At 48.3% G+C, this 70,788-nt stretch overlaps 3 protein-coding genes across 3 annotated transcripts in view; 1 reads left to right on the top strand and 2 right to left on the bottom strand.

Moving 5' to 3' along the window:
• The window catches only part of DOCK6 (dedicator of cytokinesis 6), a 130,996-nt gene extending 124,000 nt beyond the window's left edge, over positions 1 to 6,996 (bottom strand). Inside the window, 3 exon segments of the mRNA XM_048487532.1 lie at positions 5,496 to 5,500; positions 6,580 to 6,584; positions 6,970 to 6,996. Of these exon segments, the coding sequence (XP_048343489.1) occupies positions 5,496 to 5,500; positions 6,580 to 6,584; positions 6,970 to 6,973 (14 nt within the window). The 5' untranslated portion in view covers positions 6,974 to 6,996.
• TSPAN16 (tetraspanin 16) overlaps positions 1 to 29,724 on the top strand; it is a 32,172-nt gene extending 2,448 nt beyond the window's left edge. The window contains exons 2-8 of the mRNA XM_048487580.1: positions 8,239 to 8,305; positions 11,003 to 11,209; positions 15,141 to 15,215; positions 17,306 to 17,413; positions 22,402 to 22,536; positions 26,559 to 26,642; positions 29,469 to 29,724. Of these exons, the coding sequence (XP_048343537.1) occupies positions 8,249 to 8,305; positions 11,003 to 11,209; positions 15,141 to 15,215; positions 17,306 to 17,413; positions 22,402 to 22,536; positions 26,559 to 26,642; positions 29,469 to 29,525 (723 nt within the window). The 5' untranslated portion in view covers positions 8,239 to 8,248 and the 3' untranslated portion in view covers positions 29,526 to 29,724. The remainder of the gene's footprint in view (positions 1 to 8,238; positions 8,306 to 11,002; positions 11,210 to 15,140; positions 15,216 to 17,305; positions 17,414 to 22,401; positions 22,537 to 26,558; positions 26,643 to 29,468) is intronic.
• A 2,400-nt stretch (positions 29,725 to 32,124) lies between these two features.
• Positions 32,125 to 68,113, bottom strand: RAB3D (RAB3D, member RAS oncogene family). The gene is made up of 5 exons (XM_048487579.1): positions 67,797 to 68,113; positions 48,604 to 48,831; positions 39,179 to 39,297; positions 32,836 to 32,960; positions 32,125 to 32,728 (listed from the first exon to the last, which is right to left on the bottom strand). The coding sequence occupies exons 2-5, from the start codon at positions 48,829 to 48,831 to the stop codon at positions 32,538 to 32,540; spliced, it is 663 nt and encodes a 220-aa protein (XP_048343536.1). The 5' UTR covers positions 67,797 to 68,113; the 3' UTR covers positions 32,125 to 32,537.
• Between the last annotated feature and the right edge of the window lie 2,675 nt (positions 68,114 to 70,788).

Here is a 70,788-nt window from a genome sequence, read left to right as displayed (position 1 = left end):
ATGGGGAAAGGGAGCAAAAGGAAGAAGAGGTTCCCCACTCTCCTCTAAGTGAAAGTCCTTCAAATGCTTAAAGAGAGCCATCAGTCTCCTCTACGTCAGATGGCACATTCCCAAGTCCCTCAACCTTTCCTTGTAGGGTTTGGCCTCCTGGACCCTCATCATCCTCATTGCTCTCCTCTGCCCCTGCTCCATTTTGTCCACATCCTTTTTGAAGTGAGGTCTCCAGAACTGCATGCAGTACTCCAAGTGAGGCCTGACCGATGCACTGCACAGCGCAACTATGACATCTTGCGATTCGGATGTTATGCCTTGGTTGATACACTCCAAGACTGCATTCGCCTTGTTTGTTGCTGCATCACACTTGGCTGTTCACATTTAACTTACTGTCCACCTGTACTTGCTCACGCACATTGCTACTGTATCCCTCAGTGATGCCTTTGTTCTCAAGATCACACACTCTTTCTGTGGTTGCTCCATGCTGGTGGAAGAGCCTCCCAGAATGGGGCAGCTGGAATAAAAAAACATATTAGTTTTTAAGGCACTGGAACAAACAAATCTCAGTCCCCCTGTGGACTTCATTGCCTTACAAACACAGAAAGCTATTTTGGAAATATACAAATTGGGTCCTGGATTTAGTGCTCAGCCTGAGTGGGGCATCAACACTGCCATGTCATGGAAATTTCAAAAGCCACTCCCACAGTGCGGTGGTACCCTTTTGCTTCCTTCCCCAAGTAAAGAATGTGTGTGTGAGAGAAAGAGTTCAGATTTATACCCCACTGTTCTCTCCGGTGAGGAGACTCAAGGTGGCTTACAAGCTCCTCTCCCTTCCTCTCCCCACAACAGACACCTTGTGTGGCAGGTGGGGCTGAGAGAGTTCTGAGGGAACTGTCACTAGCCCAAGGTCACCCAGCAGGAATGGAGGAGTGCAGAAACACATCTGGTTGACCAGATAAGCCTCTTCCGCGCAGGTGGAGGAGTGGGGAATCAACCCAGGTTGCTCTTAACCACTTAACCACTACACCACTCTGGCTCTCTGAGGCATGTGCAATGTGCTTCCATACCAGCTGTTCACACCATGTAGTCTCCAAATGGCACATGTGTGTTGAGATGTGTGTCCCTCAGCTCAGTGCAATCGGCATTGAATTGCCCTAGCAGTGTTGGAGGGTTTGTTGGCTCCATGACATTAGTGGGGTGTATAAACTCCAACAAGAGGGAAAGGTATTGTCGAAGGCTTTCACGGCCGGAATCACTGGGGTGTTGTGTGGTTTCCGGGCTGTATGGCCGTGTTCTAGCAGCATTCTCTCCTGACGTTTCGCCTGCATCTGTGGCTGGCATCTTCAGAGGATCTGATGGTTATAGATACGGTGAGCCTGTGGTGCAGGGGTCTTCAAACTATGGCCCTCCAGATGTTCATAGACTACAATTCCCATGAGCCCTACCACTTGGCCATGCTGGCAGGGGCTGATGGGAATTGTAGTCCATGAACATCTGGAGGGCCATAGTTTGAAGACCCCTGCTGTGGAGTTTTGAAAGTCCTTTTGGCTGCAAGAAATGATGGGATAGTACCTGTGTCTCTGCAGTGTAGAAGAAAGGTTAGAGAACACAGTAGGTGTGCTTTCCTGAGCCGCAGTTTTTCCAATTTCCGTGTGTCTTGGAACAATTTCTCCCCGTAGAGATGTTCAATGTATTGTTGAAGGCTTTCACGGCCGGAATCACCGGGGTGCTCAGATCCTCTGAAGATGCCAGCCACAGATGCAGGCGAAACGTCAGGAGAGAATGCTGCTAGAACACGGCCATACAGCCCGGAAACCACACAAGAGGGAAAGGATTTCTCTCACGTTGGGGGAGTGGATGCTTCATGGAAGTTGCTCAGTAGCAGGGCCAGAAATCAGGGCTGAAGTCCAGAAAATCTCACGGGAAAGAGAGAGGCCACGGATTCTTTACAAGGGGAATTCTACCTGCCTCCCTGCATTCTGTTCTCAGCAGCAGCATTCCAGTTCCCCCCCCCACACACACACACACACACACACCCATATACAGCATTCCTTGCTCTTTGTGGTGACGATGCCGGCAATTCCCCATCCCCTGCTGGACAATAACATGGCAAGGAAACTCACAACATCCGGAGGGGTGGGGGTGGGGTGGCGGTTTTCAGTCTCCCATGACCTTGCTTTGCTCCGAAAGATCCTATCAGCTGCACAGAACTTTTTTTAAAGAGTTTCAAAATTTGTCCTGCTTCAAGCTTCTTGCCATGCGATTGGCTCCTGCAGGGGCCCAAAGGGAGTATCACGTTTACCAGAAACCAAAGACCGGCAATTTGGAGAAAGGAACAGCTGCCTGAGTGCAGCTAAGCACTCAGGAAAACAAGGGCCGCAGGTGGCCGACAGGAGGGGGCTGCTGGCGTCGGAGGTTAAGAGCTCGTGTATCTAATCTGGAGGAACCGGGTTTGATTCCCAGCTTCCACCTGAGCTGTGGAGGCTTATCTGGGGAATTCAGATTAGCCTGTGCACTCCCACACACGCCAGCTGGGTGAGCTTGGGCTAGTCACAGCTTCTCGGAGCTCTCTCGGCCCCACCCACCTCACAGGGTGTTTGTTGTGAGGGGGGAAGGGCAAGGAGATTGTAAGCCCCTTTGAGTCTCCTTACAGGAGAGAAAGGGGGGATATAAATCCAAACTCCTCCTCCTCCTCCTCCTCCTCCTCCTCCTCCTCCTCCTCCTCCTCCTCTTCTTCTTCTTCTTCTTCTTCTTCTTCTTCTTCTTCTTCTTCAAGGGGCCCAGTGGAGCCCGGGTGTGGCTGTTGTCGGCTGCCGTCCTGCTGAACCGCCCCCCGCCCTGCACTGGCTGAGCGATTCAGCCTGACGCTGCAGACCAATGCTGGTCTCCCACCCAGGTTCCGGAGGCAGATCTCAGGCTGGTCAGCCTCAGCCTGAGTGGCCGCACAAGGGAAATACCTGTCTGAATCTGCTGCTATCCTCTGGCCACTTCAGGTTCTCGCTGCAAGCCCTCATTGGCCTCAGGGAACTGCGAGTGGCATGCTTTAGCTTTGGTTTGGCTGCATCTGGCCCTGTCTGAGCCATGTGTTGGCATGATCCTATAACCCAGTTATGACAACTGAGGCTGAGATTAAGCTTGGGAGAGCCACTCTTATCTCACCTCGGTCTTGGGTTCTTTTCCCTCCTAATGACTCCAGCCCAGCTGATTGTTCAAGGATTTATTGTAAAAGTTCAAAACAAAGAAATAAAACATAAATGCAGTAAGAGATTGCTCAACTGGTTACATTCCTTTTGGTTCTTTGTCCCCATTCCGGGAACCCATGGCCCAGAGGTGCTTCTCTGACCACGTCTCAAGATGGAATTCAAAAACCTTTGTTTTCCCCTTCTCAGGAAAACTCTGTTCAGGCCACGAGGTAACTTAGGCCTTTGAAGTTTCATCCTAGCACCTCTGCATAGTTTCCTGTCCTCCCTCCCGGAGATCAAAAGGCAAAGATGCTTTTCACAGTCATATGTGACTTCCCTTTACTGTAGTGATAGCATCTTCCATGACACCAGTGATGGCGAACCTATGGCACGCGTGCCAGAGGTGGCACTCAGAGCCCTCTCTGTGGGCACGCACACACAGAGTTCATCGTGGGGGGGCAGAAAATCGCCCCCCCCCCCATATCTAGGCTTGTCTGGGCTGCTGGGCACGACATGCGCACACCACGGTGAGCAGGGAGGACTCGACTGGCGGGCCTGGTGCCTGTGCTCCGGGTGGCTGCTGCCCGAGGTGGGGGCAGAGGCAGAGGAGGAGGAGATGCTAGAGAGGTGCAGAGCGGAGCCAACCTTTTTTTCCTAAACTAAAATCTCAGTATTCAGGTTAAATTGCTGTATTGGCACTTTGCAATAAATACGTGGGTTTTGTTACCACAGAAGCGGGGTACAGACCCAGAGGCTAATAAGCTAGACTGACCACAGAATAAAATTAAAGAAATAATTTTATTCAACCCAACGAGGGCTCTGCTAGCATCAGGAGAATCACACCCAACTGGCCAAAATCAAGGGGTTATATAGGATAAAAGCAGGGTACATCAAAAGAGAAATAGTTGACACATTGGGAAAGAGTTACAACATAATTAAAACAATCAATCAGTCAGGAGATGTTCTTAATGTTCCCAAAACATCCAGATATATAGATACATTGTTGAATGACGTACTATAATTCACACATACTGACGCCCTGTTTTCATTGTCTTATCAAGTATGTGCCTTTATTGCCCCGCTTGTTTAAACAAAGAAACTAACTGCTGACAATTTCTCTGGTTTGTACCAGAATGGTTCAGACTTATGGTGCCAGGGAGGGAACTTCTCAAGACAGAAAAGAAACACTTTTCTTTATCATGGGGATGCCTACATTCCTGTAGGTGTGATTTAGGACAAAGGGGTCTTTGCTACAACTATGAATTCCATTAGGCCAGAGTCTGGAAGGGCCATGTGCAAAAGCCTACGTGGCCTCACGCTTTGCAGCTTATGGAGGCTGATTTCAGAGACTTTTTTATACTTTAATAAAGTAATTTTTCTTTCCTGTGCTCACAGTTTTGGGTTGCAGTTTGGGCATTCGGTCTCGAAAAGGTTCGGTCTCAAAAAGGTTCGCTATCACTGCTATAACCCCTAAAATACTGACAAGAAAAAGGAGACTGGCATGGACCAGCACATGTTTTCTGGACCAACTGTGAGAGTGCACAGTGGGAATGACAGTGCTGAAGCTCGACATATAATTTTGCTGCTTGCTGTTGATCGGCCGTCTCTTGCCCCGTTCCTTCTATGTGCCAAGTTCCAATTTAATCATGATTACCTTAACAAATGAGACAAAGGGAGAAAAATAACAACTTTGAATTGATAGCATTATAAAAGAGAACTACATATTCAGAAGTACAAAATGCCTCTACAACCACTATAGGGCAGAATGGGGCACACTGGCTACTTTGCCCAGCATTTAAACGTTTACAGAAACTCTGCAAAACGGATGACCACTAAAAGCATGGCTATCACTCCAGTAATAAACAGAAAGGCATGGCCAGGGAGCGGAATACATTTTGGGCAGGAATGGAAAGAACCGGGTCAGCCAAAACCCCACAATTACTTGCCAAAACAAGAGGAAGCGTTACAATAATTGTATTGTGTTATTTACTCATATACTAGTCAGCAATCAATGAACAGAAATTCATATCAAATACACAAGAAATGTTTCTAACACACAGTCCATTTCTACTCATTCATAGTCCACTGAGAAAATGAGTCAAAGCGCGATGAGACCATAGTCCACTCACTGCGTTACCAAAGTAAGTAAAAGCTGGATAAAACCAGCTGAGCAGATTGAAGATGCGGAGCAGCGAAGATGGTCTTCTAATGAATGAGGACTGTGTGTTAGAAACATTTCTTGTGTATTTGATATGAATTTCTGTTCATTGATTGCTGACTAGTATATGAGTAATTAACACAATACAATTATTGTAACACTTCCTCTTGTTTTGGCAAGTAATTGTGGGATTTTGGCTGACCCGGTTCTTTCCATTCCTAGTTTCATTCTTGCCGTTGCTTTTTCTTTTACATTTTGGGCAGGCCAAAGACCTGTAAGAATCTTTCTAAGGGTCAAGTGCAGTGGTGGGATTCAGCCGGTTCGCACCACTTCGGCAGAACCGGTTGTTAAAATGGTGCTTGTAAACAACCAGTTGTTAAATTATTTGACTCCTACCACCGGAACCAGTTGTTAAATTATCTGAATCCCACCACTGGTCAAGTGGCAGAGCCACCTGAGATCGAAAGAGTTCACATGAATCCACCCTTACCAGACCACTTAAAAGATATTGCTTTAAAACACCATTTTTATGATCCTCATAAAACTCTGTCATTATAAATCTATTAGTCTTTCATGCACATTGAGATTTTTTTCCCTTTGTCTTTCATTGCTCTGGTTGCAGATGAAAACACAACTCCCCCCCACTCCAAGATCTTCTGAAGTGTCTATCTCAGTGATGGCGAACCTTTTCAAGACTGAGTGCCCAAATTGCAACCCAAAACCCACTTATTTATCGCAAAGTGCCAACATGGCAATTTAACCTGAATACTGAGGTTTTAGTTTAGAAAAAATGGTTGGCTCCGAGGCGTGCGTTACTCGGGAGTAAGCTTGGTGGTAGTCGGTGGCTTTGCTTTGAAGCAACTGTGCAACTCTTCCAACAGGTGAATCATGACCCTAGGAGGGTTTACTCAGGAGCAAGCCCCATTGCCAGAAACCAAGCTTACTCCCAGATCATGCTTTAGTTCTTCGCATGAAAATCAGCGGGATTTAACAGCGCTTAACAGGGTTACCTACACTGCTTCCCCAAAACTAGGTCTTAGGTTTAATGCTAACAATCGAGCCCAGCGGCCCAGGCCAGCCTAGATGTGGGGGGGGGGGCACTCTGTTTGTGTGTGCCCACAGAGAGGACTCTGAGTGCCACCTCTGGCACCCATGCCATAGGTTCGCCACCACTGGTCTATCTGCTCCTCTGCATAATGTTTTGTTGCTAATTGAAAAGGAATATTCACCTGGCATAGAAGGAACCTGTACTCAGCCCTGGTTCTCTTGGACAGCACCGTGCCTTTGAGCCCCTGAGCCCCTTGAGAGGGGGGCCAGCAGCAGTCCAAAGGTTTGACTCATCCCCTAGAAGGGAGTTGTCTGGCTTCTCAGTGCCTCTCTGTGAAGTCGGTACGGTGACGCAATGAAGAGATGAGACGCAGTGATATCATCCGGTGGAGAGAAGCCAGCGACGGGCTAGCGCGATCCGTGGATCTGGCTCATCTGCCGTACTGTGGTCCCTGGCACCTTTTATTAGGGTTTGGGGAAGGCGGGAGAGCGGGAGAAAGTTGCGCAATTCATGGCCTGCAGGGGCAGTGTACGTGCAGGAAGAAACGTCTCCGTCTGGGTCAATTCCACATCTGGGGGTCTTGTGACCCATGACTCAGGCATCTGGTGATCTGTGAGTCAGGGGGATCTCGTGATGTCCGTATGTGGGAGCCCAGGAGGGCACAGATGGCGCAGGCATTCCTGTGCACTTTCTGAGGCTCTACTGGGTCCGCTGACGCACCCCTACATCTCTGTCTATGGCCCCTTCCGTACATGCAGAATAATACACTTTCAATCCAGTTTCACAATTGTTTGCAAGTGGATTTTGCTTTTCCGCACAGTAAAATGCACCTGCAAAGTGCACTGAAAGTGGATTGAAAGTGCATTGTTTCTGCATGTGCGGACGGGTCCTACATTTGACAACAGAAGGTTGTCAAATGTGGGAAAGAAGCCAAGGCACGCTGGGCAAAAGAGGGTTTCTCACCCCACATTTTCAGTAGCATGACTGGAGGGTAAAAGAGAAGGCAGGTTGACTGGGGTGGGCGTGGGGGGGGAGATTGTATGAGTGAGAGTAGAGCTGACCCTTCCATCCCCACACCTGTGGAAAGAGCTGCTGGCCAGGAACTAGAATCATAGTATCATAGAGTTGGAAGAGACCCCAAGGGCCATCTAGTCCAACCCCCTACCATGCAGGAACACACAATCAAAGCACTCCCAACATATGTTCATCCAGTCTGTCTTTAAAAACCTGCAAAGAAGGAGACTCCACCACTCTCCGAGGTAGTGAATTCCACTGTTGAACAGCGCTGACCGTCAGGAAGTTCTCTCTACTGTTTGGGTGGAATATCTTCTCCTGCACCTTGAATCAGGGGCATACAGACCAAGGAAAATATGTGGGGGCAAATGTCCCCGGGCAACGCCTGTTTAGTCACGTGGAGGGGGGGATTGCCCCCATACCCCTCCTCCTTCCCCCTGGATCCCACATTGCTGGTGCTTTCCAGGGAAGGAAGGGCCCACCCCTCTGCGGATAGTGCACTGGGCCGGCCACCCCAAGGACACCGCTGTGCCAACCCCACCATTGCCATGTACACATGCCTTCTGGGTGGTGGCCCCTTGGGGCAGCAGAGCAAGTCAGGAAGGTGGGTCCCACAGGTTCCTGGCCTTTGCCGGAGTCCCGCCCCTCTCCTCATCTCAGGGGCTGCCCAGGGAGGAGGGCAGAAAACTCCATTCTTGCCCCCGACTCCATTTTCTGTTGATATGTCACTGCTTTGAATTCATTACTCCATGTCCTAGAGACAGCAGGGCAGCCCAATCATGGCCTTGGAGTCTCTTTACCTGAGGCTAAGAATGTGGTTTACTGCTTCTTCCCCACTGCAGACACAGCAAGATGACCTGCTTCTCCTGCCTGAAGACGGTGATGTTTGTGTTCAACGGGGTGATATTCGTGAGTATAACAATGGGGTGAGAGCAGGGAGGGGGGAAGGGTGCATGTTCCAAAATCCCTGCATAGGACAATGAGATGCAGCAGTGGCGTAGGAGGTTAAGAGCTCGTGTATCTAATCTGGAGGAACCGGGTTTGGTTCCCAGCTCTGCCGCCTGAGCTGTGGAGGCTTATCTGGGGAATTCAGATTAGTCTGTGCACTCCCACACACGCCATCTGGGGGACCTTGGGTTAGCCACAGCTTCTCGGAGCTCTCTCAGCCCCACCTACCTCACAGGGTGTTTGTTGTGAGGGGGGAAGGGCAAGGAGATTGTAAGCCCCTTTGAGTCTCCTGCAGGAGAGAAAGGGGGGATATAAATCCAAACTCCTCCTCCTCCTCCCTATTCTTATTCTTATTCTTATTCTTATTCTTATTATTAGCTGGGAGAATCCAGCTCCTCCAGGCTAAAGAAACTGACTACCCCTGGCTTCTGCATGATTGCCCGCCAAATCATAAAATCACAACACTAACTAACTGTCTAAAGTCTAGAGCAACAAAGATTGATACCATAATATCTTCCAGAGTAAAGTATATCATAACAAAAATGGCTCATCATATTAAAGCTGTTCATCAGTAGCACCTGCATCGAGAAAACTTTCCCTCAGTCTTAACAACCACGGCAATAAACTTTGCCCTCTGCAATGTTATCCATTTATTTCTATCCACAAGTAGCATTACAAGTTTATTCAAATCTGATCTTACTGACAATAGTAATAAGATATTTCCAAGATATCTTTCTGGTGTAAACTTTGGGCGCCAAAAGGTCACATGGGCCAAATTTTCCATAGATCTATGGTCACAAGAACTAACTCATTAATCAAACAGAGTCCTATTATAGCTGCCCTTCACTACTGACCATTGGAAAATGCCCCCCCCCCCAGCTTTAGTAAATGCCTGTCTGTGCTCAGTAATTAGCAGATTGTCGAAGTATGTTAGAACAGTGAAAGGGAGAGAAAGAAGTTGTTTGTATAAAGAAGCTGATCTCAGCGTACTAAGTAGGCCAAAATCAGCTCGAGCACTTGTATCCAGTAATCTTTGTTTAATTAAATGTCTCATTATAAAGGGATCAAAGCTCCTTAGGCGTGACTCTGAAAATCCAAATTTAGTCACCGCACGTGGAGGTGGCATGACTTGCCGTTCATCTCTTGGTAGGTCAAAGTTTCAAAAGCTGACGAAAGGGGGAGGAAAATCTTCAGCCAAAAATTAATCGCAACTTTACGAACTCATGTCACTTACTGGGGGTAAAGATAGCTCTCATCTGACAATGACCCTTGGAGGGTTTTTTATTATTAATATATAAACCTTTAATGGCATAATTAAAACAACTAGTAACACAAGCGAGTTCACACCCTTAGAATCTGAATGGTGCTATGTGTTTTGAAATATCTAATGTTTTTTTACATTTAAACAGGACCCACAGGATAATAGTAGAATAAATGAAAACATGTGCTTGACTTGGAAATTATTTTCATATATATGTATTTTCCTATTGCTTCATAGGAATAACAACATAAACAAAAATTTCTTTGTACCAAAGTTGTACAAACCTATTGCTTCATAGAAGAATTATGTACAGAAAAATCATTTCATAATTAACAACAAGTATTAGGTAACAAACACTATTTTTTAGTCACAATATAACACTGCAATTTTAAGGTCTCATTCAAAGTATTTTACTGTGGTGTAACACACAGCTAAATTCCCATTCATAATACTTTTGTCCAAGTCAAAATAGGCACTTCATTCATAACAGGTAACAACTCTTTGTTATGAATAATTAAACAACAACAGCAATATAACAGCAACAATGGCAACACCAGTGTAATAAGTACAATCTCCAAGACAGTTATGACTGAGCACAAAAAGTTAGCCAACGCTTCCAATACTCTTACAGATCCACAATCCAACATAGTTACCACAATTGATCAATCAGTATTATCAATGGGGTTTTTTAACCACGGGTCTAGATATTTATTTCTAGCTAAGCTATGTAACAGGCAATGTAATATCACGTGTTGGATCGATTCTTCATAAGCTGAGCTGCGGGGACAAAGTCTTTCATTAAAGGGCACTTTCTGTATTCTACCCTGAGTGGTAGCTGAAGGGAGGATATTGCACCTGGCAAGAGTCAGAACTCGTCGCAATTTGGGTTCTGCCGCCTGCCACCTGAGCTGTGGAGGCTTATCTGGGGAATTCAGATTAGCCTGTACACTCCCACACATGCCAGCTGGGTGACCTTGGGCTAGTCACACCTTCTCGGAGCTCTCTCAGCCCCACCCACCTCACAGGGTGTTTGTTGTGAGGGGGGAAGGGCAAGGAGATTGTAAGCCCCTTTGAGTCTCCTACAGGAGAGAAAGGGGGGATATACATCCAAACTCTTCTTCTTCCCTGCACAGTAACCAGCAGATTGTCTGCCTGTCTCATTTTTATCCTTCCCTTCCTCCAGTGGGCTCAAGGCAATGTGTGCAGTTTCCTCCTCTCAATTCAGGAAATGCCCGTCTTTCAGCATAAGATGTAGTTTCACCCTCAAAAGTGAGGCAACAGTAAGAAAAAGGCTGTGGGAAATAATTTTGTGAATGTCTAAACCCAACGTTGTGTAGAAGCATTTGAACTTCCTTGTAAAGAGATGCCATTTTCTGTTCTCCCTTTTTTCTGCCCAGCTGGGGGGTCTGGCAGTGCTGGGAATCGGCATCTGGGTGAAGTTGGACAGCGCCTCCTTTGTGAAGGTCCTGGACATGGCAGCTCCACAAATGATGCAGTTGGTCCACGTGGCTTATCTGTGCATCGCGGTGGGCTCCTTCCTGCTCCTGGTGGGCTTTATGGGATGCTGGGGGGCCATGAAAGAAAGCAAATGTCTGCTGATGATGGTAAGTGCTCTAAAGAATTACAGCTAGTCTTCATGAAACAGATATCAGTTCCCCTGGAGAAAATGGCAACTTTGGATGGTGGACTGCCTGGCGGTATACCCTTCTGAGGTTCCCCCCTCCTCAACCCCCCTCCCCAAGTTTTTGCGAGTGTCCATCACAATGTCCATATTTGGGAGTGTCCGTCACAATGTCCGTATTTGCGAGTGTCCGTCACAATGTCTGTATTTGCGAGTGTCCATCACAATGTCTGTATTTGCGAGTGTCCGTCACAATGTCCGTATTTGCGATTGTCCGTCACAATGTCCGTATTGGCGAGTGTCCGTCACAATGTCCGTATTGGCGAGTGTCTGTCACAATGTCCGTACTGGCGAGTGTCCGTCACAATGTTACCGCTGCTGCTCGGGTAACATTAAGCGATTTTGTTCAGACAACGTAGTGAGGTGCAGGAAGCCCGTGTTCTTCGAAAACAGAATATCTTTATTCGAAAGTGATTGATACAGCTCAGGCAAGGGACCGCGCCGCAGTAGCCAAGCGCAGGACCTTTTATACACGAAGATCAAAAAGAGGGCAAGGGGGCAGTAACAATAAAGAAACATCAACACATAAAAGAGAGGTACAGTTACAACTTTGTGAATGGGACTCTGGGATCTTGCTGTCAGGTGTCTTCCTGCGAGACTTTACGATAGCGCAGAAACAGGGAGTGAAGAGTGTCCATTCATAAAACTGGGTGAGGCTGTTAATGAACCCAGGTATCTGGTTATCAGATGGGCCGCTTCCTTGAGTTTTGTCCTGAGGCTCCCGCGCCTCAGTTCCACAACAAAAGAAAGTTCAAATGGTCCAATGATGGTGCAGACATGTTCTCCAATGGCTGGGGCATCTGGCTTGCTGTCATCAAATTTGATTTGCAATTCCAAGATGGTCTGTTGTCTTTGCTAAGGGGATTTGGCTGGGTGTTGGTCTAAACTGAATTCCAAGACCAAGTTCCTTGAGTTCCAGTGTTAACTATTATAAACTAATGTGACTTACTAATATATTCATATCTATCTATCTATCTAAAATAACATTTTTAGTATCCTAAACATTGCTAAATCTTAAATCAGTTAGAAAACCTAGCTGAGTTCTGCAGTTGACACCAACATAAACATTAAGCAAATAATAAATCTAACACTGGAGAGCTTACCATAAGTTTTTCAAAACAAAATCAGGGAGAGAGACATCTGAAACCTTGGCAGAACCATGTATATGTATCCTTATGGGGAGTTCTGGGTAACACTGGTCTCTTTGCTCTGGTCCTTAGCCAGTGCAGTCTGGCGATAGGCTTAGGAAAATATTTTTTATATTTTCCTGGCAGTAACAGTCCCCCCTTTTCTGGGCATTCAGGCCTTGGATGTATCCAGGGCCTGGATGTCCAGAACCAATACATGTAGGGTCTGGACTTTCAAGCAAGCACAGAAGAGATACACACAATACGTACATTAATAGGTAGTAGTTCCAGGGACAATAACATAAAACAAAATATGAAACCTAATGGGGCTGAGTGGCATTAGGCGACCGGCTCTTTAACAAAAGGAGGGAGGTAGGCAAGGCGCTTTTATTTGACTCGAACGCTGGGGATCGAGGTTGGGGTGTTAATCGAGGTGCTCTGAGGCTGGGGAAGATTGCAAAACTTAGGAGATCCAGAGAAGAGGATGAGGCAGAGTAAATACAAGTCCAACAAGAACTCAGGAGGGAAGCTACGGCAAACAGAAAGGCGGAGGTGCGGAGGCAGTCATCTGCTGGCGGCGGTTTGTCACAGTAAAACTCTCATGTTGGCACAGCGCAAAATTCCAGCCAGGAGAGTCCAAGTGAGCTGGCGGGTCAGTATCCGCCATACAGGCGCAGGACTGTCAGCCATCTATCAGTGGGGCGTCACAATCCAGGCATCAATGGCAACAGCTCCCCCCTTTTACGCTTCTCCAACCCAAGGTGAGGCATCATTCTTCCACGACATCGTTTACCCTCCCACTACCGGGTAGAATGTAAATAGGTTCCCCACTTTCGCATCGAAGCCTGGGGCTTCCCATTAAGCGCCTTTCGGTCAGACTCAGTCACTGTAAGAATAAAGCTCAAGGTGCAAAGCGGCACTAGAAAGTTCTTCGGAAGAATTGGGTTCCGCAGGATCTGGCCACAAACGGGGACCCTGGAAAAGTCATTTTTCTGTCGTCAGCTCGCGGACATCTCAAGGAAATCTTCCTGCATGGCTTCAATCAGAGTCCGATAACAGCAGTGGCGTAGGAGGTTAAGAGCTCGTGTATCTCATCTGGAGGAACCAGGTTTGATTCCCCGCTCTGCCGCCTGAGCTGTGGAGGCTTATCTGGGGAATTCAGATTAGCCTGTACACTCCCACACACGCCAGCTGGGTGACCTTGGGCTAGTCACAGCTTCTCGGAGCTCTCTCAGCCCCACCTACCTCACAGGGTGTTTCGGTTGTGAGGGGGGAAGGGGTGCAGAATTGTAAGCTCCCTTGCTGAGGTCTCTCCCTTTCAGGAGAGAAAGGGGGGATATAAATCCAACCTCCTCCTCCTCCTCCTCCTCCTCCTCCTCCTCCTCCTCTTCTTCTTCTTCTTCTTCTTCTTCTTCTTCTTCTTCTTCTTCTTCTTCTTCTTCTTCTTCTTCTTCTTCTTCTTCTTCTTCATCGGGTCCTTGGATTAAATTTGGGCGAAAGCAGAGCCTAGAGCAGCCATTCTCAACCAGGATACTATGGTACCCTGGGATGCCGTGAGCATGTCCCAGGGGTAACGCGGCAACACTACCGCCCGCCCCCCTCATTTTTGTGGTGTCTCCCCCCAGCGCCAGCAAGGACATGGAGCTGGCCCATGGGGGAGGGCCTGCCACAAGGTCAGCAGCCACCACCACCCCCAGTGCTTCCCTTCACCCTGGGAAGGTGGGAGGTCAGTGGCTTAAGCAGAAGGGGAGCAATGGGAGGTGGATAGAGGGAATTAGCTGACAGGGGTACCGTGAGATATGAAGAGTGAGGTCAAGGGTACCCTGACCTTGAAAAGGTTGGGAAACACTGGCCTAGAGCATCCAGCGCTGTGCAATTTTAAAAGAGGGGATAGAGCGCCTGGACTACCTCATGCAAACCGAGAGCGATAACACAAAGAGCACAGTAGATTTAAAGCTAGGAGTAAGAAAACAAACAACAGAAGCAACAGGGAGCGATAGTTAATGAGTGGCGGGGTGGAAAAACTCCAAATTCCGAGATGGAGTTGGTGTGGGCAAAAGGGCAAGTGATAATGTGGTGTGAAAGTTGGCTTCCAATTCAAGGTCACTGGTGCTTAGTACGATAAAATCCCGGGACCCTGAGATCTCCAAGTCAGTGGGTGGGCTCCCAGGGAACTGTGGGTGTGCATACCCTAAGGTGCTTCGCAGTAAACAAATTCCTGGACAAGGGGGTTGGTTTGCGCTGAGACACCATCCTGTTGATTTTCATGTGAAGCAAAAGACCAAGCAAGCACAGCTGTTTCTTTGTTGTTGTTGTTTTAGAGCAGAAAGCGCGTAAGGAACCACGAGGGGAGAGACACCAGGTAGGTAGGACGTGCAGTAATGTAGATGTGTAACAGGAAAGAAAGAATTTCTTATTTTAACTCCATGTAACCCTCCCTGTATAGCAGGGGTTTGCAACCTGTGGTTCTCCAGATGTTCATGGACTACAATTCCCATCAGCCCCTGCCAGCATGGCCAATTGTAGTCCATGAACATCTGGAGAGCCACAGGTTGCAGTCCCCTGCTCTATAGCTAGTAAGCTAATTTATATAGAAAAACAACAGTCATATGCTGAGCACACCAGTGACTCTCAGGTTCTCCTGGGCTTGAATCTAATCTGCATTCTCTCCCTCTCTCTCTCCCCCCGCCTCTCTCTCTCTCTCTCTCTCTCTCTCTCTGTTCCCAGTTCTTTGTGGTCATACTGGTCCTTTTCATAGCAGAAGTGGTGGGGGCTGCTGTGCTTCTGGCGTTCTCTTCTGTGGTAAGTGAATGTCCTCATGGGTCCCGGAGCAACGGTTGGTAGCTTCCGCAATCCAGATTTTGCAATGAGACCTGCTCTGACTGGGAATGCCAACACAGTTGCGTGTGAGGCAACATGACATAATTTCTGTGCTCTTGGCTTCACAGGTACCTTGCTTATGAAAGCACTTAAAAACTCTTTGACTGGGAGGGAATGAGAGCAGGATGCAGTAGCTAGGAAGGAACACAGAGCCATTGTGGACAATAAAACCCAGCAGACCGCCTGGAGCGGGAGATGGTTTTCAACAAGAAAGGTTTCTTGAGAGCCACCGAGGGGTAGTGGTTAAGAGCAGGTGCACTCTAATCTGGAGAACCGGGTTTGATTCCCCGCTCTTCCACTTGAGCTGTGGATGCTTATCTGGTGAACCAGATTAGCTTGTGCACTCTAACACGTACCAGCTGGGTGACTTTGGGATAGTCACAGGTCTTTGGAGCTCTCTCAGCCCCACCCACCTCACAGGGTGTTTGTTGAGGGCGGGGGGGGGGGGAGATTGGAAATACCTTTGAGTCTCCTTACAGGAAAGAAAGGGGGGTATAACTCCAAACTCTTCTTCTCTTCTTCTTCTAATGCATATGGAACATACTGGTTCAGGCATCGCACCTGATTTTCCCTCCAAACCTGAACAGTAAAGTAACTTTACTTGAACAGTAAAGTAACACTCAGAAGGAGGTGTATAATGTTTTCATTAGACATTAAGTTCCTTGATTTAAGAAGGGGAGAGAGATGTAATCTACGAGCATTAGTGTGAAAATGGCATTCCAGTAAAATATGCTGGATTGTGTCACATGACTCGTTGGAACATGGGCACATAAGAGCATAGGAAAGAGCCTGCTGGATCAGACCAGAGTCCATCTAATCCAGCACTCTGCTACTCACAGTGGCCCACCAGGTGCCTTTGGGAGCTCACATGCAGGATGTGAAAGCAATGGCCTTCTGCTGCTGCTGCTTCCAAGCACCTGGTCTGCTAAGGCATTTGCAATCTCAGATCAAGGCGGATCAAGATTGGTAGCCACAGATCGACTTCTCCTCCATAAATCTGCCCAAGCCCCTTTTAAAGCTATCCAGGTAAGTGGCCATCACCACCTCCTGTGGCAGCATATTCCAAACACCAATCATGCATTGCGTGAAGAACATGGGCAGCTGCTGTTGGAATTCACTGCTGCTGGAATTCCTTGATATCTTCCTACTAAATCTTTAGAAGGAACAGCATTAAATCTGTCGAGCATAAACAATCTACAGTGCAAACGGCTGTCTAAGTTATGAACATATTGTGCCATCATTCCACATTGAGTGATCAGTTTCAATTCAGTTTCAAAAAGGTTCTTTGGAGTTCCAGATCTAACATTCTTTGTTTTAGTAGTTTGAAAATTAGATCCTTTTGAACAATTAAAAAAAATCAATAGAACAACCAAAAGATTGTATCTTTTGCTCCACGTTTGAAAACCAAGAAATACTAAGAAGATACTTAGAAGAATGCAATCTATATATGTATTGTCGAAGGCTTTCATGGCCAAAATCACTGGGGTGTTGTGTGGTTTCCGGGCTGTATGGCTGTGTTCTAGTAGCATTTTCTCCTGACGTTTCACCTGCATCTGTGGCTGGCATCTTCAGAGGATCAGATCCTCTGAAGATGCCAGCCATAGATGCAGGCGGAACGTCAGGAGAAAATGCTACTAGAACACGGCCATACAGCCCGGAAACCACACAGCACCCCAGCAATCTATATGCTTTGCAGAATGCAATCTTTACGATCAAAACTGAAACAGGAGTAAAAACAAAGTACGCTGTCACTTTCTGCAGGTTTAGTTCCCGTAATATGTACATAAATTTTGGAATATTTGCCCTGTGAGGTGGGTGCAGGGATAGTTGCACACTAACTCTGGTATTGTTTTGGAATGGCTTTAAAAAAAAACTTTGCCTTTTCTTATATATTTCAGTGCCTTTTTGCTAACCTGTCTTTCTCCCTGAGACATGACAGCCAGAAATAGGAAATGGGAGGTAACATCCTGAAAAAAAAATTCGTTACTTACTCACCTGTTTCTTGGATCTAGGCAGATATGTTTGTTACCCATTTGAAGGAGTGGGCCTTGAAGACTTTGAAAGAGGACTATGGAACAGAAAAGGACATCACAGCCATTTGGGATGCCACAATGAAAGAGGTAAATGAAGTGACATATTGGGAGGGGGGGAGGGGGCGGAAAAGATTTTGCACCAGGCTAGATTTTCCCTAGATATGCCTCTGCCTGGCAGTCTGATTTAGAGGGGAAAAAAGAGATGACCTTACTGAAACAGACATTGCAACAAAATTGTGCCGCCAGGTCTTTCCTTCTGTAAGTTTACCACCAATCATTGCTGGCTCAATGGTGCGGGGAGAGCTTTCTCAATCTCAGGCCGTTTCCGCACGGCCACGGTAGGGGTTGGGTCGGCATACATGACGCTGACCCAACCCCTCTGGGACCCTTCGCATGAACGGTCCTAGAACCTACCGGGACGACGGCGCTATGCTGCGCCGTCGTCCGGTCGACCTACCTGCTCTGCGGCCCTCCGGCACGTCGCCGAGGCCAGGGGACACGCCTCCCTGCCCTGCGCGACCGCTCCGGAGTCGCAGGGCAGAGGGGGCGTGTCCCCAGGCCTCAGCAACACGCCAGAGGGCCGCAGAGCAGGTAGGTTGACTAGGCATGGGGGGAGGGAAGGCACCGCCGTTTTCCGTAAACCTCGCTCGGGATGCAAGGCAGGAAAACGGCAGCTTCGCACCGCTCGGGCGGTGCGGCTGCGAAGCAGCTGCGCCTCCTGTGCGAACGGCTCCCTGGGGATGGCGTTTTTGCCGTCCCCAGGGCGCCGTATTAGGCCCGTGCGGAAAGGGCCTCAGAGAAGCAGGGAGAGCAGTGGCGTAGGAGGTTAAGAGCTCGTGTATCTAATCTGGAGGAACCGGGTTTGATTCTCCGCTCTGCCGCCTGAGCTATGGAGGCTTATCTGGGGAATTCAGATTAGCCTGTACACTCCCACACACGCCAGCTGGGTGACCTTGGGCTAGTCACAGCTTCTTGGAGCTCTCTCAGCCCCACCCACCTCACAGGGTGTTTGTTGTGAGGGGGGAAGGGCAAGGAGATTGTCAGCCCCTTTGAGTCTCCTGTAGGAGAGAAGGGCGGGGATATAAATCCAAACTCTTCTTCTTCTTCTTCTTCTTCCTAAGCACCTTCTTGGCCTAGCAAACTCTACTCTGGTCGAGAATGGATGTTTTCCAGTTATTTCCTAACATTTCACTGCTAGAGGCAGGCGGGCAACAGCCAAGCGTCGAGTGGCTGGGTGAGAGGGAGAGGCAGCCCGACTTTTGAAGGGAGCAGAGCAAGCGGCACAAGAGCCATTTGGCAGCAGTCCCAGTCTGAGCTGGCCGCAAACAGAATGGCAGTGGACCAGGAAAGGAAACAGAATATGTGTATTAGTGATTTTAGTGTTCTGGACCAGAAAAGTGCCTTTGACTCAGTTGTAAGAGACTTGCTGTGGCTTAAGTTAACAGAGATGGGGATCGATGTTAGATTGTTACTACTTATTAAATCTCTCTACTCAAACACAACCTGCCAGATAAAATGTACAAACTCTGGAGACCTAACTCCTAAGATTCCCGTCGTGACAGGTGTTAAGCAAGGCTGTGTTATTGGCCCCAGTCTTATTTAACTTATTCATTAATGATTTGGTACATGTGTTGTCAGATGCTAACGGACACAGCCCAGTTCTTTCAAACAAACCCATACCACTCCTACTTTATGCTGATGACGTGATACTGATCTCTAGATCTGAAGTGGGCCTTAAAAGGCTCCTTAGAAAAACTATGGAGTACTGTACAGCTAATTTCCTGTCCTTAAACCCAGAAAAATCAAAAATTGTCATCTTTTCTAATGTATTTAAGCCTTCTAGATGGCTTATTAATGGGGTTAAGGTCGAACACTGAAGTCGTCACGGGCGACGCAATGAAGAGACGAGACGCAGCAATATCATCCGGTGGAGAGAAGCCAGCAGCTAATCTGCCGAGCTAGCGGTCCCTGGCACCTTTTATTAGGGTTTTCGGGAGGCGGGTTGGAAGGCGGGAGAGCGGGAGAATATCGGGCAATACATGAGTCATAGGGGCTGCGTACATGCGGGAGGAAACGCTCTTGTCTGGGCCTAATCCATACCTGGGGGTATGCACCTTTTGTCCCTTTGTCCAGGACACCTCGTGACCTGTGAGTCATGGGGTCTTGTGATCGGTGAGTCTGCTTGCCCGAGGGGCAACAGATGGCACAGGCGTTCCCATGCACTTTCTGAGACCCTACGAGGTTCGCTGGCTCACCCCAACAGAACACTCCAAGTCCTTTAAATATCTAGGCCTAACCTTCCATCATAAAGCCACATGGGCCAGACATAGAGATATTGCTGTAAAAGGGAGTTATCACACTGCTTCAGCAGTGGTAAAGTTTTTTCACACCAGGGGAAGGGGATATGTCCCAGCAGCTCTAAAGGTTTTCAACTCCAAGGTAGTTCAGCAACTTTTCTATGGCGTTCCTTTATGGATAACTGCATGGAACAATTCCGTTGAAAGAATACAATCTGGCTTCCTCTATAAAATATTCGGATTACCGCACTCTGTACCATATGCTGTACTATGCTTAGAAACTGGTCAGAACCTACTTGAAACAAGAGCATGGCTGAATACATTCAAGTATTGGATCAAATTATGTTTTAACTCTGATGTGCGCAGTTTAATATACAATGCGCGTCCAGAACTATTTGCCTCCGAATGGTATCAACTTCTCAAATCAAAAATTTACTCAATAGGTTTATTATTTGAAGATCTCTGTATGCTGACACCCAGAGAGATTTTCCGAACCTTAAAAAAAGCAGACTTTAGGAACAGGAATATTACATATCTTGTTGGGGCAAGCAAATAAATCATGCACACCCCTCTCTGTCGGAATAATACCAGAACAGGGGCACATAGCCAAATATCTTGAATTATTAACTGAACCCCAACAGAGATGGATTATCACAAGGGCCAGATCCAATACCTTCCCATCGGCCATTACAAAGGGTCATTACTTATCCATCCCTCTCCAGGATCGGGTTTGTCCAGTCTGTTAAAACCAAGTGGAGAGACTTGCTAACATTATTCTTTACTGTCCGAGATATGTGAGCATTAGGAATTTCTCTCCCAGGCTGGCCCTAGACAAATCTGAAAGAGACTCTGACTGTTCTGTTGTGGAGCTTCTGTTAAACAATACAGATGTCATGCTCTTGAAAAAAGTAGCAAAATTTCTTTTAGAAGTGACAGAACTTTCTAAGTAATGTATACTGCTATATACAGTCTTCCTGTCTGCGTTTTGAATGTACTCTTGATTTGTATTTCAAAAATGTCTGGCAACGCTTTAGAATCTATTTTAAATACCAAATAAAGGTTGTTGTTGTTGTTGATTTTATTGTTTTATCGAATAAGCATACATTGAGAAAGATCATGAAACAGAGCCAGAGCTGGGAACCTGCAGCTTGTCTGTCTGTCTGTCTGTCTGTCTGTCTGTCTGTCTGTCTATCTGTCATTTACTTGGCTTGATATGCCGCCCAACCCCAAAGGGTTCTGGGCGGTGTACAAAAATTTTCTATAATACACTATAAAACCCCAATAAATATCAATATATCTGCGTTTCGAATGTACTCTTGATCTTGATTTGTACTTTATAAACATAACAATGAACACAACCAGTTAAACAATAGATAAAACAACAGATGGCAATCCATAACTAATACAGCCTCTTCCATTGTATCTATATGTGTGTGCTGGAAAAGAGATCCCGCCTAAACATCACGAAAAACCTCCTGATGGTCAGGGCTGTTGGACAGTGGAATGCACTACGTCAGAGGGTGGCGAAGTCTCCTTCTTTGGAGGTTTTTAAGGAGAGGCTGGATGGCCATCTGTCAGGAGTTCTTTGATTGTGTCTTCCTGCATGGCAGGGGGTTGGACTTGATGGCCCTTAGGGTCTCTGCCAACTCTAGGATTCTATGATTACACTGATTCACATATTGAAGACATTTCACCGGATGGAAGCAAGTCGAAGAATAAAGAATCATCATTCAGACGCAAGACTTTATTATGTGTTCTACAGAGATGATGCTATTTAATATCTACATGCGGCCCCGGCACATCTTGTTTGGACCTTTGGGCTAAGTTGCCATCAATATGCCGGTGACACTCAGCTTTTCCTGCTGTTGGTGGGGGGTTCACCATCACTGCCTTAGAGTCCTCCTTGTCTATGGATGTCCAGGTTGCACATACAGCCAGAGTGATCTTTTTCATCTGCAATAGGCCAGACAGTTGGCCCCTTACCTTTCCCATTCAGACCTAACCACAGTGATCCGTGCAATGGTCATTCCAGGCTGGATGACCGTAACTCGCTGGGCACAGGTCTGCCCTTGAGACTAATCTGGAACTTAAAATTGGTCCAGAATGCATCGGCAAGACTCCTCATCAGGGCAAGTGTGAAAGAGCGTGCAACACCAATATTACACCAACAGCGTTGGTGGCCAGTGGCATTCCGGATCATGTTCAAGGTTTTGGTTTCAACTTTTGAGGCCCTGAGCTTCCTGGGGCCGGCATTTCTTCAAACCGCATCTCTCCAAATCACCCTCAGAGGGCATGTTGGTCCTCTAACAGCAATCTACTGGCAGTCCCTGGCCCACAGACATTTGGCTAGCCTTGACCTGAGGCTGAGGCCAACCAAGTGTCCTTTTCGGCCCTGGTGGAACTCTCTGTTGGGTAACATCTGGGCCCTGCAGGACCTTAACCAGTTCCACAGGACCTGCAAGACAGAGATATTCCACAGACCTTTGTTTGAGGCCACCAACAAGTGCATATAATTCAACTGTTAAGCCGGTCTTCAATACTTTGTGCATCTCCAACTGCGCCCCTCCTCCCCGCCCCTCCAGATAACCAATGAATTTATATCAGGACGGGGGGCTCAGTTTTTGCACCAGGGTACATTTCCCCTAGATACACCTCTGCTAATCAGCAGCAGGGAAGAGTTATCTAGTGGGAACGCAACATGTTTATGCGGTGCTTCCAGACTCACCTGTGCAGGTAACATAAAATGGGAGCCACTAATGAGACCGATCTCTGTTCTAGCTGCAGTGCTGTGGATTCTACAACTACACTGACTTCAGCGGATCCGTCTTCTATAAAACGCGTGAGAAATATCCTACCTTTTGCTGCCAAGCCAGGGAAGAATGTCCGGAGTCTGGTATAAACCAAAGCACACAGGTAACTTGCGGCTGTGTTCATTTGAACACTTTCTCTGAAATAAATGTTGTTAGAATTTAAGGTCCCACTGAATGTGTGCCTAATTTTGCGGCCGCAGACTCACAGGGCTACCCCTCTGGAGTTATTGTGTTAACGATGAGACAAGTGACCTAAAAGAGACATTTAAAAACAGTCCATGCCCACAAGCTTTTGTGACAGAAAACTTGAATGAGGCTAAACTTCCCAGGTCGAAAAACAACCAAACTAGACAACTTAAGTAAGAAATCGGGGTGGGCTGTTCTTGGGCACAGAGGGCCAGAGATGACATACCCTTTGTCGAGAAGGTGAAACTTTTGCACCAAAAGTGGCAGGATTTTGTGCTGAAGCCATTCTAAAGTGGGTTTTTTATCCATGTGATACAATGAAGACAAAATTGTTTAAATATTTGAAAGGTGCATTTGTTGTTTCGAGATTGTGATTAGCATTTATTTTGCAGGCAAACAAGGGAGGAGATGATGGAAAAGCAGGTGGACTTCCATTATGTTGGGGGCGGGGCCCCCAAAGGCCACATTTAAAAACCCCACATTTTGTATAGGCAACTCCTAGGAGAGTCAGAGCTGCCAGCTCAGTGCAATTAAACACAAGTAACGTATTTGTGCAGAAATATATTTTTTTCTTTTCGAAAGACAGAAAAGAGGTTAAAATGCATGTACAACTTTTAAAAGAAGAGTTTGGATTTATATCCCACCTTTCCCCCCTGTAAGGAGTCTCAAAGCAGCTGACAAACTTCTTCCCTTCCTCTCCGTCTGGGGAGAAAGTCGGGGCTGCTCGCAAGTTGCTGTACAAGCAGTCTTTGAGCCTCCATGGGCACAATTCATGCCGGTGGAGGGGCGTTTCCGTGTGTGTGCAGAAACAGCAGATTCAGAGGTTGACTGATTCTGATTATGAAGCTCCCTTTGATCACTATAACTGCCTGGTCCCCTTTTGAAACCACATTTTAATAACACATTGCGTAAATAAGTACTCAAAAGCATAGAGTTGGAAGAGACCACAGGGGTCATCAAGTCCAACCCCCTGCAATGTAGGAACACATAATGAAAGCACTCCTGACAGATGACCATCCAGCCTCTCTTTCTGTCCGGGAGCGGCGAGCCCCCCCCTCCCGGACTTACCGCCGCCGCTGGCCACGGACTCGACGGCCGCCTCGCCGCCACGCCCAACGCCTCCCCAGCGGCTGGATTGGGCGGCCGAGGGCTTCGGGCGGCGGCAGACAGTCAGGGCGGGAGAGCCCTCCGGCGGCGCGGCGCTGGACGCTCCGGCGGGCTCCGGCCCGCCCGCCGTACTAAGCCTCCATGCGGCCAGTCCTGGCTCGGAGGGGGAGGCAGCGACCGGGGACGGCTGGACGGGCTCGCCCCGGCGACGAGGGAGCGACGCCCCGCCGCGCTTCGGCGCTGCCGCCGAGGGACTTGCTGGCCGGCCGCTCCCCAGGAGGGAGCCTCGCGGGACTTTCGCGGCTCGGCCCACCGACGGCGCCGGCGATGCGGCCCTCCCGGGCTCGTCCGGCATGACAGGGCGGGCCCGGAGGTCTGGAGGAAGGCAGAGCCGGCAAGGAGAGGGCCCTTTAAGGAGTGTGGGAGGCGGCGAGGGGATAAAAGGAGAAGAACAGCAGCAGCTGGGAGAGTTGTGGGACAGGAGACAGAAGGAAGGGTGTGCAGAGAGGGGCTGGAGAGCGGAAGGAGAAGGAGAGGTTGGGAAGGGCCAGCTGAGGGACAGGAGGGGAGTGGGGGAGGCCTGTGGAGAGAACAGGCCCCCCCGTTCTGTGACAGGGAGACTTGTGGAGCAAACAAGCTCCCTCGGGGAAACAAAGGGGAGTCCTGTGGGAGGAACAGGCTCTCCCAGGGGAACTGTGTGGAGAGGCCAGGCGGGCCCTGAGGGGGTTTAGGCCCCACTGTTTGACCACCCCTCCCTAGAACAGGGGTGAGGCCGGGAACAAGAACCCCGGGTAGGGTTTGGAGGGAAGGCATCAGGGCTCCCCCACGGTACTCTGGAGGGGGACCCTGACACTTTCAAAGCCTCTAGAGGAGACTCCACCACACTCTGAGCTAGTGCATTCCACTGTGAACAACTCTGACCGTCAGGAAGTTTCTCCTGATGTTTAGGTGGAATCTCTTTTCCTTCATCTTGAACCCATTACTCCTGGCCCTAGTCTCTGGAGCAGCTGAAAACAAGCTTGCTCCCTCACCAACATGACATCCCTTCAAATATCTAAACATGGCTATCATGTCACCACCTTCTCTTTACCAAACTAAACATACTCAGCTTCCTAAGTCTCTCCTCGTAGCAGTGGCATAGCACCAAGGGGACAGGGGGTGTACAAGGCACCGGGGGGCACCCCTACGGGGCGGGGATGTTCCGGGGGCATGGCAGGGAGCAGGCGGGGGTGGGGCAAGGGTGCAGAGCACACGAGTGCCCTGGGCACAGTTCCCCCTCACTCCGCCCTTGCCTCATAGGGCATGCATTCCAGACCTTTGACCATTTTGATTGCCCTCTTCTGGACCTGTTCCAGCTTGTCAATATCCTTTTTAAATTGCGATGCTTCATTTTGTCTGCCCTGAATGTACTGTCATCAACATCATTTGATGAACATTTGGTGTCCTGAGTTCTAGTACTATGGGAGGATGAAAAAGTTCTCTCTATCCACTGTCTCCTTTCAATGCATAGTTTTATAAACCTCATGCCCCTTCCTTGGTTTTTTTCCTACCATGATACCGCTCAGACTCTTCAGCCTTTCCTTATAGGGAAGGTGCTCCAACTCCCTCCTCCTCGTGGGTGCTTTCCTCTGCACTTTCTCCAGCTCTGCAGCATTTTAGTTAGAGCCACTCATCACCAGAACTGCACACAGTATTCCAAATGAGGCTGAACCACAGTCCTGCGCTGTTACAGTGGTACCACTGGATGTCCAAACATGATGGATTCTGGATAACCTAGAAATGGTGGGGAGGGCAAGGACCCTGTATCTGAAACACCCTCTGTTGCGTCGTGTCCAGAGGTGGGATGCAGCCTATTCGTACCTATTCGGTAGAACCGGTTATTAAAATTTTCTCAGTTCGGAGAACCCGTTGTTAATGATTAACTCCAATAGGGACAAAAGGGGTAATCTGAAGTCGACCCACGTGGTCAGCGCAAGAACGAGACGAGACGCGGAGATAACATCTGGTGGAGATCGCCAGCAGCGGGAGCGCGGAGGTCCGTGTTCCTAGCGAGTCTCCCGCGTGCTGGTTCCTGGCACCTTTTATTGTGATTCTATCGGGGGCGTGTAGAAGGGAGGAACGGAGGGAGTTCCGGGAGAGCGGGAGGTCGGGAGATCATCATGTGATGCATGATCTCACCTGGCTACGTGCGGAGAGGAGCGTAAGCGTCTGAGCCTAATCGTCACCTGGGGGCAAGACCATTGTCCCTGCGCCCGGTGACTGAGCCAGACAGTTCACGACCCGTGACTCATAGGGGGATGAGGAGTGGGGGTGCGGTGCGACCAGAAGGCCGTAGGAGCGTAGGTGTTCCAGCGCTCGACCACGGTGCTGCTGGGTCAGCGGTGCATTACTACAGTAATCACTGTCCCTGGGTACAGCAAATCTCATCAAGTGGGAAATGCAAAATTGCCCCCTAGAGCCCCCTGTGGCCCCCTTCCCCCATGACACCCCTACCCCCCACCCCATGGTGCCCACCCCCATACATTTACCTTCATTTCAGAGCGAGATGGGAATTGGCAGACAATCCCTAACTTGTCTCTTTTCTGCAGCCGATAGCTTTTGCCCTTAACAAAAATGGCTACAATAAAAGGGAACTATACCTGGGGCGCATGTGCCCTGCGTCCTTGTCACAGCCCCGCCCAGGAATGCCCCGCCCACCGAATGCCTGGGCACACCCCTGTCGTGCCCCGCCCAGCCCCATTGGCACTATGCCACTGTTTGAATCCCACCACCATTGGAACCTGTTATTAAAATGTTTGGATCCCACCACTGATCGTGTCTGTTCCCTTTTAGGGCTGCCTGCAAAAATTCAAGGCATTTCTGGACTGCAAAGGGAAAATTGTTGGAGGGGTCTCTCTAGGGATTGGGATCCTCGAGGTAAGCTTTTCCTTGGCTATATTCACTTTCCCTAGTCACACGGATAGTAGCATGATGCCTTTATTTCTCACAGTGAGCCCTAAGCTGAGCTGAGCTTTGATCCAGTTCTAGTACCATTATTAAAGACTCTGGCCATTTTTCTATTGCTTCTAACATAATTTGCTGCCCCAAATGGCTGTACAAGCATTCGAAACGCTGAGGGCCTTCTCTGGCAGGCCTTGTTTTACAAGCCTCCTTGCACAATCTCCCGTGTTACAAACCGGATTTGCAAAAAGAGCTACTCCTGCTGACACTTCCCAGGGAGAGGAGCTGGGGAGGGTTGCCTAAGTACCCTGTTTCCCCGAATAGAAGACATCCCCGGAAAATAAGACGTAGTAGAGGTTTTGCTGAAGTGCGAAATATAAGGCATCCCCCAAAAGTAAGACGTAGCAAAGTTTCTGTTTGGAAGCATGCCTGACGAACAGAATACAGAAATATAAGACATCCCCTGAAAATAAGACATAGCGCATCTTTGGGAGCAAAAATTAATAGAAGAAGAAGAAGAAGAAGAAGAAGAAGAAGAAGAAGAAGAAGAAGAAGAAGAAGAAGAAGAAGAAGAAGAAGAAGAAGAAGAAGAGGAGGAGGAGGAGGAGGAGGAGGAGGAGTTTGGATTTATATTCCCCTTTCTCTCCTGCAGGAGACTCAAAGGGACTTACAATCTCCTTGCCCTTCCCCCCTCACAACAAACACCCTGTGAGGTGGGTGAGGCTGAGAGAGCTCCGAAAAGCTGTGACTAGCCCAAGGTCACCCAGCTGGCGTGTGTGGGAGTGTACAGGCTAATCTGAATTCCCCAGATAAGCCTCCGCAGCTCAGGCGGTGGAGCTGGGAATCAAACCCGGTCCCTTCAGATTAGATACATGAGCTCTTAACCTCCTACGCCACTGCTGCTCCTCTGTCTTATACTGTCTTACACTGTCTTATATTCGGGGAAACACAGGATTAGCCCCGAGAGTCCAACGAGTTGGCCTTCTGACCTCTGGGCTGTCAGGATGAAGAACAGAGTAACATGTTGAGTGTCACAGGGCCATTCTGGAAGTACCTGTCTGTCCAAACCAAGGCCAGTTTTTTTCATGGCGAAATTGTACCGATGTTAGCACGGGAAATAGCCCAGTGTAGCCTGGAATTCCTCGCGGCCCTCAAAGCTGCACTGTGTTGCGCCGCCATTTTCCCTTTTCCCCCACGACTTTCAAAAACCACCAAGTTGGAGGTTCTTTTGAAATGCTCCCATGTGACTCCACTTGCCTCTGTGTGCTTCTGCTGCTGTGAAAATACCACGGCAGAACCGGGGCCATTTTCCCAGCCTCGTCGCTCTGGCCCGCCCCACCAATCAACAGGCGCTGGGTGTTTGACAGAATCAGCACCCTCCACCACCACCACCCATCTAAAATCCATGTGTGTTTGGCTGATTCTGCATGGGCCAAAAACAGTGGTGTGAAAACAGTGTGAAAACAGTGTAAAAGGGTTTAAAACGGTGTAAAAGGGTTTATACCATTTTCACACCGTTTTCACACCGCTGTTTTTGGCCCATGCGGAATCAGCCTTTGAGAGAATCACTCTCCTCCCATTCAGGGCACTTCCAAACACCCCTCTCCCCATCTAAAATCCACAGTTTCTCCCTCACACCCTGGGGTCGTGTGGAAACAGCAGGGGCATTATGTACTGGCCCTGCCTTGACTCCCGGGAAGAACTGGGGAGCCGTGCGGAGTCAAAAATGGTGAAAAAAGCACCATGGCACGTAAGATTCCCTGGGGTATTATGACTGCAAAAACAGCCCAAAAGTACCTTTCTTGTCCAAAGTCTACAAGAAAAATTCTACAAGTTTGAAGCAGAAGCCAGGGGCACACAGCCAAGAAGCAATTTGTCCTTTTTAAAAAAGAAAAGAAAAGAAAATGATAATAAAGCAACTAATAAGGTCAAATTTTCAAGTGACACTTTTTAAATGAAAAAAGGTGCCACATGTGAAAAGCAAGGAGGGAGGGGCAAGAGGCAGGGTTGCCAAGTGACCAGGTTGCCAAGAGATCAGCAGCCACTTCTCAGTTGCAAAATTGGGCAGAACCTCACTGGCTTGCTGTGAGCACCAGACTGAGACGACATCTTGTCTCCGCCCCTTTTCCTCCTCCCCTAAGTGGAAGAAGGTTTGCAAAGCCTGGGGGCAGTTCAGGATCGATTCTGGATATGAAGCTGGAAATCTGAATGCCAAGTGAGACATTTTCCCCTGGTCAAATGAAATGGCTGCAGCTGGGTGAGCTGAAAGCCTTGCTCTGCTGGCAAGAGTAAGTAAAATAAGTAAGTAAAATAAGAAAGTAAAATAAGAAAGTGACGAAATAAGCACCTACTGATTCTGCATCTATCTGGGGCATTTTGGTCAGGAGCCACACGGCAGCAGAAGAGAGATGTGGGCAAAGAAGGGGCATAAGGAGTGCTCCCCCGCCCCCAGACTCCACCAGTTTGCAGCCACTGTATGAATATTTTCAAACATCTCTTCCAATAAAATAAGCCAAGTAGGCATATACTTTTTTTTCAGATTCTCAAATGCCACTGGAATGTTTCCAGGTTCTTCCTGAGATTCCATATGCACAGATTTCCCGAGCTGAAGCCACTCACTCTACCCCTGAGCAGCTTTAGCTGTGTCCTTTGTTGCATGTCTGGGGCAACTTGTTTGCCAGGCTCTGTACAAAATAGCCACTGAGCAGGGCGGGGTGGGCAAAATTGCGAATGAAACGTCTATCTTAGTTCCCGGTGTTGACTGTCAAACAACATTATTCTGTCTCTTCCCTTGTTCTGCAGTTGGCTGCCATGGCTGTCTCCTTGACCCTGTATTGTCAAATTGGTACAAGCCTTTGATGGGTATCGCTCAGCTTGGACTCCACTTGCCGGACTTGGCACCTGCCAGACTGTCCTTGCTCATAGCGAAATTAGGGCAGTCGTTTTTACTAGATCAACACAAATGAAATGGCAAATGAAATTGTATGCTACATCTACATCCCTTCATCAGCCAAGCTTGTCACTCTATCACGAGAGAGAGAGAGAGAGAGAGAGAGAGAGAGAGGGAGGGAGGGAGGGAGGGAGGGAGGGAGGGAGGGAGGGAGGGAGGGAGGGAGGATTAGTCTGGCATGGTTTGCTCTTGGGAAACCCATATTGACTTATAGTGATCACGCCATTCTCTTCTGAGTGCTTACAGATTGTTTAGTGATCTGGTCTAGAATCTTTCCTGGTATTGATGTTAGGTTGACTGTGTGGTAATTGTTTGGGTCCTCTTTCCCCCCCTTTTTTGAAGATGGGGACAACATTAGCCCTCCTCCAGTCTGCCAGGATTCCTTCTGTTTTCCAGGAGTTCTCAAAGATAATAGTAAGTGGTTCTGAGATCACTTCTGTCAGTTCTTTTAATATGCTGGGATGTAGTTTATCAGGCCCTGGAGATCTGAATTCATTTAAAGTAGCCATGTATTCCCATACTACCTCTTTATTCTGTGCTGAATTGTCTCTACTGCGTGTTCTGTTCCATTTCCCCCTGTTTGAGCACTGTTTTCCTTTTGGGAGAAGATTGAGGCAAAGCCAGAGGTGGGATCCAGCAGGTTCTCACCAGTTCCCGAGAGTGGGTTACTAATTATTTGTGTGTTTCGAGAGGGGGTTACTAATTGGGTCTGCGTTTCCATTTCCACGCCCTCGCCTCCCCGAGAGGCATACTGCCTTTGAACGTGAAGGTTCCATATAGCAATTGCGACTAATAATGTAACTCCCTGAACTGGGTTAATCCCTTTCAGGTACTGCAATTCATGGATTCTCAGCCTTCCGTACCTTTTATCTCACCAGCCTCTATCAAAGAACCTGTGTGTTTCACCATTGCTGAGTTCAGATTTGTGAGTTGGGGCATTTTCTATAATGTGATGATGGTTTAGAAATGACCTGGTGCAAAAACATTTTTTGGGGTCATGGTGGGGTGGCTGCCCATGGTGGGGGGGACATCCAACTCAGGTTTTGCCCAGGGCTCAGGTTTGCCTAGGTATGCCTCTGCCCCCTTTGCTGAGGGGGGGCTGGCGAGGGAACCTGTTACTAAAAAATTTTGGATCCCACCACTGGGCAAAACTAACAGTTGGAGACAGCAGTCAGGCAGCAGCTGTGGGGAACTTATTTCCCCAAATGCAGGAAGGCCTGATTCAGATCAGCTTCCCAGCACAGGGAAGAAAGGGCTTCATCCTCCTCTCTTGTGCCATTTTCCTGATCTGAAATGGTCTTGTGAAATATGGGGTAATTAGTGCCCCTAACTAGGACTGGATGTTTCAGGTCAGGAAATGAATGGAAGGTAAAGACTAAAGCCCCTTCCACCCTGCACTACGGTCCTGATCTGAATCAGGCCCTGAGGGAGTTGAGGAAATTAGCTCCCATTATTTATAGCCATATTGGATTATACAATAATAGAACAAAGAAAGAGAAAGCTATTCAAACTCATGATCAGAGCGGCCCATGCAGTAATAGCATTGGGGTGGAAGGACAAAAAAAATCTGGACAATGCAGAAATGGTTGGAATATATATGGGAGCAAATACAATTAGAAATTTTTGACATCCTGTCAAGAAACCAAATATGGCAAGGAAAACAAAAAGACACGAAGTGGATCTGGACGGAATTCAAAGACTGGCTAAACGAAATTGGAATTACAGAAGAAAACTGGATAAGAAGATTAAAAAGAATGGACCTGCTGCTGCACATCTAAAGAAGAAAAGAAGAGGGGGGAGGAGGAAAGGGGTAAAAGGATATGGAGGATGAAATATAAGATGTACAATATTAATCTGCAACAATCCAAAATATCAATAAAAAAGGAAATTAGCTCCCTAGCTCCTTAGGAAATGAGCTGTCTCCAACTGGTAGCTTCCCCCAACTCGTGGGCAAATAACTCATGCAAGTTTAGGGCTATAATGTGGTCAGTTCTCAAGTCCTGAAATGTTCCTTCATTGGGGGAAAATCCACTTTGAGGAGCAACAAAGGCTGTTTCCCCACTTTTAAAATGACGTCTGGTCCAGGACCTTTTTAGCGCGGGTGTCGTGTTCCCGGGCTTCCCCACTGCCTCGCGCTCCGCACGGGGTCATTGAAAGGCGCCGTTTTGAGCAGCGCCGGAATGACCCGCGCTGAGGGGGCGCAAGAGCAGCAGAGTCAGGGCAGCTGCTTTGTTACTGCCCCTGTAGTGGGGAGTGCAGGTGGACCCTGCGCTACTCGGCGAGAGTAACGCACAGCAAACGGTGAGTGGGGAAAGGGCCAGAGGTATTCCTTGATATGGAAGCAGAGGGTGGGGGGAGGAAGAGACCAGGCTGAACCATCCCTATCTCTTGTGTGCGTCCAGGTGGCAGTTAAACTGTCATTTTATGTGTCCATCCCATGTCCCAAAGAGAAGCAGCCCTTGCCTCTGCCTGGTCACCTCATACAGACTTAGTGAATGAAGACGCCCATCACAACACGGCCATTGGATTTATTGGTTCAGTAGTGGAGAGTCTGGACACAAGGTCAAGGTTGGCAACAAGAACATCCTTGCAGGCACTGAGCTGAGCCGCTCGGCCACCAGGCCAGAGTAGCTAGCACTGTAAACACTGGAGCTCAGAGGAGAAGTCAGGAGAATTTGCAGCGGCTGGGTTCAAATCTCCTCAGTTTGCAAAGGGAGTGCGCGCAAGGAATCATGCTCTCTACCAGAAGGTGCCAATCATGCTATGGGAGAGACAACGGGGCCCCGGGCACATGCTGGCAAAAGCCAAACAGGGCAGAGCAGCCAACCGGCAGCCAACCCACTTCACATCACACTGCCTAGCCCCCCCTCCTTGGAAGGCAGAGAAGGGCTCCTGCATCCCAAGGGCAGGCTGAGTCCTCTCTAGCAAGAACAGGTGCTGGACGGGGCAGGAGGGGCCTCGTTCAGGGTCGCAGTCTTGTGGTTATTGCCCGTCATGGCCACGCCACCGTCTAGACTCTCGTTCATCTTCTCGCAGATGATGTCCACCAGGCGCTCGAAGACTTGCTTGACGTTAATGTTGTCCTTGGCACTGGCCTCAAAGAATTCAAATCCTGGAAGAAGACCAAAACAATGAGGAATAGAAACTTGCAGAGGGCTCAAAAGCAAGAGAAACATTTGAGGGGGGGGATTGAAGAGCTGATCTAGAGGTGCGGCGAACCTAGCTCGTCGGCCAGCCGCTTGCCCTCCTCCGTGGGGATCACTCGGTCGTCCTCCAGATCACACTTGTTCCCAACCAAGATCACTTGAGCGTTGTCCCAAGAGTACGTCTTGATCTGAGTTGCCCTGGGGGGGAATGGAGGAAGAAACAGAAAAGGGTAGACAATGCAAATCTTGCACTAGGGCCAGCAGTAGGGCTCTCCCCCCACCCCCCAGATGTTTGTATCTGCCTCAGCATCCCTACAGCAGACATTGGGCTATACAAGTGATGGTGAACCTTTTAGAGACTGAGTGCCAGGGGCGGAGCAAGGGAAAACTGTGCCCGGGGCACGCGTGCGTCCCGCGCCCCTGCCACACCCCCACCTGCCCTGTTACGCCTCTGGAACGCCCTGAAACACCCCCACCACACTCCCGGAACGCCCTTGCCATGCCCCCACAGGGGCATGTGCCCAGTGCTTTGCACACCCCTATCCCCTTGGCGCTACGCCACTGCCAAGTGCCCAAACGGGGAGACTGCATGCGTGCCCACAAAGAGGGCTCTGAGTGCCACCTCTGGCACACGTGTCACATGTTCGCCACCAGTGGGCTATACTCTCCCTCTTTCCAGGCTTCCCTCTTTCCTAAATCTGGTTCAGCACAATCTTTTTGCAAAGATTGTAATCAAAGCATGTTTGAGGATGCTGCTTGTGTGCAGTTTTACAGCTGCCACTCACAGTGGCTTTATTTTCCTTAGCACAGCCCCCACAATCCGGTGCTTTCATGATTTAAAGCAGAGTTATAAGGAGAAAGGTGAAGCTCGCAACTAAAAAGGCTAGAACTCACCTTCATTTGATCTGATTAAAGTTATTTTATCAAATATCTTGGACAGTAATTTTCCTGAATTATAAAAAGGAGTATGTTTTATATAACATAATATAAAAAATATAAGGAATTATTAAAACATTTCCATGCCACCTATCACCAACAGAGTCCTGAAGGAAGGAAGGAAGGAAGGAAGGAAGGAAGGAAGGAAGGAAGGAAGGAAGGAAGGAAGGCCCCGTAAACCACCTTGAAGATACTGTGGGAAAGAGGGGAGTAAATGTTTTGGATAAAATAAGCAGCTTCTTAAATGCTATAAATACAAAATTCTACAAGACGCAAAGGAAAGAGGAAAATCAGAGTTATCTCACTTGAAATTGTATTTTGCCACCTGCTGTCGGGTTTGGTTGAAAGAACAGGTTTTGTGGAGAAACAGAAGACCACTGGAATTAGGGGAACATGATATGAGATTCAAATGGCACCCCTATTTATGGTAAGGACAAAGTGAAAATCAATAGGAGTTTAAAAATCATTATATTAGACGTGCCCTTCTTCGAATATGGGAAAATATATACCTAGGGTACGTCAGAAAACACTGCTGTGACTCTCAGCACAAGAAGCATTATATAGACAAGAAATGATATTGTGATGTACTAGATTTCTCTCAAGGGGACTGTAAAATGAAATCAAGAGAAGACAGTGCAATCCTATTGTGTGTGTGGGGGGGGGGCTGAATGGAATTGTGGAGCCCGCACAGGGTTGTGCTGCACAGGAGCAGCAGTGGCGTAGTGGTTAAGAGCAGGTGTACTCTAATCTGGAGGAACCGGGTTTGATTCCCTGCTCTGCCGCTTGAGCTGTGGAGGCTTATCTGGGGAATTCAGATTAGCCTGTGCGCTCCCACACATGCCAGCTGGGTGACCTTGGGCTAGTCCAGTGATGGCGAACCTTTTTGAGACCGAGTGCCCAAACTGCAACCCAAACCCCACTTATTTATCACAAAGTGCCAACCCGGTAATTTAACCTGAATGCTGAGCTTTTAATTTAGAAAAAAACGGTTGGCTCCCTCTCCTTCTGCCCCACCCGCTCGAGCAGGGGCCAGCCTGCTCTAGCCTCCAGCAAGTCCTGCGCACACCGCTCTGTGCCTCTCTAGCATCTCTGCCTCTTCTGTGCCCCCACCCCTCGGGCAGCAGCCACCTGGAGCACAAGCACCAGGCCCGCCAGTTGAGTCCTCCCTGCTCACCGCAGTGTGTGCACATCATGCTCAATGGCCCAGGCCAGCCTAGATGTGTGTGTGTGTGTGTGTGTGTGTGTGTGTGTGTGTGTGTGTGTGTGTGATTTTCTACCCCCCACATGACGAACTCTGTGTGTGCGTGCCCACAGAGAGGGCTCCGAGTGCCATCTCTGGCACCCGTGCCATAGGTTCGCCATCACTGGGCTAGTCACAGTTCTTCTGAGCTCTCTCAGCCCCACCTACCTCACAGGGTGTTTGTTGTGAGGGGGGAAGGGCAAGGAGATTGTAAGCCCCTTTGAGTCTCCTTACAGGAGAGAAAGGGGGGATATAAATCCAACTCTTCTTCTTCCTCCTCCTCCTCCTCCGCCAGTGCAAGGGGCAACCCTACTGGCGGAAGGGGCAAAGGTGTTGGACAGCAGCAGAGACAGAAGTGTGGGCTGGGGCATTTCTGGGGGTGGAACAGAATGTTAGTCAGCTTCCATCCCAGCTTTGCAGGCAGTTACCCTTTTGGGTGGTCTAAGTCCATTTAGCAGTATACTTTTCCGGTGGCAAAGTTTTTTAAAAAATTCTGTCTCCCCCACACCACCGGACAGCAGGGGTGTACCTGCCAGAGGGATGTGAGGTGTCCCATGTCCCCAGGTGCCACCCATCTGATGGTGGGGGGGGCAAAATTGCCCCCCACACACTGAAGCCCGCTGGGCCCCCTCAGCCAGGCCCCGCCTGAGGTAAGACAAGGCAGGGAGGAGGCTGTAAGTGGGGCTGGGCGGGGGGGGGGGGCACAGGGTCCCTGCAAAAATAAGGTCTCGCTGCGTGCACCATTTTCTGTCGGTACGCCTCTGCTGGACAGCCATCTGGAGGTGGCACAATTGTTACCATATATACTCGTGTATAAGTCAACCCACATATAAGTCAAGGCACCTAATTTTACCACAAAAAACTGGGAAAACTTATTGACTCGCGTATAAGTCGAGGGTGGGAAATGCAGCAGCTACTGGTAAATTTCAAAAATAAAAATAGATACCAATAACATTACATTAATTGAGGCATCAGTAGGTTAAATGTTTTTGAATATTTATTTCAAAGAAAAACAGTAAACTAGCTGTGTAAGTGGAAAAGAGGGTCAGCAAAAACAATATGGTCTCAACAATAACTTTAAAAATACAAAAACCTTAGCTCAACCAGCAACCAAGCTAAAACACAAAAGTTAAAATCCTTCAAAACTGGATTTTTGGTCAGGGGAGGAATGTTTATGTTAGCAGTACCAACATTTCAGAGTATATTTAGGAGACCCTCATGATGATACCACCCAGGTTTGGTGAAATTTGGTTCAAAGGGTCCAAAGTTATGGACCCTCAAAATGTAGCCCCATCCACTATTAGCTTCCATTGGAAACAATGGGGGATGGGAGCACCCAATTTGGGGATCCATAACTTTGGACCCCCTAAACCAAACATGACCAAACCTGGCTGGTATCAGCAAGATATTATCCTGATGATACCACCCAGGTTTGGTGAAATTTGGTTCAATATGGACCCTCAAAATGTAGCCCCATCTACTATTAGCTCCCATTGAAAACAATGGGGGGATGGGGCACCCCCTTTGGGGGTCCATACCCCCTAAACCAAACTTTACCAAACTCGGGTGGTATCATCAGGAGAGTCTCTTGAAAAATCCCTGAAATTTTGGTGCTGCTAGCCTAAAAACCCTGGCAGCCGACAAAGTAAAAACCCTAAAAAAAATTTAAAATACACCTCACTCGGGTATAAGTCGAGGGGGCTTTTTCAGCACAAAAAATGTGCTGAAAAATTCGACTTGTATGCGAGTATATACGGTATAAAGGCTTAAAGTAGATAAGTAAGATTTTCTTTAAAACGATGTGTCGGTATCTGTCAGTGGAGATATTGGCAAAAATATATACAAATGTTCCAAGTGTGTGTTGGGAATGTGATCATCATGAAGGGTTGTTTTACCATTTATGGTGAACTTGTAATAAAGCTTTAAAAATTTGGATAAAAGTACATTCAATAATTCAGAAGATTTAAAGACTAATATACAAATGAAACCAAAGGCTTACCTTTTTTTGGTCTTATGGGCAGACAGTTTGGAAAAAAGACATGGAATTTTGTTTTTATACATGTGTGGTGTAGTGTGTATGTTCCTTTAAGAGATTTGTATATAAGGGTATGAAAAGTGTGAGGGTGGATGCAGCTGTTTGATGCAGCATTATGTTGCTTGGTTTGATGAATGGTTTGTGAAGATACTGGAAGTGGCTGAGATGGTTAAATTAAACTTCGGGGGTTGGGCGGTCTATAAGACTGAAAAATAAATAAATAAATAAATAAAAACTTACTTCCTTGATTAGTGAAAAGAATCTGTCTAAGTTTATGGACAGTTGGAAATGCTTGACGGACTTTTTGCTTAACAAAATGAACTGACTGGTGGATTTGAGGACAAGGAGAATAAGAAAATGAACATACTAGGGAAAAAAGAGTGATCTGTATTGAACTAATACTAAGTAAGAACGAACTGAATTTTATTTCTGTATTTGCAGCTAGAGAGCAGGTAGTACATTTTTAATTGTGATTGCATTTGGCACAGAAGAAATCGGAAGCCAGTTGAGATCTCGTCTGTGTGTCCTTTGTTGTTTTTCGTTTTTCTTTTAAAACTTGAATAAAAAGCTGCTTTAAGCCCCTAAGGCAGTGATGGTGAACCTTTTTGAGACCGAGTGCCCAAATTGCAACCCAAAACCCACTTATTTATCTCAAAGTGCCGACACAGCAATTTAACCTGAATATTGAGGTTTTAGTTTAGAAAAAATGGTTGGCTCCGAGGCATGAGTTACTCAGGAGTAAGCTTGGTGAAGCAACTGTGCAACGCTCCAAATGGGTGAATCACGATCCTAGGAGGGTTTACTCAGAAGCAAGCCCCATTGCCAGCAACCGAGTTTACTCCCAGGTAAAGGATCATGCCCAGGCCAGCCTAGATGTGTGTGTGTGTGGGGGGGTGATTTTCCACCCCCCTCCCACATGATGAACTCTGTACGCGAGTGCCCACAGAGAGGGCTCTGAGTGCCGTCTCTGGCATCCGTGCCATAGGTTCGCCATCACTGCCCTAAGGTGAAGGGTGGCCTCTACATGAAAACAATCAATGACAAAATGACAAAAGGCACAGCCCTGGCAGAGGGAGGGAAACACTGGCATGTCTGCCCTAGCCAGGGAACGCCACCCTGACAGGCCACGATGCCGGCACAGGAGCGCGACTCAATCGCCTTCCCTTGCCAGGCCACCACTTTCCCTTGCCTCCCGCCCTGCCCAACATCAAAAAGCAGCAGAGGTGGAGCTACAAGGGGGCCAGGGAGTGCGCATCGTACTGGGCTCGTGCCTGGCGGGCAGCAAAAATTTCAGGGTTTTTTTTGTATTTTTAGTGTTTTTCAGTTTTTGGCCTGGAGGGGGTGCAGTTTTTAGGATAGCAGCACCAAAATTTCAGGGAGTTTTCATGGGACTCCCCTGATGATACCACCCAAGTTAGGTGAGGTTTGGTTCAGGGGGTCCAAAGTTATGGACTCCCAAAAAGGGGGCCGCCATCCCCCATTGTTTCCAATGGGAGCTAATAAGAGATGGGGGCTACACCTTTGAGAGTCCATAACTTTAGACTCCCTGAACCAAACTTCACCAAACCTTGCTGGTATTGTCAGGATAGTCTCCTAAAGATACCCTGACATTTTTATGCCGCTAGCCTAAAAACTGCGCCCCCTGCAGGCCGCAAACTGAAAAAACACTAAAAAATACAAAAAACACAAATGAACATGGGGGGAGCATAACTCAGATTTTGCACCGGGCTCCATTTTCCCTAGCTACGCTTCTGAAAAGCAGCCAGGTAAGTGGATGGGAGGGCATGGCGGGGAGGCAAGCGGCAGCAGGGAGAGTGACAGGGGGGAGCCCCCGGGAGGCGAACCAGTAGTTAACTCATTAGAATCCCATCACTGGGAACATGTCAGTCATGTAGGACCTCTTTATTAGGATCAAACCAGTGGCCACAAAGTAGTCAGCCATCTTTCACATTCTCCGGACCAGAATGAACATTCAATGCAAAAAAAAGAAGCAGCAGCAGGGAGGAGTGGAAGTGGCCAGGGTAGCATCTGAGTTGACTTTTCCCGGGATAAAATCTGGCAGCCCAAAGAGGAGCTGCCTGCAAGTGAGGCAGGCGCCTGAGCACACTGCCCAGGTGCTCGAGGGAGTGCCAGTGGGTAGTAAGGAGCTGGTCCCTGTGAGCCCCAATGCCAACCTCAGCCCTGGGCTTGAGCAGCGTCTCTTACCAGTCTTGCACGGCACTGAATGACTCCTGACTGCAGATGTCATACATCAGAAGGAAACCCATGGCTCCTCTATAATAGGCTGTGGTTATTGTCCGGTACCGCTCCTGGCCCGCTGTGTCCTGGGCAAAAGCGAGAGAAGCAAGAGAGTCAGCGCACCCAAGCAGATTCTCTCACAGGACCCACCTCAAACATTCCCTTTTCCAACAGCACTGCATTCAGGTGCGGCCAAACCTTTTCTGCCTTTTCTGCCTTTTGTCATCTTCTCCATTTAGTGACTCTATCCTTTTTTCTTCCTTTTTCTATGGACATCCCCCCCACCCCAAGCCTTTTTTTATTGTTTTTAACCTTTCTGGCAAGTCTCAGCTCACTGCGAGCTTTAGCTTTTCTGGATTTCTCCCTGCATATCGTGGCTATTTGTTTGAATTCCTCTTTGGTGATTTCCCCTCTTTTCCATTTCTTGGACATGTCCTTCTTAGCTCAGTTGAAAGTTCTTTAGACATCTTGGTTTCCTTTGACACCTCCCATTTTTCCTCCTCATTGGAACTGTTTGAAATTGTGCCCTCAAGATCTCACTTGTAAGAAATTCCCATCCATCATGCACCCCTTCTCTTTTAGTATTTTTAACCACGGAATCACACCTCATAATTTCCTAAGCTTACTGAAGTCTGCCTTCTTAAAGTCTAGAATGTGTGTCTGACAATGCTTAGCACCCCCTTTCCATTGTATAACAAACTCCAGGAGAACATGATCACTCCCACCTAAGATCCTACCACTTCCGCTCCACTAATCAGGTCATCGTTACTGGTTAGAAGCAGATCTAAAATAGCCAGTCCCTTTGTTGCTTCTTCCACTTTCTGGACCATGAAATTGTCTATAAGGCAAGTGAGAAATTTGTTGGACCTGATTGTCTTGGCAGAGTTTGACTCCCAACAAATATCAGGATAATTGAAATCTCCCATTACTACTACTTCTTTCCTTTCTGAAAGTTTGGTCATCTGTTCCAGGAAGGCTTTATCCAACTGTTCAGTCTGGCTTGGGGGTCTGTAACGGACCCTCACAATGAGATCACTGCTGTTTTTCTCTCCCTTAATTTTTACCCAGATGCTCCCAACATGGCTTCCAGGATTCAAGTCATGGACCTGCTCACAGCTGTTAATCATCCCTGATGTATAATGTTATTCCTCCTCCTTTCCTGTTTGATCTATTTCTCTGAAATAGGTTATAGCCTTCATTTATTACATTCCATGAGACTCGTCCCACCAGGTTTCAGTGATGCCTCTTATATCAAATTTGCTTAGCCGTGTTAAGCGTTCAAGTTCAACTTGTTTATTTCTCATGCTGTATGCATTAGTATAGAGACATCGAAGGCCACGGTTCATGCCCTCTGGCTGCTTATTTAAGGTTTTATTCCTCACACTGGTGGGTTCATGAACTATTCGTTCAGTTCTCTCCATAATATTCAGACTATAATCTCCAGCACTTGATGAACTCCTGCCCACTTGAATACGGTCTCCCTCCCCCGCATAACTCAGTTTAAAGCCCTTCTGATGAAGTGTGTGAGCCTCCTGACAAAGATGTTTCTTCCTACAGACATGAGGTGCAAACCATCTCTTGCCAGCAGCGGTACGCCCATTGGGCAAAGTGGGCAGTTGCCCAAGGCGCAGAAAATTTTAGTCACGTGGGGGCGCCTAATTACTAAGCCCCGCCCACTCTGGCTAAGCCCTGCCCACTCTGGACAGTGGCCCACAAGCCACCAGAGGCAGAGCAGGAGGACGGGGGAGCTCCGCCTCTGGTGAACTTGGGCTGCTGGGGCCATCCAGGAAGGGTGAGCACCACGGCCGGGCTGCTCTGCCCATGGGGGGGGGCATCAAACTGAGGTTTCGCCCAGGGCTCCAGTTTGCCTAGGTACACCACTGCTTGCCAGTAGTCCCTCTTCATGAAACTGCAGACCATGAAAATGGAGCCCGGTGCAAAATCTGAGTCCCCCCCCCCCCGGTTCATTTGTGGTTTTTGTATTTTTTTAGTGTTTTTTTCAGTTTGAGGCCTGCAGGGGGTGCAGTTTTTAGGCTAGCAGCATAAAAATGTCAGGGTATTTTTAAGAAACTATCCTGATGATACCAGCCAGGTTTGGTAAAGTTTGGTTCAGGGGGTCCAAAGTTATGGACTCTCAAAGGTGTATCCCCACCTCCTATTAGCTCCCATTGGAAAGAATGGGGGCACCTCCTTTGGGAGTCCATACCTTTGGACACCTGAACGAAACCTCACCTACCTTGGGTGGTATCATCAGGAGAGTCCCCCGAAAACTCCCTAAAATTTTGGTGCTGCAAGCCTAAAAACTGCACCCCCTGCAGGCCAAAAACGGAAAAATACTAAAAAAAACAAAAACAAATCTGAAATTTTTGCTCCCCCCCCCCCAAGGCTCGAGCCCAGTGCGACACACACTCCCCCTGTTCCCCTTGTAGCTATGCCTTTGCATTTCCCACTTGAAATAGATGCAACAGAATTCATCTAATGATTTTCTCTAGAGTAGGAGTCTCCACTGTACCCCTTGCTAACATCACCTGCATGGCTCTCAGGCATGCAGTTACCAGGTCAGGGTGTGCCCTTTGCCTCCCTCTCCAGTTGTGTGTGAATGACCATTCTGTACAGCCAAATGCTGCTGCCTTGGTCAGCACTGGAGCCACCGGGGAAAAATGCCTGCTCTCTCCAGCCGCAGCCTGATACCCATGTCAGCAGCTGCCGCAAGCCACAGAGCCGTCACACCTGGTGTTTACACAGGATTATCAAGCAAATTGCCAGATGGCTTTTCCTCCCATGCAAACCAAACCTATATGTGACCTCTCTCCTCCAGACGGTGCCAGCCACAATCCGGGGTGTGGGCAAATGGTGGAAAACACTGCTCAGAGTGGGCAGGGCTCTTGAAGGACCACCTCCTCCCATTCCCCCCACACACCCACCAGCAAAGATCTTCCTCAGAAGTCCTGTGCTCTGTGCCTCCTCCCCACAGCTCTAGAGGTGAGGCTATCTAGTGGCTGGAGGTATAGAGCTGTTTCTTTTTGCATCTGCAGAAGGCTCCCTATCCTTCCTCGGGCACTGGCCAAAACGTTTCTATCTGCTTGTAATTAAGGGGTGATTTTTTTAACCATTGTTTTTATGATCTTCTCCTCATCTGGACCAGGGGCGTTCCTAGGCAAACGGGCGCCCGGGGACAAAACCTGAGTTTGGCGCCCCCCCGCCCAGCAAATGGGCGGCCACCCTCCCCCACCATGAACAAACAATGATTTTTTGTACCAGCTCACAAAACACCTCCCACTCCCATCAAAACATACATGGCTCTCTCCACACCAACTCTTTTCCTAATTTCCTAATCACAACAACCCTATGAGGTAGGTTGTTAGCCTGAGAAACAACTCCAAGCCAGTGCAAGTGGGTATTAAGCATGTAAATCTCTCACAAATCACCCCCAGCAAAACATTTACCAAACAAATGTCAGCAGCATCTCTCACAAAACACCTCCAGTGGAATCCACCCCCAAACAGCATCACTTTCAATGGTGTTTAAACTAGGGAGCTCATATTCTTCTTTTAAATCTACCTTAAAGGGAGAATCTGGGGTCCCCGGTTAAAACAAAATTGAAAGTTTGGGGGTGGATTCTCCCCCACCCTGAAACAGCATCACTTTTGAGGGTTGGAGATTCAAATGAAACAAATAGCAGATTCGGCTGGAATCTGGGCAAATTTGGGCACATTTGGACAAAACGTGTCCGATTATGTCCTGCCCAAATATAAACAAATGCAAATGCAAGGTATTTGGGGGGTGTGTGTATTTTTGGTGTTTTTTCGGCCTGCAGGGAGCGCATTTTTAAAGCTAGCAGCACCATGATTTCAGGGCATCATCCAGAGACTGCCCTGATGATACCACCCGAGTTTGGTGATGTTTGGTTCAGGGGCAGCAAAGTTATGGACACCCAAATGGAATGCCTCCATCCCCATTGTTTTCAATGGGACCTTACCTGAGATGGGGGCTACACATTTGAGGGACCATAACTTTGGTCCCCTAGTGCCTCAACTTCCACCAAACTTAGATGAAGAATCATAGAATAGTTAACAGATGATATCCTGAAATTTTGGTGTCACTAACTGAAAATACATCCCCTCAGGCACCCCAAGAAATTTGCCCAAGATTCTTTGTTTTTGCAGTGACTTTGCTCCATTGCTTAGCTAATGAGGAATTTCTGAAGGCAGGCTGCACATTTTTTTTTTTTTTGAAGATAAGTAAGACTTCCAAGGTGGCTCAAGAGGCCTTGAGAGTAATAGCATCCAAGCTTGGGGAGCTTTGCTTCTGGAGTGAGTTGAGAGTTCTGAAGAACTCAGCCCACAGGCTTTCATGTGTGCAGGAGGCGGAAACAAAAATAAGCCTTTGAGGGGCCCATAGAATTGAACCCCAGAAGCAAGGTCTCCAAGCCTGCATGCTATTGCCAAGGAGGCCCTCCTGCCAGGAGCCACCCTGAAGTCTGGTGCCTCTATCTTCCAAACATGTGCAGCCTGCCTACACACTCAGAAATTCCCATTGGCTACAATGGAGCAAAGTCACACAAAAACAAAGAATCTTGGGCAAATTTCTTGGGGTGCCTGGAGGGGGGTGTATTTTTAAAAAGCTAGTGACACCAAGATTTCAGAGTATAATCTATTAACTATTCTTATGATGCCACAGGTTTGGTGAAGTTATGTTCAGGGGACCGAAGTTATGTTCCCTCAAATGGGTAGCCCCATCTCAGGTTAACTCCCATTATGAAAACAATGGGATAGGGCACCCTTTGAAGTCCCATAGCGTTGCTTCCTCTAGACCAAACATCACCAAATTTAGGTGGTATCATCGAAAGTTTCGGATGGTACCCTGAAATGTTAGTGCCACTAATTTTAAAATAAGCCATCTGCAGGCGAACGTGAAAAACTTGCTTAAAAATTCCAAAAACACACAACTGACCCAGAAATGGTACGTGACTAAATGAGAGCCGGGGACATAGGGTACCCCCTGTCCCTAGGCAGGAACACCACTGATCTGGACTGATTTGAACCTCCTTTTAAATTGCTGGATCTATGCTCAGGGTGGTTACTGAATGCTGTGTTTTGTGTTTGTGAGTTTTATGGCACTTTCTGCTTTTATTAGGTTTTTTCTTTGTAAGCCACCTCAGACAGGTTTTCTGGAGAGCTGTCAAGGGAATTTTTTATAAATGAACGAATTGCACCAGCCAAAAAGTGATGGAAAATCACTACTGTCCCCGATCCCTGTTCCCCTTTCCAGAGGCGGAGTGAGGGGAAACTGCGCCAGGGGTGCATGTGAGCTGTGCGCCCCTGCTGCTGCATCGTCCACCTCTGCCCCAAAATGCCCCTGCCACAGCCTGGCCACACCTCCGCCGCTTCTTCGCATTGGGGCGTCGCACCCCCCTCCCCCCGGTAGCTACACCACTGCCCCTTTCCTTACATTCCCTGTATTGAAAGTTAGGGAGAAAACCCCATTTCATTTCACACCAATTTTTCATTCTCTCCCTATTGCTCAGTCACAAGTAGGACGAGATGGCATCGGGGTCTCCCCATTAAACTACAGTGCTGCTGTCAGATAGAGGAGGAGGAGGAGGAGGAGGAGGAGGAGGAGGAGGAGTTTGGATTTATATCCCCCTTTCTCTCCTGTCGGCAGAAGTAGCTGGGCCCAAACTCCGCCGGTGCATTTGCCTTCCCCATGGCTAGCTCCCTTCCCCCCTTCTCCCACTTACCTTAGGCTCATTCCACACATGCAGAATAATGCACTTTCAAACTGCTTTCAGTGCTCTTTGAAGCTGTGCGGAATAGCAAAAGCCACTTGCAAACAGTTGTGAAAGTGGTTTGAAAACACATTAGCCCTAGTGTCTTGGAAGGGGCCTTAGTTCTGTTCCTTTTGAGAACTTTTCCAAGCTGCAAAGGCCTGTTCTCAGTAAGCGGCCTGATAGAACTATACTTCAAGGAGACCTTGAGGCCAAGGTCTGCAGAGACTGTAGTTCCCTCAGGGGTGTTGTTTGCCTGGGAGCTCTTAGTCTTTACAGCCTAAGGATTCTCAAGAAAAGGCTGATTGAGAAGGAGGGTGCGGGGAGGAGGGAGGGGCCTAGGGCAATTTTCCGCACCCCCAGGCATGCGCCTGGTGCACAGCACACCCCGCCATCCCCTTGTAGCTTCGCCACTCTCTTTTCCCTTCCCCCCTCACAACAAACACCCTGTGAGGTAGGTGGGGCTGAGAGAGCTCTGAAGAACTGTGACTAGCCCAAGATCACCCAGCTGGTGTGTGTGGGAGTGCACAGGCTAATCTGAATTCCCCAGATAAGCCTCCAGAACTCAGGCAGCAGAGCGGGGAATCAAACCCGGTTCCTCCAGAATAGAATGAACCTGCTCTTAACCACTACATCACTGCTGCTACTTCCTTAACCATCTCCTTCCTTGGCTGTTGGTGCAGTTCAGAGCTGGATGCAGACCAACAGCAGCAGGCAGATCTCCCTGGGTCACGTTGAGCATTTAGGGGACATCCTGAATGCTGCTGGCCAGAAATAAAGCTTTCCAAGCAAGGAGGAGGATCATAACATCAGTTGATTTGTTATGCTGCATACTGAATTTTTTAAATGTTTTAAATGTCTTTAAATGTTTTAAATGTATTTTATGTAATTTATTGGGCACGATATTGTATTGTGAACCGCCTAGAGCCCTTCAGGGATAAGGCGGTCTATAAAATGTAATAGACAGACAGACAGACAGACAGACAGACAGACAGACAGACAGACAGACAGACAGACAGACAGACAGACAGATAACTGGTCTTCAAGCGCTGCCTTTCCTGAGTCCTTCTGGGGTGTTGCCACAACCTATTTCTTATGCAGTAAAACACACTTAAGAGCCATGCCACTCGGTTTCCAAGGCCACAGGGATGGTACTGGGGACAACTTCAGTTGAGTCATGCTGTTTTTAAGTGACTTTTGTTTGCCTCGGGCTGAGATGTGCTCACAGAAGCGTCGAATTTACCAGAAGGGGAGGGGCTACAATTTTCTATTAGATGAATGAGCGAACGAATGAACGAACTGCCAAAGGCTTTCACTGCCAGAATCTCTAGGATGTTGTGGGTTTTCCGGGTTGTATAGCTGTGTTCCAAGTAGCATTTTCTCCTGACGTTTCGCCTGCATCTGTGGCTGGGGGTGCATTTTTAAGGCTAGCAGCACCATGATTTCAGGGTACCATCCATAGACTGTCCTTATGATACCACCCAAATTTGGTGATGTTTGGTTCAGGGGCAGCAAAGTTATGGACTCCCAAAGGGGGTGCCCCATCCCATTGTTTTCAATGGGAGCTAGCCTGAATGGGGGGCTACCCATTTTGAGGAACATGCCGCTGGCCCTGAACATAACTCCTGAAACCTGGAATGGCATCATAGAATAGTTAACAGATGATACTCTGAAAATTTGGTGTCACTAGCTTTAAAATACACCACTCAAACACCAAAATTTACTTAAGATTCTTTGTTTTTTGCAGTGACTTTGTCCATTGTAACCAATAGAATTTCTGAGTGTTTAGGCAGGCTGCACAGCATGTTTGAAAGATAGAGGCACCAGACTTTCAGAATTGGCTCAAGGAGGGGAGCCTCCCTGGTAATAGCATGCAGGTTTGGGGAGACCTTTGCTTCTGGGGGTTCAATTTTATGGGGCCCCAAATTTGAGGCTTATTTTGTTTCCAGGCTCACTGCACATGAAAGTCTGTGGGCTGAGTTCTCTCAGAACTCTCTCAATTTGCCCCACTCCAGAAGCCAAAGCTCACCAAGCTTGGATGCTGTGCTCAAGCTTCTTGGAGCCACCTTGGAAGTCTGGCGCCTCTATCTTCAAAAGTGTGCAGCCTGCCTCAGAAATTCCTCATTAGCCACAATGGGCCGAAAGTCACTGCAAAACAAAAGAATCTTGGGCAGAATTTCTTGGAGTGCCTGGAGGGATGTATTTTTTTAAAGCTAGTGAAACCAAAATTTCAGGATATCATCTGGTAACTATTCTTGATGATTACCACCCAAGTTTGGTAGAAGTTTGGACTTCAGGAGGACCAGGTTATGTAGTCCCTCAAATGGGTAGCATTCCATCTCAGGTTAGCTCCCATTAGCAGCAATGGGGATGGAGGCATTCCATTTGGGTGCGTCCATAACTTTGCTGCCCCCCCCCTGAACCAAACATCTCAAACTTCGGAATATTATCATCAGGGCAATCTCTGGATGATGCCCTGAAATCATGGTGCTGCTAGCTTTAAAAATGCGCTCCCTGCAGGCCGAAAAAACACCAAAAATACCCCCCAAAAGCCCAAATACCTTGCATTCACATTAGTTCATATTTGGGCAGGACATAATCAGAGTATTTTTTTTTCTGAATGTGCCCAAATTTGCCCAGATTCCAGCCGAATCTGCTATTTGTTTCATTTGAATCTCCAACCCTCAAAAGTGATGCTGTTTCAGGGTGGGGGAGAATCCACCCCCAAACAGCATCACTCAACCCTGTTTAACCGGGGACCCCAGATTCTCCCTTTAAGGTAGATTTAAAAGAAGAATTTGAGCTCCCTAGTTTAAACACCATTGAAAGTGATGCTGTTTGGGGGTGGATTCCACTGGAGGTGTTTTGTGAGAGATGCTGCTGACATTTGTTTGGTAAATGTTTTGCTGGGGGTGATTTGTGAGAGATTTACATACTTAATACCCACTTGCACTGGCTTGGAGTTGTTTCTCAGGCTAACAACCTACCTCATAGGGTTGTTGTGATTAGGAAATTAGGAAAAGAGTTGGTGGGGAAAGAGCCATGTATGTTTTGATGGGAGCGTGAGGTGTTTTGTGAGCTGGTACAAAAAATCATTGTTTGGTCATGGTGGGGGAGGTTGGCCGCCCATTTGCTGGGCGGGGGGGTGCCAAACTCAGGTTTTGTCCCCGGGCGCCCGTTTGCCCAGGTACGCCCCTGCCCAGAGGCCTAGGAAGATGTAATGTATCGGCATAGTATTCGTGCGGATCCCAGCAGGGCTGCCTTCTGAATTTGACAGATGTTAATTTTGTCAATTCGAAGATGTTTCAAGTGCTGCCCTAATGTTTTTGGGTGGTGCCCAGCGTGCTGATTACCACTGGGATGACCTCAGCTGGTTTGTGCCATAGACGCTGAATTATTATTATTATTGTTATTATTGTTATTGTTGTTGTTGTTGTTGTTGTTATACCGCCCTACCCCCGAAGGGCTCAGGGCGGTTTACAGGCAACCAAACACAATAAATTACAACTAAAACAATCGAATAATCCCAATTAAAACAATAAAAACAATAAAAACAGTAGCAGCAATAACCTTTCCATAATTAATAAATTAATAAATTTCCTTTGCCAAGAATGGTGTTTCTTACCCAGATCTGCAGCTTGACTCTCTTTTCATTCCTGTATACCGTCTTGACCTTGAAGTCGATGCCCACGGTGCTAACAAAGGCCGAGGTGAAAGAGTCATCAGCGTATCGGAAGAGGAAGGAGGTCTTGCCCACACTGCTGTTGCCAATGATCAGCAGCTTAAACATGTAGTCGAAATTCTGGTCCGCAGCATCTTTAGGCGCCTGCCGGGTATCATTTGCAGAAGCCATCTGTGGGACAGAAAGAGTTGCTTGTCGGCAGGGGTATCCCAAAGACCCAGACCACTCTTCCCAAAACTCACACCTACTGGTTGCCACCTTGTGGGAGCCCCCTGTCCCATGGCCATGGTTCTCTCCGCACAGAGCACCTGAGGAAGTCAAAGGCACCAAAAGATTGTTCTCAGTTTGCCTGCCTCACCTCTTCCAGGCTGCTGAGTTTCCAAAATGCAGGAGCTGGCAAAGCTCCTAGTCTTTCCAGTTTAAAAGTCATGTCTTAATTTGAAGAACAAAACCATAGAAACAGAAATAGAGAATCTGGATTGCAAGTTACTAGACATATACACCTCTAACTCACAACCTGCTGGTAGCGGCAAGGAGGAATACAGCCTGGGGGTGGGGGGTGGGTTGTGGAATAAATCCAGCCAGGCAACCTCACTGAGGCCTGAGCCAGTTGAGGAAACTCTAAAACACCAGCGGTGGAAAAAGGTGCCTGCAGGGCATTCCAGCACAAAGCAACTGGAAGAGATGATGCAGAATCAAGTGCCTTCACTTTCTGCAAAGTTGACTGGAATGCTGGGCTCCTCTCCACACTGAAAACTAGCCCCAAACAAGGCATTTCTGAACTACAGATTATACTGAGTTTTCAATCAATTAACCTTTATTGGCATAATTACACAGTAGCAAAATACAGTAACCTCTTTATGCACCATTGTTGATGACTAAACATAAAAATTTTGCTACCGGCTCTAAGATCTCCTTACAACCTTCATTCAAAAGGAACATAAGTATTTGGTTAGCAGCGTGCTCTTCAAGACCCATCAATAAAGGTTCTAAATATTTGCTCCTAGGCCTGTTATAGAGGGGGTAATACAATAAAACATGAAGAACCGACTCTTCACACCCAGTTCCACAGGAACACGTTCTTTCATGATGGGGGATTCCCAAGCCCTTCCCCTGTCTAAGAGCAGAGGGTAACACATTACATCTGGCCAGAGTCAAGGCTCTGCGCCAGTGGTGGGATCCAAAAATTAGTAACAGGTTCCCATGGTGGTGGGATTCAAACAGTGGCGTAGCACCAATGGGGCTGGGCAGGGCACGACGGGGGCATGGCATTAATAATTTCTCTGTTGCTGTAAAAAAACTCTTACTGTAAAAAAAAAGTTCCTAATTTCCAGCTGCTATCTTTCTGTCCATAATTTAAACTCATTATAGCAAGTCCTATTGTCTACTGCCAACAGAAGCAACTACTTCTCCTCTAATTGACTGCCTGTCAAATACTTAATACTTTCAAATACTTAATTTTGTTTCTAGAAATCAAAAGAAGGATACTTTCCTTAAACAAGGAACTTTACCATATTTCTAAAACATGTTTTTAAAACAGCCCAACAGGGAGAATTATCCCGTTTTCTACCTTCGCTAACCAGCCACATAGGAAACAACAGGACTTTATGATTTTTGGACCTAATGGAATTTCTAACGGAAAAGCAGGCCCAATTAGTAACCCCCTTTCGGCACACACAAATAATTAGTAACCCACTCTTGGGAACTGGTGAGAACATGCTGGATCCCACCTCTGCTCTGCGCCATCTGTCCTCGATTGAATTCTATTGAGTTTTTGATCCATTTCACATTGAACCATCTCACAGGGTTCTCTTTGGTGGTCCAAAATCTAGACCTTCTCCTAATGACACAGGCAGAATTCCTTGTTGGGGCACCTTTGGAAGGCACCCAGAAAAAGCACCTGGTTTCTCCTTCCGTGTCAACCCTTTCTTCTCCAGCAAAGAATGACACATCCTGACACATCCTAGTTAGCAAACACTTCTGTTTGACTTTGCAAATCCACCTCGTGGGAGCTCCACGTCAACCTGAGCCCAAGATACTTGGGAGATAAGGAGAACTGTGCTCGGACATCATTTCAGAGAGAGAACACAGTTGATGGCGTTTTTTCCCCACAGGCAATAATCTGGATTGCGGACTGAGCTGCATGAACAGAATTCTCACCATGTCTGCATGGTCTGCACCTCACCCACCCTCACCCGATCAGCCCGAGGCATATTGGGGGGAAATGACACCTGGGGCAACACCTGTTCTCAGTGGCCCCCACCCCCGCCTCCCTGCGCCCCACTTACTTCAGCCGGCGGCAGCTGTCCCGGGCAGTCTGAAGGAGCAGCCAGGCCAGGAGCCTGCCATGGGCCTGCTGGGCACCCCCATGTGATCCAATGGGGGCACCCGGGGTCAACTGACCCCCCCAATGTCCCTCTGGCAGATACGCCACTGCAATCAGCCCACACTCCCTGGCACAGTTAGCTGGGCCATCCAGCATCATGAAGGTGGGAGGGGGACTTCTCTTTCTCTCAGCGTGGATGTCCCCCAAGGGTATGAACAGGTGGCAGGGCAGGTAATAACTTGGATTAGAAACGTCAGACAGGCTTGGGGAGTCCCAAGCTCTAGTTGCCTCCAAGGCTGGGAGGGAAAGACATGCTTCTCTCTCTCTTCTGAAAGAGGCAGCATGGTGTAGTGGCTAAGAGTGGTGGACTCTAATCTGGAGAACCAGGTTTGACTCCCCACTCCTCCACATGAGTGGCAGACTCTGATCTGGAGAACCAAGTTTGTTTCCTGCTCCTTTGCATGAAGAACTCTCTCAACCTCACCAACTTCACAAGGTGTCTGTTGTAGGGAGAAGAAGGGAAAAGGAGTTTATAAGCCGCCTTGAGTCTCTTTACAGGAGAGAAAGTTGGGGTATAAATCCAACCTCTTCTCTTCTTCTATCCTTTGGGTGTCCAAACACTTCCTATGGCCTTTGGTGTCCTCACTCAGCTTACATCTCCAAAAGAACATACTCCGTCATGTTCTAACCTACCATGCACCATAGACTAACATATCAAACTAGTCAACCCATCAGCATCACCCAGAAACCGTACCAGTAGAGAATGGTGTCTGGGGCAGCATCTGCCCCCGTGTCCTCTCGCGCCCCTCACCAGCTAACTTACCCCTTACAGCTGATTTGCTGGCTGGTGGCAGCACGCCTCTTCAGGGAACACTCGTCTTCCCTCTGGCTCTTTGCCGCATTCAGAATGTTGGAGTGCTAATCCCCCCTCCCTCATGAAACCATAGAGCTGTGGGCAGGAGAGTCTGGAGGTCTCAAGATAATTAAGGGGAGGAGGCGCTTTTTCCTGCTGCTACTAAGAGGCTGGTAGCAGGGGGGTTGCGCCCCCCTCGCGTAGCGCCCGGGGGCATGTGACCACCCTTGTCCCCCTGGCAGATAGGCCACTGGCATCACCACAAATTGCATGCTCGCCAGTTCCTGTCAGCACTCATTCCCGCAGCAGTTAGCTTACTGTGATTTTATTGATATTGTCAAGTCCTGAGTGTTTGGTCTTGCCATAACCCTGCAGGTGGGAGCAAGGGATGTGGAACCCGGAATTGCTCTGATGGGCTGCCAATTTCAAGCCTGTCTGCTTTTGTTTTGCTATCTTGCTGTTTGGGCTGACCTACATTCTTTGGAACAACTTTTCCATGGGACCTTCTGAGAGAATGGTCACCTGGGCTCATTTGGGAGGTGCATGGCTGTACCTGCTTTCAAGAAACTGTTTCTCAAGGATGGCTAATTGGACCTGGGGGAGGGGCTCCTGGGTTTTCTGACGGATTCTTCCTGCCTGAACTCAGACTGAACAATGATCTTTTGCCAGTGTACATGTCTATCAATTCTCTATCAGTAAATCAGATTTCATTCATAATGGAGTCTGCTTTATTCGAGAATAAGTTTGAGCAATATAGAACATATTCGGTCAAATTTGGATACGGCTTTATTTGGGTATAAAATTATTGATATACCCGAATAAGCTGAATACCATATTTGGTATACCCGAATATATTCAGATATCCCGAATAATTCAGGTACATCAAAGGGGTGGCATGCAAAGGAAGGGGAGGGAGGGAGGGAGGGAGGGGAGGGAGGAAGAGGTGGAATGCAAGGGAGGAGAGGAAGGGGGCCCGGCATCTGGACATGGCCCACCCACCCTAGTGGAGGGAGGGGAGGCGGAGAGGTGGCATGAACAGGAGGGGAGGGAGGGGGAAGGGGAAGGGGGCCCGCCCCCTAGCGGAGGAGGGGGTGGGGAGGGAGGGAGAGGAGTGGCATGCAAAGGAATGGGAGGGAGTTAGGAGTGGCATGCACCAGATGGCATTTCACCAGATGAGCCACAGCAACATGTGGCCGGGTACAGCTAGTTGTAAATAAAAAAAAGTTTGATTTTTTGTTTAAACTTTACAAGCCTCAGGTACCAGTTTCTTATTTTATGAAATTAGGGGAAATATTATTTTGGTGTCCCTACAGAGCTGCTAATCTTCCTGTCTGTGAAGTGCCCAGTTGACAACTATTCTTACTGTTTAATTTATGAAAGTGGGAAAACACCAAGTGTATACACAAAGCTTAAATTACCACATTCACTCTACTGCATTGCATGTCGACAAACGCAAGGGCCGTTCAGTCAGAGCATAATTGACCGTTAGAATTTTGGAGGGAAAAATCTCCTCAGGGCATGAGTCTGTGGGAAGGGGCTTCAGGGCACCAACGACCCTCCCTCTTGTCATAAGGATGATCATAAGACAGCAGACATTGAAGGCTGTAGGGGATTGTCTACTTATAATGTTTGGTGTTGCTTTTTAAAATAATTATTACAACCTACAGAGACCTCCTAATCTCTATCTGTCTTGTTGCCCCGGAACATGGAACAGGCAGAAATTCTGAGAATGGTGTAATGACAGGCCTGAACTCATTTGGAGGGTGTCTCATAAATCAAACAAAACAAACAAACAAACAAAGTCTTGCCATACCAAATTAATATTTTCCTTCAGGGCGGCATGACCCCCTGTGTGTGTTAAGTGCCATCAAGTTGCTTCTGACTTATGCCAACCCTACGAATTAATGACCTCCAAAACTGGTAAATCTATCTCATGACTGTATTCAGCATTATACAGCATGATCAACAGTTCCTCCCCTACAGCACAATCCATTAGTTGTTCTAGATAGCACGCAACATCCACAACTTCACTTCCAGCAGGCAAGACTCCAAGTGGCCAAATTCCCATCACAGATCTTTCTTAAGACACGCTCTTGAAGATCAAATGCCCCCCAATAAATAACACCCCCCCCTTCCCTGGAAGGACTTTCTCAGTGTGAGAGCATGTCTGTTCACTCAATAGAGAATGGGTTCCTTCCATTCCATTAGCATGAACCCTTCTCAGGAGGAGAAACTGCATATGTACAACTTTTACTAGATTTGCGTCCAGTAGCACTTTCTGCCGGGCCTTTGGGGAGGCTGGCTGGGGACATGCCGTTCCTTGCATGCTTTGACATATGCGTGCTTTACCACCCGATTACTACCATCATGGCCCAATCCTCTCCCAGAAGTAAATGGAAGAGGCTATATTAGTTATGGGTCACTATCTGCATTAAGGAGCCGTGTGGTATAGTGGTTAAGTGCTTGCACTGCCACTCACACGGTCAGGAGTTCAACCCCCCTGTGGGTCAGATATCCTGGCAGCTGGCTCATGGTCAACTCAGCCATCTATCCATTTCTTGGTCAGTAAATGAGTACCTAGCTTATAGCTAGGGAGTAAAGAATAGCTGGGAAAAGCAATGGCAAACTACCCCACAAAGAGGCTTGCCTATAAAATCACTGCTCGCAGTGGTACCCTAGGGTCAAACACGACTGAAGGGGAAACTTTACTTTATCTGTATTAGTTATGAGTGCCACTTGTTGTTTTATCTATTGTTTAATTGGTTGTGTTGATTGTTATGTTTTAATCTGTATATATTGGTATTTATTGGGGGTTTATAGTGTTTTATGGAAGTTATTTGTATACCTTTGGACGTGGGCAGTATATCAAGCCCAATTAATCTATATATATATATAAAGCTAACTGTGTGTTTGTTCCTCACGCCCTAACGCGGAAACGGCTGGAGCAAACGCCCGGAAACTTTGAGGGAACGCTGCTCATCCAAGCGAGCATGTTTTGCGCTCCTTGGAAGCCTCAGGTACCACACCTGAGGCAGGTAAATCCAATAGGCAGGGGTGGCATCCAGTGCGCATGCACGACTCCTCTGAGCTGTTGGACAGCCAGGGGCCCACCGCAGCAGGAAAACGCGAGTGGAGCACCAGAAGGAGGAAGTGAGCCAGCCGCCATGGGAAGACGTGGAGGCCCAAGCGATTGGACCCAGTCCCGGTCCCGAGCTGAATGGCGCCGGAGGGGGGGAGAGAACTGAAAGGTCAGGCGACCACTGCCGGAGGGGTATTGTGGGCGGGAAGGAGGAATGAGCTGGTCTCTCCTCCGGGAAACGGAATTCTGAGCCACAGCAACGTGTGGCCGGGACGCTAGTAAAAAAATATGGATTTCCAAAAGCCTTTTGACAAAGTTCCTCACCAGAGACTGTTGAGAAAACTCAGCAATGAAGGAATAAGAGGGGAAGTCCTCCTATGGATTAAAAACTGGTTGAGGAACAGGAAACAAAGGGTGGGTATAAATGGGAGGTTCTCACAATGGAGAGATGTAGGGAGTGGTGTCCCCCAAGGATCCGTATTGGGACCAGTGCTCTTTAACTTATTCATAAATGACCTGGAAGTAGGGGTGGGTAGCGTGGTGGCCAAGTTTGCGGATGATACCAAATTATGTAGGGTGGTGAGAACCACAAAGGATTGCGAAGAGCTCCAAGCGGACCTTGATAAATTAGGTGAGTGGGCTAAGAAATGGCAAATGCAGTTCACTGTAGCTAAATGCAAAATGATGCACATAGGGGCAAAAAATCCAAACTTCACATACACGCTACAGGGGTCAGTGCTATCAGTCACAGACCAGGAAAGGGATTTGGGCGTCTTAGTTGATAGTTCCATGGGAATGTCAACTCAATGCATGGCAGCTGTGAAAAAGGCAAACTCTATGCTGGGGATAATTAGGAAAGGAGTTGATAATAAAACTGCAAAGATTGTCATGCCCTTATATAAAGCAGTGGTGCGACCGCACTTGGAGTACTGTGTTCAGTTCTGGTCACCACATCTCAAAAAGGATATTGAAGAGATAGAAAAAGTGCAGAGAAGGGCAACGAGGATGATTGAAGGATTGGACCACCTTCCTTATGAGGAGAGGCTGCAGCGTTTGGGACTCTTTAGTTTGGAGAGGAGACGTCTGAGGGGGGGATATGATTGAAGTCTATAAAATTATGCATGGGGTAGAAAATGTTGACAGGGAGAAATTTTTCTCTCTTTCTCACAATACTAGAACCAGGGGGCATTCATTGAAAATGCTGGGGGGAAGAATTAGGACTAATAAAAGGAAACACTTCTTCACGCAACGTGTGATTGGTGTTTGGAATATGCTGCCACAGGAGGTGGTGATGGCCACTAACCTGGATAGCTTTAAAAAGGGCTTGGACAGATTTATGGAGGAGAAGTCAATCTATGGCTACCAATCTTGATCCTCTTTGATCTGAGATTGCAAATGCCTTAACAGTCCAGGTGCTCAGGAGCAGCAGCAGCAGCAGGCCATTGCTTTCACATCCTGCAGGTGAGCTCCCAAAGGCACCTGGTGGGCCACTGCGAGTAGCAGAATGCTGGACTAGATGGACTCTGGTCTGATCCAGCAGGCTAGTTCTTATGTTCTTATAGACCAACAAGCTTTCAAGAGTCAAAACTGCCTTCATCAGATATTCTAGCTCTTCTACTCAAGATTGACATGGCAACTCTCCTGAAACTATCTCCATGGTTCAGCCCAATGTAAAAGAGGGGGAATTGTGGAAAGATGGTTCCCAGTTTGAAAGACTCAGGCTGAGAAATGAATAACTTATTCATGGCCAACGAGCCAAAGGACTCACAGCCCACAACCTTGGCCAGATGGATTAACCTGGTGGACACCATTCACAAGAGGTCTTTCTGTCTTCTGTTTGTCTTTTCATGCTGAGTTGAATGCAAATTTGTTTCAAAATAAGAATTGCTTGTAAACTGCTTTGGGGTCCCACTGAGAAATGGAGGATAAAAAACACTCTAAATAAATGAATGAAACTAGCAATGAGACCACTGTGCTTCAAAAGGCTTCTGCCCAAAGTCATACTTTAGGTTAGCCACCCTTTCCAGTAGCACCCCAGCAAGTAATGGTCTTATGGCTTATGTTTTTATTCTGTGCTGGAATTTTTATGCCGGATTTTAATTCCTGCATTATAAGGTTTTGTTTTTATTTGCCTCAGGCAGGTTCCAGGAAAGGTAGCAGAAAAATGGACTATTCAAATAAGTAATGGCCACATGCACACCCCTTCCTCTTGGCAGATTTCAGCCTTCCAGCTCACCTGACTGGTTTGGCTCCCTGTGGCAAACAGCCATTAATCAAAAGCTGCCTTTCCTGTTCTCCCACCTTGGCACAGTCTGAAGTCCTGAGGTGTAAGCAGGTTATATTTTGGATTTCTCTACCAAGTCCTTGTTTTTTTTTTCCTTGGAACCTCAACCAAAATGAATTAAAATTTACTATTTGAGAACCATATTCTTGATCTCTCCTTATAATGGGGGACTTATTTCTAAATCCCTTCTGGAAGTCCTACCAGGGGCCTGGAACATGGGGCGTTTCCCCACTTGCCACGACCCCCCTAAGCCGCGCGCTGCTCTCAGCACGTGTCATTTCTGGTGCGTGCCCGGGCTTCCCCACATCATCAAAAGGCGCCGTTTGGAAGAGCGCCAGGAATGACGCGTGCTGAGGGGGTGCGACAGCAGCAGCGTTGGGGCGGCTGTGTTGTCGCCGCCCCTGTAGTGGGGAGTGCCGGGGGACTTGCCTACAGTAGCGCGCAGCTACTGGTAAGTGGGAAAATGCCCATGGAAGGCCATCTGCCAGGGCCTGGGCCTGCTACGAGCTCTTCCGGACAGCCCCAAGTGCTGCTGTCACTCAGGCTAAAGAGGAGAGACCTGTGTAACGCTAGGCCAGTGAACCAACAATGCAACCTTACCCAAATGAGGCTGATTCCTTAACCCAAAACGCACATTGTGCCAGTGTAAGCTTTTAGCAGTCAAACAGAACAATGCAGGATTGTTCTCCACTGTGGCTTTTCCTGGCACGGACATGTTGAGAAAGGGAAGTTGCCCTGGTTTAATTTCTGCTTCTACTGCTGCCCCAGGGCGACTCTAGTGCATTTATCCCCAGCCCAGTCCAGTGAGAGAGGCGAACAGCTTGGCCACTGCTGCCGCCACCACCACTACCCTCTTCTTGCAGCAGCTGAGCAGCTTCTGAGCTCAGCAGTACCCAGGAGTCAACAGAGAGAGGTCCTCACCCCACCAAGCTGACTGAAGAGATTCTGTGAAGGAAAAACAGGCTTTGTTTGCTCAAGGCAGGCCACTTCCACCTTGCAGGGGACACAGATGAGTAAGTCAGCTTGCATTGGGGGAAGGGGCCACAGGTCCTGCACATCTAGCCAGATTGAAAATGCTGGGGGGAAGAATTAGGACTAATAAAAGGAAACACTTCTTCACGCAACGTGTGATTGGTGTTTGGAATATGCTGCCACAGGAGGTGGTGATGGCCACTAACCTGGATAGCTTTAAAAGGGGCTTGGACAGATTTATAGAAGAGAAGTTGATCTATGGCTACCAATCTTGATCCTCTTTGATCTCAGATTGCAAATGCCTTAGCAGACCAGGTGCTCAGGAGCAGCAGCAGCAGAAGGCCATTGCTTTCACATCTTGCATGTGAGCTCCCAAAGGCATCTGGTGGGCCACTGCGAGTAGCAGAGTGCTGGACTAGATGGACTCTGGTCTGATCCAGCAGGCTACCGTGTTTCCCTGAAAATAAGACAGTGTCTTATATTAATTTTTGCTCCCAAAGATGCGCTATGTCTTATTTTCAGGGGATGTCTTATTTTTCTGTGTTCTGTTCGTCGGGCGTGCTTCCAAACAAAAACTTTGCTACATCTTACTTTCGGGGGATGCCTTATATTTCACACTTCAGCAAAACCTCTACTATGTCTTATTTTCAGGGGATGTCTTATATTTGGGAAAACAGGGTAGTTCTTATGTTCTTATCCAGTCTACTCAGCCGAATAGGGCCTTTGTGTTGCCTGCTGTCACCAGCAAGACCTCTCGGCAGCTGTCAGGCTGGTTCAGGACCATAGCCAACCTGTCCAGGTGACCACAGCTTGCATTGGGGGATACTAACAGGGAACTAGACGCAGATTAACCCCCAGGTTGCATTTCACTAAGGAGTTGGCCACAGCTAAGAGGAATTATCCCCAAAGGACCTCTACAAGGAGTGTGAACTGACGCATCTCTCTCTCTCGGGATCCTTTCCCATTCTTCCCAGCATTTTTCTGTTCCACTCCCTTCATCTGAAAGGAGGGAAAGCTTCTCAAATCCTGGCAGTGAGAAAAGGGACTTTTCTGGCAATCACAGGCACTGCAGGGAAGGGGTGAATGTGCTGCCCAGGCACATACACATAAGCCTGGGGATGCAAAGGTGTAGGAGTGGAAATGTTAAGAACATAAGAACAAGCCAGCTGAATCAGACCAGAGTCCATCTAGTCCAGCTCTCTGCTACTCGCAGTAGCCCACCAGGTGCCATTGGGAGCTCACATGCAGGAGGTGAAAGCAATGGCCTTCTGCAGCTGCTGCTCCTGAGCACCAGGACTGTTAAGGCATTTGCAATCTCAGATCAAAGAGGATCAAGATTGTTAGCCATAAATCGATTTCTCCTCCATAAATCTGTCCAAGCCCTTTTTAAAGCTATCCAGGTTAGTGGCCATCACCACCTCCTGTGGCAGCATATTCCAAACACCAATCACACGTTGCGTGAAGAAGTGTTTCCTTTTATTAGTCCTAATTCTTCCCCCCAGCATTTTCAATGAATGCCCCCTGGTTCTAGTATTGTGAGAAAGAGAGAAAAATTTCTCTGTGTCAACATTTTCTAGCCCATGCATAATGTTATAGACTTCAATCATATCCCCCCTCAGACGTCTCCTCTCCAAACTAAAGAGTCCCAAACGCTGCAGCCTCTCCTCATAAGGAAGGTGCCTCCAGTCCCTCAATCATCCTCGTTGCCCCTCTCTGCACTTTTTCTATCTCTTCGATATCCTTTTTGAGATGTGGCGACCAGAACTGAACAATAGCACTCCAAGTGCGGTCGCACCACTGCTTTATATAAGGGCATGACAATCTTTGCAGTTTTATTATCAACTCCTTTCCTAATGATCCCCAGCATAGAGTTTGCCTTTTTCACAGCTGCCATGCATTGAGTTGACAATTCCCATGGAACTATCAACTAAGACGCCCAAATCCCTTTCCTGGTCTGTGACTGATAGCACTGACCCCTGTAGCGTTTTATGTGAAGTTTGGATTTTTTGCCCCTATGTACATCACTAATGTTGAGGTCTGGGAAACTGCTACTCCCCCCACAGCCCCCAAACCAGCATGGCATGGCTGCTGTGATACACTGCTACAGTGGACCTCAATCCACACAACTTCAGTTTCATTCATTAGGTAAACTTTCAAGCCCATGCGGAGGATGACTCTTGGCTCAGATGTGAATTCACAAGAATGGCTTTGGATGCCCTGGGGCTCTACCACACCCAGCAAACCAGACTGTGCCCTTGATCCTTCTGATCCGGGCAGACTCTCAGTCTGCTACACAACTCATCTGCTTGTGGAAAAAGGTGCCTACAAAATTACATCCTCAGCTCTTTTTTATTCTTTAAGAGGCTGCCATGGGGTGCTGTGTGGTTTCCGGGCTGTATGGCCGTGTTCCAGTAGCGTTTTCTCCTGACGTTTCGCCTGCATCTGTGGCCTGCTGTCTGAAGATCCTCCGAAGACGCCAGCCACAGATGCAGGCGAAACGTCAGGAGAAAATGCTACTGGAACACGGCGCTGATTAATCCCACCCAGAGGAGAGCCTTGGCTACTGCAAGATGTAATAGAACGTGCTAAAAGAGTTTGTTCATGTGATATGACTACGGTTGAAACACTTGACCATTTTCTGTTTCTATGCCCTAAATACAATAAGATACGCATGAAATACATGAATTCCATTTTCTTGCAATGTTCTCAGTGGCATGAGTGTTATAAGATACCCAATCTCCTGAACAGCTCTGATGTGCTCTTTTGTGAGACTGTTGCAAATTTTATACTGGAAATTAGTAATTTTAACTGCACTTCTTAACCTTGTTTTGTTTTAAAATTTTGTCCAGTTTTGTATGCCAATAAAGGCTTGTGTTGTGATAGTACTGGAACACGGCCATACAGCCCGGAAACCACACAACAGCGCAGTGATTCCGGCCATGATTCGTATTGTATTCGACAATACAAATGCTGCAAAGCCGGAAGGAATGCTGCAAAAACATGAAAGACAACAGAAGCCCAAGAAAGTAGACTCAGGTACAGCTGCAACTCACCGGCCCAGCAGCCCCCAAACCTCTGACCAGGCTGACCACGTGGCTCAGCAAAAGAATGCTTGGGAGGAGGAAACTCGGATGGAGCTTCTCGGCTTCCTCCCATCTCACCATTATCGGCAGGAGAAAATGAAACAATAAGGCCAAGCATCCTTTCAGGCAATCTTGGGGTCAGGAAGGTCATGGGGGGGAGGGGGGAGTCAGCAATATTAGTTCAGGTCCAACCAACCAACAATTCCCCAGAATTGGGTTTTTTTACATTGGGTTTTAGAATATTTTTGCTCTATTTTTCAAACTTAAAAAAAAAATTGGGACTCACATGCTACACTTAATTGTTACTCACACGCCCTCACCTATTGACCTTTGCTCACAGGTATATATACTCCACTTGCTTTCCTTTCCTACTATCAGATCCTCTGAAGATGCCAGCCACAGATGCAGGCGAAACATCAGGAGAGAATGCTGCAAGAACACGGCCATACAGCCCGGAAACCACACAGCACCCCAATTCCCTGCCATTTTTTAAAACTCACATTATTCAGGAGCACAAAAGGGTATTTTCACAACCGCGCCCACATTGAGAGATCTTCACGATGGTCGCTTATAAGTCAACGTTTGCAAAAAATGCTGAAGGACGGGACAAATTCCAGGAACCAAATTGCAGCCAAATCCAGGGTTGTCCTCCCTTAGCAGCCAAGCAGAACTCAGCTCTGTGAAGATCTTTTTTGCTTTGCCGCTTCTCTGACTGCACCCAGCCACCAGAGAGGCAGCAGGAAACCTCAGCAACACTCAAGGGGGAGGTTTTCATGAACTGAGTTCAAATTAGCACGGGCAAAGCCTGCATTAGATTCCCTGCACCCTTTTCTATCCCACTTTAATGACATTTATCAGATTTTTTTTTTGCCCACGTTTTCATGTCTTCTAAACAGCTGTGTTTGGGTGGAGGGGACGGTGGGGGGGGAAGGGAATTGGCTGGCCATTTGCTGCTGCCTGTTATATCACCCATATTACACCCATGCGTACTCCAACTCACTAGGTGAGTATCATTTTAACATTATCTTACTATCACAAATATACAAAAAATGTTTAGTAAGTACACCGTCAGGTATGGCTATAAAACCTCTAGATTAGGTTTTTATTTTGGCAGTCCTTTGTCAAGCCAATAATTGTTGTACAAAGTATTCTTTTTCTTACTCCTCTAGGAGCACAGCTGTTTTTTCTTCTTTAAATAGTCCTCTCTGGATATCACATGAGATCCTGATATCCAGAGAGAAGGACTATTTAAAGAAGAGCCATTCAAGTGAAACTTGAAATTCAGTTTGGAAACTATCTAGTGTAAGAAAAAACAGTTGTGCTCCTAGAGGTTTTATAGCCATACCTGACGGTGTACTTACTAAACATTTTTGTATATTTGTGATAGTAAGATAATGTTAAAATGATACTCACCTAGTTAATGGAAGCTATCTATGGAGTGTAATATTAATGACGAGCCACCTGTTGTACACCTGCCTTGATTATTATGGTGTTATACCACCCAGCCAGGAAACTGGGACTTTGCCCTCCAGATGTGCCTAGAAATGTAGGGGAGGTGAAGGGCTACTCTCTGTGCATCACACTTGTACCTGCTCTTTCCAAGCAAAGGCAGCTGGGAAGTCAGAGGGGTTGGGAGATGCCAGGAGGACCATGGGGGTAAGCTCCATCCAATGGAGACAGACCGTGCCATGGAGACCATCAGCAGGTCTAGAAGGGGGCAGGGGCCAGGGGCCACCGCTGATTGAAAAGGAAGGCCTGAGAAAACACTACCAAAAAACTAAAGTAGTTGTGGTGCTGTGTGGTTTCCAGGCTGTATGGCCGTGTTCTAGCAGCATTCTCTCCTGACGTTTCACCTGCATCTGTGGCTGGCATCGAAGATACAGGCGAAACATCAGGAGAGAATGCTGCTAGAACACGGCCATACAGCCCGGAAACCACACAGCACCCCAGTGATTCCGGCCGTGAAAGCCTTTGACAATACATTAAAGTAGTTGTCTTCGCCAGAAAAAAAATCCTTCAGTGTTCAGATGGACTCTGAATGTTGCAGAATTACAACAAGTGAAGGAATTTTCATATCTGAGCATTCCATTTTCATCTAATCTAAAATGGAAACCACATCAGCCACTGATAAGGAAAAAGACAAAAACCTGTGTATTAAGCTACTGAGGTTTCCATAGTTGTGTGGGGGTGAGGTCAGCTGAGAGCGTGATATTTAAGTGAGTGTCTGCGTAGTTTCGAGCTCTCTGCCTGACATTACCTTGGAAGCCGTCCGTGTTTTTTACTTTGTTGCTCACCTGATGATTGAGACATAACAAACAGCATATTACTTTTTTTTTCCAAAAGGGGGGAATGATGTTCAAGTCTTCTTGAAGACTTGCTGTTCAAGTCTTCAACTTAAGAGTTGTCCCTGTTATTCTTTATGGAGCAAATTATTGACCTTCTTCTTTTATTCTTTCTGCAAAATCTCCACCTTATCCAAACACAAATGTCAGGCTTAAAGCAGATTCTGTACCCATGGTGAGAGACAGTGTGATGTCGGAGTGGCACACCCTACTTGATCCTCAATACCCAAGAGCAGACAGAGAATCATAGAGTTGGAAGAGACCCCAAGGGCCATCAAGTCCAACCACCTGCAATGCAGGAACACACAGTCAAAGGACTCCTGACAGGTGGCCATCCAGCCTCTCCTTAAAAACCTCCGAAGGAGGAGACTCCACCACACTCCAAGGGAGTGCATTCCACTGTCAAATAGCCCTGACTGTCAGGAAGGTTTTCCTGATGTTTAGGTGGAATCTCTTTTCCTTCGAACCCATTACTCCTAGTCCTAGTCTCTAGAGCTGCAGAAAACAAGCTTGCTCCCTCACCAACATGACATCCCTTCAAATATCTAAACACATCTATGCCTTGCTCACGCCTCTTAACCTTCTCTCCACCCAACTTCGCCTCCCCAACTCCCTGAGCCCACTGCCTCCTGGGAGCTGAGATTCCCAGACCTTTCACCATTTGGGCTGCCCTCCTCTGGATCCGTTCCAGTTTGGCAATATCCTTCTTGAATTATAGTGCCTTTTCAATGTCCTGCATCTCAGCAGCGCACAGCCAGTCTTGCCATACAAGTCTCTTGTGAGGCTGGGCGGGGGGGGGGGGGGATTTTCCAAAAAACGTGCCTTCCCAAAGTGTCTCTCTTTTTGTTTCTATTATGATCCTAGGCCAGTGGTGGCGAACCTTTGGCACTCCAGATGTTATAGACTACAATTCCCACCAGCCAATTGGGCTGATGGGAATTGTAGTCCATAACATCTGGAGTGCCAAAGATTCGCCACCACGGTCCTAGGCCCAGATGAAGACAGCTATAATGAGGGGGCCACATACTTCTTTTCTACATATACTGAGGTGCAGCTGGCAGAGATCCTCAGTTTCCAAGAAGAAGAAGAAGAAGAAGAAGAAGAAGAAGAAGAAGAGGAGGAGGAGGAGGAGGAGGAGGAGGAGGAGGAGAGTTTGGATTTATATCTCCCCTTTCTCTCCTGCAGGAGACTCAGAGGGGCTTACAATCTCCTTGCCCTTCCCCCCTCACAACAAACACCCTGTGAGGTGGGTGGGGCTGAGAGAGCTCCGAGAAGCTGTGACTAGCCCAAGGTCACCCAGCTGGCATGTGTGGGAGTGCACAGGCTAATCTGAATCCCCCAGATAAGAACATGGAATCACCATGATGCAGCCCTGGAACAGCCGCCCAAAATGACAAACTGTTGTGAGGGATTTTCCAATCCAGAGAGCGGGAGCTGAACCACCCTCTGGAGCCAACACAGCTCAGGGCTGACGAGGGTCCCCAACCCTGTTAGCACAAGTGACAAATGTGCCAGCTGAGGGGCAACTTATGCGGGTGTTGCACAGTGTTGTGGTGCCCGTCCCAGAAGCCACTGCTCGTCCCTAGGCCACAGGTGCAAAAAGCTGACCCAGCCTAGCTGGGGGAATTCCAGGGACGGGTCAGGGGGTGGAGCTGTCCTTAATCAGTTAGCACTGCCTGTTAAGCCCCAGACCCCCTCCATGCTTTTTGTGACATACCTCCATTATCCCCTACGGCAGCAATGGCAAACCTATGACACGGGTGCCAGAGGTGGCACTCAGAGCCCTTTCTGTGGGCACACGTGCACAGAGTTCATCATGTGGGGGTGGGATGGAAAATAACCCCCCCCCCACACACACACACACACATCTAGGCTAGCCTGGGCACGATCCTTTACCTAGGAGTAAGCTCGGTTGCTGGCAATGGGGCTTGCTTCTGAGTAAACCCTCCTAGGATCGTGATTCACCCAGTGGAAAAGTTGCACAGTTGCTTCACCAAACTTACTCCTGAGTAACGTGCACCTTGGAGCCAACCGTTTTTTGTAAACCAAAACCTCAGTATTCAGGTTAAATTGGCATGTTGGCACTTTGTGATAAATAAGTGGGTTTTGGGTTGCAATTTGGGCACTCGATCTCGAAAAGGTTCGCCATCACTGCCCTACGGGGGATTCTCAGAGGGGTTTTTCTCTTTTTCTTTGAAAAGAACAGGGCTGCACTGAAGCAGCATGATCCCTACCTGCCAGCCCACTCCAGCTTGGGCTATTAATCCCCTATTCCACTGCAGTCAGACCAGCGTGTGGTTTTTCTTTGATGGGATGCAGAGGAACCCAGCTTGCCACAAATTAACCCTGGTGAAGGCACAGGGAGGTGGTCTCGAGGTAAACAGCGGGAAATATGAGGCACTGAATGACATGAGTGCCGCTTCTGTGCAGTAATAACAGCAGATGGAAGATAAGCTTAATTAGTGGGGTGTTGTGGGGTTTCCCGGGCTTTGTGGCCGTGTTCCAGTAGTATTTTCTCCTGACATTTCGCCTGCATCTGTGACTGGCATCTGAATGCCAGCCACAGATGCAGGTGAAGCGTCAGGAGGAAATGCTACTGGAACATGGCTTTACAGCCAGGGAAACCCCACAATACCCCAGTGATTCTGGCTGTGAAAGCCTTCGACAGTACATTAAACTTAATTGCTTCAGGAGTTTGGCTAATTTGCAATAAAGAATCATATTTCTTCATGTGTGCGAAGGCGATTGTTGCGATTGGTTGCCAGTTTTTGTTTGGTGTAGTTTTTGTTTGGCATTTATGGATCTCATCAGCCTATACTATAGGTTGCTTGAGTTATTGTTATTAGTATATTAGAGCTCTTTAATAAACTGTTGCTATTCTGCCTGGGTCCTCAAGCCTTATTTGGTCACCTCCAGGATATTCCTTGTGGAGGAAAGAAGCCCTCTGGAGCAGAGAGGGTGTTCTGAGTCTCTTCTCACATTATGGGTAAAATTTTTTAGTAGTAAATGATTGTTGTTTTAATTAATAGGTTTGGTTTGAGAATAGTTGTGTTAGGGTTAGGTGGTTCTTTGTTGTGGTCACGGGGTCTTTTGTTTCTATTCTGTTGCTTATATTTTTCTTCTTAATTATATCATATCTTTTAAATAATTTCTGTTCGTTTAATTATATATTTTTCCATCTGGGGCCTGCGGCTCTCCAGATGTTCATGGACTACAATTCCCATCAGCCCCTGCCAGCATGGCCATCAGCATGGCTGATGGGAATTGTAGTCCATGAACATCTGGAGAGCTGTAGGTTGCAGACCTCTGGGTCACTCTGGGCATTTTCCTGCACAGGCAGCCAGCCTTCCACTTATGGGTAGATGCATGGCTGGTGGTGAGGAACCATCTACGGTGGGGGAGTGTCGGGAGGCCCCAGGATGGTGGCCAAGGGTGGTGGCCAAACCAAACCTTGACAACCACAAGAAGAACCGCATCGATTCAATTTCAACCACACAAACCAGTGCGGCAGGAGGGGGGTTTGTGCCTCAGGATAGGAGAGGGGAAACCTGGGTGCAAATACACTCTCTCTCTCTCTCTCTCTCTCTCTCTCTCAGGCCAGCCCACCTCACAGGGCCGTCGTGGAGGCCCGACTGTGGGGCTTCCCTTGAGCTCAGTTCAGAGTGCCCCGGCAGAAGGTCTTCTTCATCCTGGAGCGAAGAGCTGCCCCCGCGTGGCGTGGCTGCCAGAGGAGACAAGAAGCGACCCCCACGCAAAAAAAACAACAACCCCACACACCCTCTGCAGAGAAGCGGCGGGCACGGGGCGTTGCGGAGACTGGACGGGGAAGCTGGCGGCTGGCGGGCAGCCGCGCCTTTCCTGCCTGCCTGCCTGCCTGCCTGCCTGGCGGCCCCCTCCGCGTCCCGAAGCCGCCGCCGCCGCTCCCCCCTCCCAAGAAGCTTCGGGCTCCACGCTTACCTGCCTGCCCACTTACCTGCCCGCCTGCTGCGGCGGGCCGCGGGGCCGCGGGGCTCAGAGAGCGGAAAGAAGGCGCGCTCCCCCCGGGCACCCCCACGTCTCCGCTCGGGCAGGCCGGACTGGCAGGCAGGCAGGAAGGCGCGGGGGGGGGGGGGCGCAGGGGCTGTCCCGCCCGCCCCTCTCCCTCCGGCGCCCCCGCCGCGGCAGAAGGAAGAGCTGGCCGACTGGCCGTCGCCTTACCTGGCCCGGGCGCGTTGCTCTGCCGCCGCCGCCGCCTCCCGGGGGAGGTGGGGGGGTTCCTTGGTAAGGCGGCCGAGCCTGGGGAAGGAGCCGGTCGCCTCCGCGCCGCAGCAGCCCTCTCGGCCTCCGCCCGCTCCGCCGCCGCCGTTGGGGCCAACCGAGCAGACGCCGCCCTCCTGCGGCGCGCCCCTCCCGCCGGCCTCCCTTGGCCTCCTGGTGGCCCGCCCCGTCCGCCCGTCCGCGGTCCTGCTGCTGCGGCAGAGGGCGCCCCCGGGCACCTGGGCCAAGGCGGCAGCCAAGAGAACGCCGCGCTTCACCGGGAGGTTGGCGCTGCAGCAGCCTGCCCAAGGAGCCCCGACCCGGCTAGGCTGCAGGGCCCCCTCCCTCCCTCCCTCCCTCCGGCAGGCTGGACTTGGGCAAGAGGAGGGGGGTTCCAGCAGGGGAGCCAGAGGCCTCCTCGCCCAACTCCCCCCCCCCCCGCTCCTCTCCCCGTTCCCCCGGAGTGCCAGCCACTTGCTCTAGGAAACGGGAGCCGGGGCAAGAACCGATTTTGCCCCCCCCCCCGCCAATCTGTGGCAGCTTAACTCCTTGCCTTGCAGACCCCCCCCCCTTCCCCCAGGTCAGTCACTGTCAGTCAGTTGCAGCTGGACAGCATTTGGACAGCAGCGCTCACCAATCAGGAAGCAGGTACAGCTACAGAGAGATTTTGGGAAGGAGGGTGGTCGGCTGTCAGATGTCAGAGGGGCAGTTTTGCGGGGTCTGTGGCTGCCGGTAGGGAGGCTCATTCACTCTGGGTGTGGAGGGGGAAGGAGAAGCAAATGCCCCCCCATGCGACCCAGGTGAGTGATACCTTCCCCCCACCCCATACGCCATTGTGGTCCACAACACCTCCCTTCCAATCCCGACCCTGGCAGAGAGGGCAGAAGGGAGTCTGCAGCGCTCCGAAGGGTGAGGGCGGGTGCCCGACTGGCGCTGCTGAAGGCCTCCCACTCCCCTCTGGCACAACCAGCTCAGCCAAGACAGGGCCGGCCACACACCCTGCTGCCCTGGGCAGCTGATCTTCTCTCTGCAAGGTCTGCTCCCAGGAGTAGTCAAGGCATACCCCTGTCTTCCAGCTACACAAATACCATGGGCTAGTCACAGTTCTTCAGAGCTCTCTCAGCCCCACCGACCTCACAGGGTGTTTGTTGAGGGGGGGGGAGGGAAAGGAGATTGTAAGCCCCTTTGAGTCTCCTGCAGGAGAGAAAGGGGGATATAAATCCAAACTCCTACTCCTACTTCTCCTCTCTTCTTCTTCTTTGAATTATTTCTCTGGCAGGGAGGCTGAACAGCAGCAGAAGAAGAAGAGTTTGGATTTATATCCCCCCTTTCTCTCCTGCAGGAGACTCAAAGGGGCTTACAATCTCCTTTCCCTTCCCCCCTCACAACAAACACCCTGTGAGGTAGGTGGGGCTGAGAGAGCTCCGAGAAGCTGTGACTAGCCCAAGGTCACCCAGCTGGCGTGTGTGGGAGTGTACAGGCTAATCTGAATTCCCCAGATAAGCCTCCACAACTCAGGCGGCAGAGCTGGGAATCAAACCCGGTTCCTCCAGATTAGATACACCAGCTCTCAACCTCCTAGGCCACTGCTGCAGAGGGGGCTGGCTGGCTGCACCAGTCCAGGAAAAGCTCACCTGCTGTTGAATGCAGAGACAAGAACTTATTCCCAAGTTACCTACAGAGGTCAGCCACTCTAGGCTGGGTCAAGACCCACCTCCAAGTTCATTTCAGAACTGAAAATTGAAAGACTGCCTACCAAAATACATGGCAAAGTTTCATATGCCGAAATTTGCTACCTTGATAATGTCATAACTGTGACTAATAACATCAGTTAAGAGCATGAATAACATAACTGAAGATGAAATGCTGTTGGAAGACATCCCAACCAGTAATATTATCTTTATTATTTCAAATGTGCATATTGTGATCTTGGAAACTATACTCTTTAAAAAAAGCAATATTCACATCTAGAAAAGCTGCCTGGAGAAGTAGAATTTCCTTCATTTTATCCTCTGAAAAAAATAACTGAGAAGTTCCATCCATCCAAACAGAACTTCAAGAACAGATGTGCCAAAAGCAAAAGGTTATCATATGAGCCAAACATCTCTGGCAGCTCAAATGCCAATTCAATGCAAAGAAAGCGTTGATAATCACATATTCTCTTTCACTGCTTATGAAAAGAAAAAGAGCAAGATGCTATAAATCTACTGCTGTTACGTCAGTTATGCTTTGATTGGTTTGCCATCTGGTATTATGATTATTGCTGTTGTTATGTATATGTACTGCTGTTGTTATGTTATGTTATGTACAACATTTGTTGTATATTATGTTGTACACCGCCCTGAGCCTTTCGGGGGAGGGCGGTTTATAAATTACAGTACCAATACCAGTATCAATACTCTTACTACGTCACATGTAGAATATCCTGTATCAAGCAATGACAAGATCACAAACACTGTTCTGGATAGTTCAAAAATGGAAGGAATTAGTTTTAGTCAAAACACTCCTGACAGACAGCCATCCAGACTGTGTTTAAAAACCTCCAAAGGAGGAGACTCCACCGCCCACTGAGGCAAACTATTCTACTGTTGAACAGCCCTTAGCGTCAGGAAGTTCTTCCTAATGTTTAGGTGGAACCTCTTTTCCTGTACCTTGAATCCATTACTCCTTGCCCTAGTCTCTGAAGCAGCAGAAAACAAGCTTGCTCCTTCTTCAACATGACATCCCTTCAAATATTTAAACATAGCTGTCATGTCACCCCTTAACCTTCTCTTCTCCAGATTAAACATCCCTAGCTCCCTTAACTGCTCCTCATAGGGCATAAAATCCAGAACTTTTGCCGTTTTGTTTGCCCTCCTCTGGACCTGTTCTAGCTTGTCAACATCCTTCTTGAATTGCAGTGTGCAGAACTGGACACAGTATTCCAGGTGAGGTCTGATCAATGCAGAATAGA

The sequence above is a fragment of the Sphaerodactylus townsendi genome, linkage group LG03 (genome assembly GCF_021028975.2).
Source record: "Sphaerodactylus townsendi isolate TG3544 linkage group LG03, MPM_Stown_v2.3, whole genome shotgun sequence".
In the NCBI taxonomy this organism is placed as follows: domain Eukaryota; kingdom Metazoa; phylum Chordata; class Lepidosauria; order Squamata; family Sphaerodactylidae; genus Sphaerodactylus; species Sphaerodactylus townsendi.
This window is presented reverse-complemented; position numbering and strand designations above follow the sequence as displayed.

Coding starts and splice junctions, on each gene's coding strand:
- RAB3D (XM_048487579.1), bottom strand. CDS start 48,831: ATGGCTTCTGCAAATGATACCCGGCAGGCGCCTAAAGATGCTGCGGAC. Junction 39,298..48,603: donor GAGTCAAGCTGCAGATCTGG/GTAAGAAACACC, acceptor GCTTTTGCCCAG/GACACAGCGGGCCAGGAGCG. Junction 32,961..39,178: donor TTCAGTGCCGTGCAAGACTG/GTAAGAGACGCT, acceptor ATTCCCCCCCAG/GGCAACTCAGATCAAGACGT.